The sequence below is a fragment of the Marmota marmota genome, unplaced genomic scaffold (genome assembly GCF_001458135.2).
Source record: "Marmota marmota marmota unplaced genomic scaffold, marMar, whole genome shotgun sequence".
Taxonomy (NCBI): Eukaryota; Metazoa; Chordata; class Mammalia; order Rodentia; family Sciuridae; genus Marmota; species Marmota marmota.
In genome coordinates, this window is record NW_025999977.1 from 29,637,600 (window position 1) to 29,709,688 (window position 72,089).

A 72,089-nucleotide genomic window follows, 5' to 3' on the forward strand; every position below is an offset into this window, starting at 1 on the left:
CTGTGTGTACAATGAAATTTTGACAACACCGGCCTAGGTTGCTTTAAATATACCAAGGAGGTCATGTCACAGTTAGTGAACATTCATAAATTACTTCCTAATGAATAAAAACAAGAGAATGCACAAACTTCCACTCTGCAAGAAGACCATATTCAGTCTCCACTGGAGACAGGGAACATCGATCCCTCACCAGTCAAGCAGGCCCTTGCATGCCCAAGGCGAAGTTCTACCCAGCGGTCTGCTTCCAACTCCAGGCTCTCTTAGCTCCCACAGTCCCAGCCTATGCATCTGAACTCCAACTCCTGGGAAAATGCTGGAACAAATCCCAACATTCAGAGTTGTCTTTAGCTTCAAGAAAATATTTTCAGGAGTTCAGTTGTATTTACAGGCTGATTCCTAATGCATCCAATTTTCTATACCAACTGTAATTCACCTGTTATGTTTGGACTTTTAGCTATGCTACATTTTCTTAAAATGAAACATTTCTTATTCTCCAAGATCTCCCTGAAGTTCAAAAGCAAAATTGGTTTCCTATAAAAACTTGGCATCGCTATCATTAATTAACAGAAAGCAGAATGCCTCTGTGTGTTTACCTTTGCAAAGTGTATCCATGCAACGCATTTCTTTCCCAGAGGCATCGTTTATTCCTATAGACCAGAAATTAAGAATGCATTTAAAAATAAATGCATGTCTTTCACCAGCAGAGAAGTTTTGAGAAGCAGACTACTATATTTTATGAAAGGACACTCAACACAGGGGTATGAAAATTAAATAGCGCCTTGAAGTATGAGAAAATAAATTATGTTAAATTGTTCACTTAGTCTGAGGTTAGTTTTCTGTGGTTGATCCAATTTGCCAAACAATATATGGGCTGATCCTCCTGCCCATCAGTAGTTATTCATCGGCCTTCTTTATGGATGATTCGAATTGGAAGTAATGCAAGATAGGATGTGTGTGTGTGTGTGTGTGTGTGTATGCACTTACACTTTTATTTCTACTTAAAATTCCAAGGACACTAGAAAATTACAGTTTAAAGTTAGAATTCTTTTAAAATGTGGCATAGAGTCGAAGGTATAGTTCAGTGGTAGAGCACTTGCCTAGCATGTGTGAGGCCCTGAGTCCAAACCCCATCATTGCAAAAAACAACAAAACAAATAAACAAAAAATTGTGTATGTCTACGCACAGAGAGAAATATTATTCATCCTTTAAAAAGAAGGAAACCTTGCTATTCTCAACAACATGACATTTCTGAAAAACTGAGTCCTAGCATATGAGAATGGGCTACTGAAAGCTTAAGGTGCCATCAGATGAAAGAAAGAAGCAGATGGAACCAGGATTGCATAAATGGCAATTTAATGGGAATTTATGGACAGCAGTGTGTCTTGGTGGCAGCAAGATAGGTGGATCCCTATACACATAGACAAAGCAGAAGAAAGGGGTTTGTATGCTAAGCTCTACAGAGGTGGGCTGTGGCCAACTGGAATGTACCTGTCCTTCTCAAAAACTATTAACATGACCAAAATTAGTTAAGAAACAGTCCGGGGGTTGGGGATGTGGCTCAAGCGGTAGCGTGCTCGCCTGGCATGCGTGCGGCCTGGGTTCGATCCTCAGCACCACATACAAACAAAGATGTTGTGTCTGCCGATAACTAAAAAAATAAATAAATATAAAAAAAAAAAAAAGAAACAGTCTGGATAACAGTGGTTGGCTCACCATACTCAGCTAACTATTCTAGTGACCTTGTTTGTCCTGCAGGGACTGAGATGCATGCCAAGGTCACCTGATGGGCAAAATGGTGGTTACAACCAAGATGGCTGTAGTCATGTCAGGCTGGATATCTACACATGGATGAACATTATGCTCAGTGAAATAAGCCAAACAGAAACACAACTACTCCATGACCTCACTTCTTTGTGGAATCTGAAATACAGCTCATAGAAGCAGAATAGAATGGTGGTGGCCAAGCAGCATAGGGTGGGGTAATAGATAGGGGGAGGAAATAAGTTGTTGGTTAAAGAGACAGGTTACAATTATGCAAAACAAGTAAGTTCTTGAGATCGAATATGCACAATGATTGCTACATTTTTTATTTCCAGAGGAATTTTTCTAGTATTTGGTTAAAAAGGCAACTGCCCTGTAAGTGTCTCTTCTCTGGGCCAGTGGTTGTTTTTCTCAGTTTTTTTCTTTCTTTTCCCTTGTAGTAGGGGTTCATCAACATGAAAAACAGAAGGATGAGGAGAATGAGAAAGTAGGGGTTGTAGATGGCTATAAGGGTTAGTTGTTCATTGAAAATCTTAGGACCTTGTACTTTGAAACCACTGGCTTTGGAGAAATCCCCCAATGGAAATGTTGTCAGGATGTGAACTGAGTAGATGATTGCAGGCATGAGGATCCACTTGCAATTTCTTCGAAGAAGGCATACGTTGCAAAGTGAAAGAAAGGCAGCTGAAACAAAAGCTCACTAAACAAGGATTTAAACCACACTGGGGTGATCTGCATCAGAGGGTCTTTAAACTCTTTAGCATACCAAGTCAGCAGGTTTCTGAACTTGACCCAGTAGAATTCTCACAGCAGTATGGCCTGCAGGTCCAAAAACAGAGTGATGGGGATGTGGGAGAGGAAGTAGAGGCCCAGCAGGGAGTCAAGGCTGCACCTGACAATCACAGTCCCTATAGTACAGTCAGGCAGGGAGCCGAGGTCCTCTTTGTCCGGACCAGCCCTCCAGCAGCACAGGGATCCCCTGATTGCTACATTTAACAATACTTTATTGTATATTTGAAATTTGCTAAAAGGTTAGGCCTTTTGTATGTGTGTGTGTATGTGTGTGTGTGACTTTAAAGCACTGTAGTTAAGTGTACATTCCTAATAGGTTATACCTTAAGGGAATCATACAACTATAAACAAAGTTTAAATAGTGTTCAATAATAATATTTACTAAGTATATTTACTAGTATTATTTACTAAGTATTTTTATTTGGTAATAATATTGCTAGTGTTCATTTGAAACATCTGTTTGTGTGTGAATATATGTGTGTGTTTATATAGATAATTCAATTATGTTAACATTATTAGGAACTAAGACATTTAGTTTAAAAAGAGATGCAAGTAGAAAATTAAACAATTAATGCAAAATCCTATAGTTCTGAATTTAAGTGGACAATATTGACATGAACTCATGATACATTTTCTCTTTGCTTTCTTTTTTAATTTATTCTAACTTATTATATATGACAGCAGAATGCATTTCAACTTATATTACACATATAGTACACAATTTTTCATGCCTCTGGTTGTACACAGAGTCACACCATTCCTGTCTTCATGTACTTAGGGTAATGATGTTCTTCTCATTCCACTGTCTTTCCTGCCCCCATGTCCTCACCCCACCTTCCCCCCACTTTGCCCTATCTAAAGTTCATCCATTCCTCCCATGCTGTCGCCCATCCCCATTATGGATCGGCATTCTCATATCAGAGAAAACATTCAGCACTTGGTTTTTTGGAATTGGCTAACTTCACTTAGCATAATATTCTCCAACTCCATCCATTTACGTGCAAATGCCATGATTTTATCTCTTTTAATGCTGAGTAATATTCCATTGTGTGTATATATATATATATATCACATTTTCTTTATCCATTCATCTACTGAAAGGTAATTAGGTTGGTTCCACAATTTTGCTATTGTGCCGTTATAAACATTGATGTGACTGTCTCTCTGTAGTATGCTGTTTTTAAGTCCTTTGTATATAAACTGAGGAGTGGGATAGCTGGGTCAAGTGGTGGTTTCATTGCAAGTTTTCTAAGAAATCTCCATACTTCTTTCCATATTGGCTGCATCAATTTGCAGTCCCACCAACAATGTATGAGTGTGCCTAAAAGGTTAGATCTTAAGTGTTCTTACTACAAATTTAAAAAAGAAAGGAAATAGAAACTCTCAAAGTGATGGATTTGTTAATTGTGGCGATCATTTCTTAATGTATACATATATCAAAACATCAAGTTGTGCACCTTAAACGTGTCAAATTCCAATTTGTTATTTATACTTCAATAAAGCTGAAAAAAGAAAAGCTAGAATTCTTTTAAAGACTAATGCTGGAAAGTGAGACTAAAATGTTCTTCTTGTGGTTTATTGTTGTGATTTGTCATTGTGTATCTACACCCATGAATCATAATATAATATAGTTGCATTTCTATATGTATTGTGATGTAGCTGAGGATGTAGTTCAGTGATAAAGTGCATGCCTAGCATGCACCAGGCCCTGGGTTCGAGCTCCAACACAAAAGAATAAAGAAGAAAGTCATAATGGCTTCTGGGTATGCCCTTAAAGTCTGGAGCCACACTTTATATTATTTTTGCATCTGTGACTTTTATAATAAGGTTAGGGATGTAAGTAATGCTAATAAATATTAGACATTTGACAAACATTTGCCAACTTTAATTAGAGTTGATCTTCTATGTTTCCTACATTCCATTATAGAAAACATAAAATATTTTAATTTAAAATTCCTACTCAGAATCTTTCAAACCTGTCACTCACAAAAAGCAGGAGGCACAGCGGGACCAGTTGAAGGAAATGGCCTTGTTGGCAGTCCTCTTTTCTTTTCCCCTTCTGTTGAAAGCAGTGCCAGAGCCAAACAGAGCAATGCCATGTGTCCTGGGAGCACTGAGTAACATCAATTCTATTAAACAGAAAATGGAACAGAGCTCAGGCTCCAGCAGGCAGGGGAGGCTCACTGGGGCCTTGGCAGCAATAGGCACAAGGAACCAGAGTGCAAGCCAGGCCAGTTGCAAACTTTAAGATCCTCTAACATTCGTTCTAACAGGCGCCACACACTGCCCATACAGGATCGCAAGACCTGCAGGATTCACCCCCTCACCTGACCCTGCTGCACCCCTGCCTGCTTTCTGTGCTGTATTTGATTTCAGCCCCAATTTCAACCTGGCAACTCTGTCCACCTAGTTTAGACAATGGCTTACCACTTCACCTCTGGGTTCTTGGTGTTCCTTTTTCTTCCTTATTTGGTAATGTTTAAACTTCTTTTCTAGAATTGTGAGCATCTTGGCCCCTCTAGCCTGTCTTCAGGACTCCTGTGACTGTCCCCATTGGGAGCCCAGGCATTCAGTCCAATATTCCCAGCTTACATTTGCCTTCTGTCTGGGCATGGAGGGACTCAGTCTCAGTATCAAGGCACAAGGGTGTAGTGAAATCAGACATAACTCAGAGTTTGTGGCTACGTGAAACTTCAGCCCAAAGGGAGGGAACACAGTAGCAAGAAATTCTTAGGACAGGCATGATCATGGTGTCAGGCAAGGGGTTGCTGGTTGGCTTGGGGTGACAAAGGCCTACAATAAGGGAATGTCCATCACTGGAGCCCATCATTGGTAGCCATATCCCTGGACATCAATGTGAATTAATTCCAAAGATGGGCTAGTATTCTTCCTGCCAGGTCTGATTTTGAAACTGAGGTGGATATGGGGTTGGGACCATTTTAAATCTAATTTTAAGGATAGGGAGGATGCAGCCATAAGAAGAAGAATGGGTATGAAAAGTAAATGAGGTGAATGCTTCTTAGAGAAAACACAGACTTTAACAAAGACCACATGTTGTAGAGTAGAGCAAGACAGACTGAACAAGATCTTTTATTTCCACCCCAAGAATAATGTTTTGGAGAACTCTTGGGAAGAAAAATAAAATGTTGAAGTAGTTAGCAATTTTAGGTTTTCCAAACTAAACAGAAAATAGTTATGATAGTAACTATAAATTTACTCACAAACCCAAAGCATTTATTTACAGGGAGCATGCACCTGTCTGAAGGAGAAGGAATAAATTTTCCTTTTGGAACTCACAAGCTTCCAAGTTAGAAGACAACCCTTTCCATTGAACAGGTAGTTCAAATCGAACAGGTGATGGAGGCAGCCTGCTGGTTATAAGATAACATCTAAACTCAAGCACCAAGATCAAAAGGTCCTCCCAAAAGTATGTCAGTAATTTAATTCTCTTCACTGTGTAATCTGATTTGCCACTATAAATCAATGTAATGATCACAGCAGCAAATACTTAAATACAGACTTCAAACCTGGATAATTGCCCAGAAGTAAAATGTATCTAAGGATCCAATATTCTGACATTTAATAAAAGTTTGAATTATATTTGCAGCCTGCTGTGATTTAATTTTCTTGAGTTCAATATTTAATAAACAATAGAAAACTATTATAAATAATCTCGTTCCATTCAGAAACTACTGGTTACCTGCCTAGATCAGGGGTCACACGTTAAGAGATTAAATTCCAACTGAGCCACAAACTAGTTGTCTAACAAATTACTCAATCTGTCAGTTTTCTCACCAATAAAACAGGGATTATAACAGAATCTACTTAACATGGAGGATTCATGAATTATTACACACAGAGAGCCCAGAACACTGCCTGACATGTAGTGAGGACTCAGTGTAAGTTAATTATGTTGAGGGTTTTTGTTTGTTTGTTTGTTTGTTTAAGTGGATCCAGGCTGCCCTCCATTCTTGTTTTGTTTGCTTGCTTGCTTATTTCGAACAATGATACAAAAAAAAAAAATCTTTTTAGGAAGAGAAGAACTCTCCCAATTGCTGATTTCAACCAGGGCAATCTGTATCTGAATCAAACATTATCAAAGAGAAAGCTAATTGGGGAACAAATTTAAAAACAGTCACAGGCTTCTGATTTCCAAATCTGATAGAATTTCTGCAAAGCACAAAAAGAGAGACCTGATAAACAATGTACTAGAATGATGTTGCATGTGTCTACTTCTGCCACCTCTGCTATAAGCCCCATAATAGCAATAAATATGTCACATTTGTCTTTTTATCCTTAGAGGTTACAAGGATGTCAAGAGCCTAGAAAGCAGTACACAGTGATTCTGGTTGATTGTTTAAATGAATGAAATTCAATATGAATTAGAGACTTGACACAGAACTCATAATTCACCCTATCTTCATGTAAGCTAGTGCTATTTCACAGCAAAGAACTCTTGAAAAAAAAGCCTAACTAAACACCAATATTTTTCTGTAAAACTGTTGGACAATTTGTTTTTCTTCCTGGATCTCTGATTATTTAGGTAGAATAGTATATAAATGGGACAAGGACGCATAATAATAATAGCTCCCACTTACTGAGAGTTTTCCATAGTACATTTAACTTTTATAACAAGTCTGAGCTGTAGCTAGTACCCCTGTACCAGTTTTACAGACGATGAGAATGGAGAACATAAAAATTGAGTTTTTGCAAAATCATACAACTAACAAGCAGCAGGCCTTGCCTGAAACCATTTTCTCTGATTTCAGAGAGCCCTACGTTTGATGATTACACTGAAGTTAACCCTCTTAAAAATTACAAAATAACAGCTGAGAGGATCTTACATATTTTACATGAAAGGAAACTGAGATGCAGAGGTATGAAGTGCCTGCTAAATACCACCTGGTTCATCAAAGGCAGAGCCTGAGACTTGAGTTTCAGATTTCTGTTAGCCAGGTGCAGTGGCATACACTGTATTCCCAGCTAGTCTGGTGGCTGAGGCAGGAGGATTGCAAATTTGAGCCTAGTCTGGGCAATTTAGCAAGACCTTGTCTCAAAATAAAAAGGGCTGGGGGTGTAGCTCAGTGGTGGAGCACTTGCCTAGCATGTGCTGAGGCCCTGGGGTTCAATCCCTCGTATGCAAAAACAAAAAACAGAACAAAACTAAATCTCCTGTCCAGTCATCCAAAATGCTTTCTCCTATACCTAATCACTTCCTTTTTAACAAAAGCAGCACTGTCCTCACTCTGACAAACCTCAGTCAGTCTCTTTACTGAATACTAAAAAGGATTTCCCTTGTAAAAATAACCTGATCTTATTTCATAAGTTTAATCAATTCTTTTGAAATCCAAAAAAATGCATTACAAATTAAATTCCATGGGTTAATCATCTAAGCATTCTTTTTAAAAAATTATCTCTGCCTTTGAAGTTGCCACTCAGAGCACGCCATCTGACATAGACTCCTTTCTAGGGACTTGGTCAGATGAAGGGGAAAAAAAAAAAAGACAGAGTTCAAATCTATTTTCACAATCAGATCTATCATTCACCAGGTGATTGCCAAGTAATAGATGTGGGTGACAACAGTTCCCTGATGAGGTCCAACGTCTTAACTCAGAGACCCATTGTGTTCAATCCATTTGTTAAAGATGCCCACAGTACACCAGCCATGTGATGATTGAGTTATTGTTCACCAAACCTGCATTCCGAGTGATGCAGGGAGAAAAGCCACATATGCAGAAGGCAAATCAGACAAGAACAGCAATGATGCTTGGCTCAGTTTAGAAGGAAGACTGTTCCTCCAGCTTATTTTATTCTAGCAGTGATGGCCGCTGGAACACAGGAGCCTTGTGGGAATGGAGGGTGCCTTTCCAGGGGAGGAAAAGAAGAGGATTCAGTTTATGGACAAGGGAAAATAAACATGAGACCTACCCAGTCCCTTTGGAATCATCCCTAAGACCTGCTACAGAGTCATCCCATTAAAAGTGTTCTTTTGAAATAAGACCCCAAAGGGTAGCAAAATGTCAATAATTGTCGAATCTGGGCGACTGGACACAATGAGGCCTACTATTCTATTCTATTCTTTTGGTGAATTCAAAAAGTTTCACGGGGAAATCGTGGTGGTGGTATTTTAAGGCAGTCCCTTCCTTAGGAAGAAGGAGGCCCCTAGAGTCTTAGTGACTATGGCCATCCAAGAAGTAGAGAGCACTGGACTTGAACTGAGAAGCCCATGATCTCCAGCAGTCCAGGAACAAAAGCCTTGAGGATTCCGCCTTTCCTGCTCCCCCATGTACTTCACACTCTCCTCCTCGTTTGCTCCTATCAAGCTCTGGGTAGCTCAGGTTATGCTGAATCTCCTTTATCTTCTTCCCCTTTTCAGCAAGAGTCTGAGTGCTCCTTGAGAGAGGGGATCACCACTTCTGCAAGAATGAATCACCGGCACCCAGAGCAGTGGCTGCTTATAACCAGCACTCAGTAAATACTTGCTCTCAGCCAAGGAAGAAAGGAACTGACATTGATTAATTATACACTTATTAATAGTGCCCATCTACTAGAGTTGTTGCAAAAATTAAATGAGGTCACTCAGTGTGGTGATTGGTGAAATCACTTAGCATGGTGAGCATTCATTTAATAATAGCTGCTTCAATCATTATCAATATGACTACCCAAATTTCCTACGCTTCCCTCCCTGCCCCCTTGGGTACTGGGGATTAAACCCAGGGGCATTCTACCATAGAGCTACACCCAAGCCCTTTTATTTCTTATTTTGAGAGAGGGCCTCTCTAAGTTGCTGAGAGTCTTGCTAAGTTACTGAGGCTGGCCTCAACTTGCAACCCTCTTGAGTTGCATCCTATGCTGTTTAATCATTACCTACAAGATGCACCCAGTCATACCATCACTGAGTGGCAGAATTCAAGCCCAAGACTATTTGTCTCCAAAGCACATGCGCTTAGCTCTACATCATTCTGCTTCATTTCTAACATCACTGTAAACTCTACATATATCACTCTGCAGCAGGGCCTAAATAGAGCCAGACGCTCTCCCAGGACTACCACTTGTGTATCGTTATCCTCAGTGACAGCATGTCAGATACCACCTGACACCTTCCATGACTCAATGGAGGAATCCTCAAGCTGTTCCAGACTGCTTGGTCTTAATTTAATCCTTGAGTGGACAGAAAGAAACAAATAGCAGTCACTGTGGCTTGTGTGGTTGAAACAAACGTAGATTTTCCTTGAGTCTGCAGTTTTCTTCCCCATGTGCATTAGTGTTAGTATACTCTATATATTTTCTTTACAGTGAGTTTAATCATGGATATAGTAAATCATGTGGGTGCTACTAGTCAAATGGCACAGGTTTGGATTAAATGTTAACAGAATGCTAGGCTCCAACCATTTCCTTTTCTTTCAATTTGCACTTAAATTTGACCCCTGACCCCTGCCCCAGGAACTGTGGACTGCAGTTCTCTTGGAAGACAGAGTGTGAGGTAGGCTGATGGGCAAGGGGTGCAGTAAGGCATAAGCAGTCTATAATCTCTGCCTGTTTCATTTACTCTGTGATCTCAGGCAGGTTATTGCATCTCTGTATGCTTCTGCATGCCCGGCCATAAATGAAGAAAATAGCACAGAGATCTAGTAAGAACTGAGAATTCAGACTTGCAAAGAATTTGACAACCTCCTTAAGTGATACTAAAAAGGAGTTTATTATATATGCAGATCATTGCATTATGTTCTACTCCACATCAATAAAGTACAGATTTCCTCAGCTTTGTTCATATAAGTTTTCTCAACCCAAGCTGAAGAATCTGCACCAGGAGGCCACACCCAGTTACTATCAGGCCAAAGACAGCCTCAGGGTCCATTTGCCTCAAGAGATCAGATGCCTACTTTTTCCTTTGTGTTTCCCCTGTGAATTCAACAAGGGATTCAGGGTTTGGACTTCCAGGATCCACCCTCAGATATACTTTTTCTAAATATATCACCAAGATGAAATTTTAATTGCATCAAATAACCTACCCTAAGTCTATATTTTCAGCCTGGTGGGGACCTTGGAGTGAAATTTGAAAGCTATCTCCTTGGCAAAGGAATGGAACCCTTAAAACAACAAAATGGATTGTTGGTGTACAATAAGGGGTTAAAGGTAGGCATGCATCCTTCAAATGTCTGCCTACATTTGAAGTTCAGCAATTTCACCTGCTTCTCTATGGTGGCACTTCCTCTAAAGAAGAGCAACACAAGAATCTTCCGGAGACCAGAGGATGTCAGATATTTCCATCTTCAATAAAACAGATGCCTTCCCAGAGGACAATAGTCTCCCCTCCTGCATACTTAACACAAAATACTGAAGACACACAGTGGGGGAAATAGGAAACTGTAGAATCAGAGGACTAAGAATGCGGTGCTTCTTACTGAGTGTTCAGAAGCAAGAGAAATTTCAGGAACAAGAAGGTAAGTTTTTAAGAACTTACTAACTCCTAGAAGTGTCTAGAAATTGTGATCACAGCAGAGCACTGGGATAACTTCCAAAGGAGTTCATAAACCCTTGAAACATGAGCAAAAGGAAACAGTAGATCAAGACACCCAGAACAGAAATACCCTCAGCCCCAGGAGCCAGAGAACCATTGCCAGATCTCTGTTGAGGGAGAATTTGGGTCATCCTTGTGTATCGAGCAAGGGCTAAATGTTGTTAGATGTACAATGAATTAGCCAGGTGAATGAACAGCGAATCAGCACTAAGCACGCTGAATTATCTCAAAATAATCCATTCATGCTTTTAAGCTTTGATTCAGGAGCCCTAACCAGGTATTACTTACAACTGAAAACTGCATCTAACAGATCCTACATGCTGTGTGACATCCACCCTGTGTCACAGATGGTGAACAGATCAGCCTATGTCAGAAATACCTACACACTTCCTACCACAAGGAAAAAGCACTTCATGATCACCTCCTGTCCTTATGCAACCGTGTTGGCCTCTAACAACCCCATCATGACTTTTTACCTTGGCTTCTCTGCCCAGTATCACCTCTGTTGCCCATTCTGTACCCTTTCCCCTAAAAATAACACTCTATTCATTCCATTTGCAGTAATCCAGTTAAAGTAACTTATATAAATTATGGATGTTTGGTAGCCTTTCCCAAAGAATTTGCATTTAGAAACAGAAGATCCATTAATCTCAATTCATCTTCAGGTTAGAGGTTTTACTAATGTATAGGTGACTTTTTAAAGTATTAGAGCAGCTTGGTCTTGGGGGCAAGTTATTGAAAGTAAATCAAGATACTTCAAGTGAAAAGGGAATCTGTGTTTCATTCTGTGACTCTCTGTAGACCATTTTAGTGCTTCTTCATCCCCAGACAGAATAAAGCTGGCCCACGCTCTTGAGATTCCATGTTAATGTTATGGAGATAGACCAGCTGTCTCTAAACACCATCTATGATTTGCAGAGGGAGTGAATTTAATGGTTCAGCTTCATTTCCTTCACAGCAACCAAGGATGTAGGGACAACATAGCTCAAATAGAACCCTACCTATCTATAAGTTGAGAGTTTTGTTGGCAGGTACCTTATAGGCTAAGTGGACATCCTATAAGCTATTTCCTACAAGGGCTCTTCCCTTGGACACTTTTTTTAATATTTATTTTTTAGTTGTAGTTGGACACAATACCTTTATTTTATTTATTTATTTTTATGTGGTGCTGAGGATCGAGCCCAGGGCCTCACACGTGCTAGGCAAGCACCCCTTTGCGGAGCCACAACCCCAACCCCATCCTCTCAGACCCTTTAAATTAGCATTTCCTAAATTTCCTGATGGTAGATACACCAGAGCCTCACCCGAAGAGTCTGAATCAGTGAGTCTGGGATGGGGCCTGGGAACATCTGCTTTAAGTAAGAGCATCACATGATTCTGATCGTGAAGGAAGCTTGGGAAACTCTGCTGAATCAAACTACAGAGGCTCCTGGCTTCACAGAAGGACATTTTTAAGTAGCCAAGCTCCACCATCCTATACCTACACCTCAAAATGTCTAGGATTCTCAATGCACCTCCTCTCTCCTCAGTCTGACACCCCGGGAGTCTTCTTTCCTGAATCATTTTGAGGTTTGGGGGAGTAAATGTGAGAATATTCAAGATTGCCCATCAATGTTGGATGGGAAGTGAAGATTAAAAAGAAATAGGTTTCTCTCTCCTTCTTCAGAGATCTGGATGATAAGAAAAACTCTCCTGCTTTGTGATAGATGAATTGAATCCCTCACAGTCTCCCTTCATCCCCATCTCTGCATTCTAATCCCTGAGTACTATGGTCTCAGACATTCTGTCACATAGTTTAGAATAACAAATCACCTTTCCTTGAACATTCCCATGAAGGGTTGAAGGGACAGTGATGTGTATTAAACTAAAGCCTTGGTTTTACATGTTGTGTGATTCAAATAATATTATGCTAAAGAAGATGATAGGATAGTGGTTTTTTTTTTAGAGGGGTGGATAAGCAGCTAAAGGAAGCCACAAGATGAAGTTGGTCAAGCAGACAGCTAATGACAGCAGTTCAAGTCATTCTACCCTTGTGTAGAGTTGAGTTTTAAAACTAAGCATGATGCAAAACCAGAAATACCAAAAGCCAACGAACATATGAAAGATTGTTCCACCTCAGTAAGAACACAAGTTAAAAGAAAAACAGGCTCAGATTTTGCCTATCAAACTGGCAAGGATAAAAAAGAATAATCCCTGGTGCTGGTGAGGAAGTGGGAAGGCAGGCTGTAACTATATTGCTGATGGATATAAACAGGCACACCTTTTCTGGGAGGTAAAAAAAGCCTTAAACTGTTCTTATTTCTTAAATCTAGCAATTTTGCTTGTAAGAATTTATCCTAAAAAATTATCCTAAAATAGTTAGACTGGACAAAAAGATTTATGGTGGTTGTTCATAACAACATTGACTATATTGGCAAACACCTAGGGGAAAGAATATCCAGCAAGAGTAATCTGTATATGTATGAGCAAACTAAGGCAGGTACATAGAATAGAGACTACACTATCACTGAAAATGACAAGTTACAATTATACTGATAGGCAGGGAAGTGTGTTGACAAAATATTTAGTGAAAAAATAGTTACAAAAGGTATGCTCTCATTTTTATATTAAATAGACTGTAGTAAATATATTTAGGCATGCCTGCCTAGCTCTTACTCTATTACAATCAGCTCTTTGTATCTAGGGGCTCCCATATTTATGGATTTAAACAACTATAGATTGAAAATATATTTTTAAAGTTGCATCTGTACTGAACATGTATATTATTTTTCCTTAAACAGTGCAGTGTAACAATTATTAAAGAATTGTAACGCATTCCATTGTCATTTTTTTAAATCAATAAAGAATTAATTAATTTTAAAAAACAATTATTATTCCCTGAATAATACAATACAATAACTATTTTTACAGCATTTTCATTGTACTAAGTATTATAACTAATCTAGAGATGGTTTACAGTATACAGGAAGATGTATATGCATTATATGCAAACAGTAGGTCATATTACATAAAGACTAGAGCATCCATAGGTTTGGGCATCTGAGGTGATGAGGTCCCAGAACCAATCTCCTGTGGAGACCTAGGGAGGACTATATTTGGAATTATTCCTCACCCGCAATCCCTACTAAAAGAGAAGGCTTCCTGGCTCAGTTTTAATAACAACTCAATTTAGGTGGATTGATATGAAGAACCAATAAATAATCTGAATTCTCATTCTGGATAATTGGAAATAGAGATAAAAAAAACAGGGTCATATGGCTCTTGACATGTGAACTGCAGGACATTGTCACATTGAGGCCAGAGTGGCCATTTTCAACCACCTACAAGTCAAGGAGTAAGCAGAGGGATAGTCGTCTGCAGAAAGGACAGGAATAGAGCAAATGAAGAGGAATGAGTGCTGTGTGTGGCTGATAGACAGAAGTGGGAGTGTCACTGTCCCCTGCCTCTCCTCACTGTTAAATAAATCCCCGCTAGCTGAGGTACCTTGAGTCATATAAGAGTAAACTTGCAAGAATATGCTCCCAATTAACAAATGTACAGCATAATAACTACAGTCAACAAGATTGTATTTATATTTGAATTTGCTTAGAGAGTAGATCTTACGTCTTCTCACTAAGTACACACAAAAAGGTGACTATATGAGGTGATAGATGTGTTAGTCAGCTTGATGGTTGTCATCATTTCACAGCTATACACGTATCAAAGGATTATGTGATATACTTTGAACATATACTAATTTTATTTGTCCATTATAGTTCAATAGAGCTGGAGAATAGAAGAATCAACATCAGAGTTTAGCAGATATTATTTCGTAAAAATGGAATTTCAGATAAATTTTGTGATCTTGTTCTCTGTATTTTCTGATGGCAATGCATGAAGCAAGATGTCAGAAAGCCTGCAATCCACCCAGGACTCTACTTTTAATTAACTGAATGGCTTTAGGAAATCATTCCACCATTCAGAATATGGGAATTTCAAGTGCAAAATTCCAGGATTTTCTGCAGAGGATAAAGACAACTCATGGAACTAATACCCACAACACTCCATATTTGCCCACCTTGCAGATGGCTTAAAACCCAAGGAAGAAAGATGGAATAATGTTCTGTCAACTAGTGGCAACCTAATGTAAATTATGATTCTGTTCCTTGGTGTGTATGATTTGGGGCAGATTGCTTGATGGGATTTTATCTCAATAAAATAGAATTAATTTTATACTGGTTTCAAGGACTATTATAACAACTAAGGTGAGATAAATCGTGCACAAAGTTCTTTGCATAGTAGCTAGAACATAAAATAGGTATTGAATAAATAGTTGTATTCCCCAAAGGTCTGTTCAAGACAAATGGGTTCTTTGCTTTCCAAGAGACTGCTTACTCCCTATCCTAGGCTGGTGCTTCTAAGATCTCAGAGTGCAAATGAATTCCCTGGAGATGATTCTAATGTTCAATTCCTTTCAGTATGTCTGTGGTGGGGAGGGTACCAGTGCTGGTGGTTTGCATTCCTAACTAGTCCCAGGTGATGCCAACGCAGCTGTTCTGCCAGGCTGGTGGTGCTAACAATTTTTCTCAGAGAATTCCTAACATAGAAGAGCTTTTCATACCTATTATCCACATACAAAAGAATTAACTAGAAACTTTTTATTGTAGTGCCATTTGATGACTGATGTCCTAGTCACATTGGGGTTAAACACTGCCATGTTTCCCATTTCAGCTCCTGGAGTCATGGTTTCTAAAATATATTATTAGTTCACTTTTTGGCTTTGGTAAGTACAAGACATAATTTAATCTTTCTTTGGTGATTTGTGAAGCACTTCAGACCCTTGCAGCGCCTCGGGTCATTATTTAGAACATTCACTTTCATTGCCCTGTCCTAAAGACGCAAGAGTTATAGGATAAGAAATTGCACTGAATTTGTTCAGATCCAAAGCATGGGCTGAGCTCTGCGGAAGGTGTTCTTTCTTTATTTTGTTTTTTGTTTTTGGTGTGTGTGTGTGTGTGTGTGTGTGTTTCTACTCTTTGGAGTATCTTGTTTTGCCTTAATATAAAATACAAAACACTATTCAGATTAATTGAAGGATCCTCGTGTGCTCTGGATAGTTATACATAGTGCTACATGATTGTATGGGCCAGAGATGTAACCAGGGACCCCTTTAATAGGCCACTTCAACTTCTATCACCTTGTTTTTTATTTTGTTTTGTTGAGTTTTTGGTACTGGGGATTGAACCCAGGGGTGTTACACCTCTGAGCCATATCCCCAGCCCATTTTTATACTTATTTAGAGATAGGGTCTCACTGAATTGCTTAGGGCCTTGCTAAGTCGCTGAGGTGGACTTTGAACTCATGATCCTCTGGTTTTAGCCTCCTGAGCAGCTAGGATTATGGGTTGGGACACCATGCCTATCTCCTTCTTCTGTTTCCAATGGAGAGTGCTGAAGGGCACATCCACAGGACAAATTCAGACCCTGGGTACCCTGGGAGCCATATTACCTCCTCAATGATGCAAATACTCCTTTCTCCCTAGCCCCTATCTGCACAAAGAATTAGGGCTGCTTCAAAGTTACTTTTGGGATGGGGGTGGAAGATAAAGCCACTTCTCAAACAACTGAACTCAAGACTTCTACCAAGCATTTAGGGAATCTGTTTGGCTTTAGCTTGCTATAGTTTTACAGAAAATTTCTGCTCTATGAAGTGGTCATTCTCAAGCTGTTTTAAGCTCTCCCAAGATCTATTAGAAAACACATGAACCATGTCTAGTCTTGCCTGGCTCTGTTTTTCTCCAATCAGCTCTGAATGGTTTCTCCCTTGTTCTCCCTCTCCCTCCCTTCTTCCTTCTTTGCCTCTCTCTCTCCTTCCTCTCAGGCATTCTTGCTGAAGCAAGACCTGTGATGGTTACAGTCAAGGAGAAGCCCATGTCCTCTCTCCACCCTCACTAGGCATCCCCTTTGTTTCCAGTCTTTGCACTGTGAGCTTTCTCTGTTAATACCAGTTCCACTCTTACAGGGGAACTTGTTTTCCTTTTTACGTATTTAAGGGCAGGCACTGTAGTTTCCAGATTCCAAGTCTTTCCGAAGGTCTGCAGGTCCCCGTACACACCTGTCTCATCAAAGGTAATTTGGATATGTATTTCGTAAGCCTTAAAAAAATGTTCATACTTCTTAACCTAGTGATTTCACTCTTAAGAACAGAATTTGCCCTAAAAATTAATTAAGGCTGAACACAGAGATTTATGATGATTGTTCGTAACAACATTGAATATATTGGCAAATCCCTGGTGTAAAGAATATCCAGCAATAGGAATTGTTGCACAAACTGAAGCAGGTGCATGCAATGGATACACACTAGCCCCTCCTCCGGCTTTTGAAGTTAAGTCTGACTCGCCTTCCACTTAGGTCATTGATAGGCATGGAGGGAGGGCATTCTTCTTGAACAGTTCTGCAGCACCAGCAAAACCAGCCCAAGATAAATACAAATCGAATTCCAAAAGCCTCAATGAATGCAGATCAGTAGTGCCTAGTAGAAATATAATGCAAACAATTAGATGGAACTTGAAATTTGTCTAGTAGCCACACTTTTTAAAAAAGCAAAAGATCAAGGAGCTAGTTATTTTACATTCTAAGTCTTCAAAATTCAGCTTTGAATGTCACATTCACCACGGATCTCAATTGGCACCAGCCACAATACAAAGACTCAGTAGCCACATATGGCTACTGGCTCCCACTACTGGGAAGAGCGGAACATAGATCTTTACTGTGATTTCCCTAAAGGCGCAGGTTGAGAGGTTTTGTAAACCATCATCTATCATAAAGGTTACATCCCCAAAATCCTTTCTAGACAACTCTCTGAAAAGTTTCCCACCTGAGACAACTGATCTGAATCTCTTGCTCAGTTTGGTCCCTGTCACATCACCTCATTGCCCTGTTTTGTCCCTTTTTCTCCCCCCTTCTCCTCATCTTGCTCCCCATGCCTCAGTCCCCGATGCCCAAACTCTTTGACTACTTTTCTCCCAAGAACTCGTCCTTCTGAAATTGTAGTGAATAAAATTTGTCTTATTCGCTTCTTAAAGGTTCACAGTGTGTGGCTGCGCCAGCTCGCCAGTCTCCAGGGTGTCATGTGGGGGCCACGCCTGGATGAGCACAAGTGATCCCTGGCCGGGAACAGATGAGCCACTCTTCAGATGCGCAGGGACTTCACCAAGGCAACTGAATTTGCCTGCAGTGAAAATGCTCCTGTTAACCAGCCCCCTTTCAGAGCCCTTCTTAGGACTGCTGCCAGCTCTGCAGCACTGTGGGGAGAATTAATAGGAAGAGAAAGGATTCCTGCTCCGTGGGAAACAGTCTCCTCCCTACGACTCATAAGAGTCTTAGGAATGAGAGGGAGGAAACCTAGATGCAGAGCAACACTCCCTGGACCCTGGTTTTATTCTATTTAGCTGTAGGGGCTATGGAATTCACTGTGGTCTGTTTACACAGCCTTTCTGTCAACCTTGATTATATCTATTCTTTGCTTGTCTAAGACCCAGATGTGCTGTCCCCAAAAGACCGTACAGGCTGAGTTACATCTTCCCGTGATTGGGAGTGGATTTATGTGTATTTGGCTTTATCTTCCTTAAGATTCCTTATGAAATTCATAGTTTCAAATTATTTGGTTGGAATGAAGATTGCAAACCTTAGTCATGACAGAAACTTTATCTATGGAAAATAGACACACATAAGGATGTCTAGGTAAACAATCTGGATGTTCTTATGACTATTTTGGAGCTAACTGAATGAACCCTCAGATCTACTGTATCCACATAAAAGATACAGTTGGAACTACCCAGGATCTACCCCCCAAATGACCCACATTTTCATGGGAATCAGAACCAACCCAGACTCTCCAGAGTCATCCAGATCCACAGAGGCCTAAGGCTAATCTATCAGGCCCCTGAAATTTTCTAAACCAGTATAGTTCTGGCAGAAATGATTGTCCAAGGACAGCCTCCATTTGATCAGCATTCAGTTCAGCATCTTTAACCTGCTATTAATCACTCACACAAACCCTGGCTGAAGACCTGCTACTCCTGAGACGCCTACTTATATCTAAACATTAAAAAAAAAAATCCAAGAAATACCAATTGTTCTTTTCATATTCCCTCAGCTGAGTCCAGTCATCCTAATACCAAATGGCTTTTTAATATCTTTCACACACTCCTCCTCCTATGTCTGCCAATATTATAATGCATTGTTTGGCTGGTGATTTTTCTCATTTCTTTTCTCAACTCAGCAGCCAGAACCACTTCTCCCAACTTGTCATTCTTGCCGACTTCTGTGGCCTGTACATTGCCAAAAATCCATAATCTTTAAGATTTATAAAATTTCTCTGCCTTTTGGGGTGGGGGGGCACGTGGGGTTATTATCTATGGCCAGAAATTTAATATTTTTAAAGTTTACTCTTCGGGTTAAAAAGTACCAAACACAAGTCTCTGTCTCCTTACAATCTTCAAGAGATATTTAATTGTCAATTGGGACACATTATGCAAGAATTCTACTCGCCATCTAATGAACCGAAAGGGTTTTTTTTGTTCAATATAGGAGCACATCCTCCCATATTAGTATGCAAATCATCATTTCCTCTGAGCTAGCTCATTTATGACATTTCCCTCTGTTGATCTGGATAAATAATAATTTCAGGAGAATTGAAGACTGCTATGATACAGTAGGAAAAGTGTCAAGGATGTGGACGCTGCCATTAATGAGTTGTGGTCTTGGAAATTCACTTAATATGCATAAGCTGCATCTGTCAAAACATAACATTAGATTAGAACAATGTTTCCTGAGGTGCAGGTCTCTGGAGGCCTCTGGATTCATAGGATTTCCAAATCGATGAAGTATAGGTGACATAAATGACATGTATCACTCATGTAGGCATAGCTATTTGTTTTGAATATAGATAGTTGCTGCTCTGATTAATAAGGTTGAAGTTCATATAAAGTGATTATTGAATTCGTAGTGGCATATTGTTGTTATATACCTTCTCATTAGATGCTATATATTTTAGTGCTATTATATAAGCCAGGCTGATATTGAAAAGGAATTCTACTTGAAAAGCTGGGGACCTCTGTGGTATAGTGATCCGTAAGATCCCTTTCAGGAATAAAATTCTGTGACTAAATATTTCTGTTTTGATGAGAAGCCCTTCCATGCCCCAACTCAAAGACTGGTAAAGGAAAAAGTCAAGTACAGGCCAGACTTGGAGTAATCGTCAACTTACAAGTGGGTAGAGCTCCCTCTGGTCCTGCAGTACTCTAATTAACTGCAGAAGCTCATGCAAAAGAGAGAAAAATTCCACACGGGGGCTATTACTGTCTTAGAAGATTTCTTGAGATTCTTTTTTTCCCCCTCTTTTCTGTTCCATTTAACTGTCAAATCGCTTCTGACAGGATGCTTCTAAAACAGGCAATCTATAGCAATTATGGTAGCCAAACATGAAGCACATAGTCTACCTTTGTTGTAGCCTCAGTGTTTTGTTTTGTTTTAAACTTGAGACAAGATGTCTTTTCAAAATAGCACATGCAAATATGAAGTAAACTAAACCCAAATGACTAACCACTTCTTTGGGGAATTTTTAATATTTTTTCATCTTAATGTAAGCCTTAGGATAATCCCAGTGGTGAAAATTAAACATGGATATAGGTATATATATTCATTTGTGGAGAAAGCTAAGTTTCATGGAAAAGCAAAAGATATAAATATCTTTTAAAGAAATAAGAAAGTGGGATGGGAATGTAGTTAAGTGTAGAGTAATTGCCTAGCATGCATGAGGCCCTGGATATGATACCTAGCACTGCAACATCAATGTAGGTAGGTAGGTAGATAGACAGACAGACAGACAGACAGATGGCAACTCACTTATTATGAATTCCTTTAAAGGATGGACAATATTTTTTTACCTTAACGTCCCTGAATCCTAGAATTTGCTTATGGTTATTATTATCAAATAACCATAAAACGTAAACATCAAATATTTGTTAAGTGGTCCATTTCCAAAATATAAAAAGAAGCTTTAGAATTGGAAGAGAAACTTGACTGTCATTCAACTAAAGGAAATAAGACTGAAAGAAATCAACCACAGACTGAATTAATGTGAATAATGTGGAATTGAAGAATATTTATTTGAATATATTTTCTTTCTTTCATTTTTATTGGTTCATTATAGTTATGTATAATAGTTGGATTCATTTTGACAAAATCATACATGCATGGAATTGAATTTGCTCCATTTCAGTCTCAGTGCCCGTCCCTTTCCCTAGCCTCCTCCGTCACTCTTTTCTCCTTCCTCTACTGGTCTTCCCTTTACTTATTATTTATTTTTTAATATATTTTCTAAGAAAATAATGAGAAATGAGCTGATAGAACTATCAGGACATACTACTGTAAAATAACAGACCAAATTCTCCATGATCTCAATGAAAATTTGCTTCTTGAAAATTGGTTTAACAGATTACATGTAAGGTTTAGTAAACTACTATGAGAAAAGAAAGTGTCTACAAATTCAAGGGAATGACCCAGAGGGATTATTTTCTCCATTCTAACAATGCAAGAGAGTAGGAAGCCCTGGGAATTCTTAAGGGAAAGAATGGGCAAAATTGTTCAAGAAGAGATGGTCAGATCAAGGCACTTGAGAAATACAAAGCAAACAAACAGCTGACTTTTGAGGTTTCAAAAGAGGGAAGAGTATTGGTGAATTTGTGACATTCCACTGAATGGTTAGCATGGTGAAAGAGAGATACGTCAGCCTAAGAGTTATTTCCAGGAATAACAAAAGCAAAAATTAACATTTTTTTTTCTTAGAGCCAATTATGTGTCTGGCATTATTCTGGGCAAACTACATTCTCATCTAATTATATCTTCTCTCATTTCTTCCAGCAGTTTGTGCAATGTGATCCCATTTTACAGATGAGGCTCACAGAAGTGTGCCTAAGATGACCCAACCAGAAAATGGCACAGCCAGGAGTTGAAGACAGGACTCTGACTTGCAGGCTGTGATTAGTGTTCAACACGACTCTGCTTTTGTTAGAGTCCTAGTGGGAACTAAAGGAGCAAGGGATTTAGGGACAGGATGAACTTACTAAGAGGGAAAGGATCTTTGTGAAAAATTCAGGTTCTGCCTCTATTAAATCTGTGAAAAATGACTAGTTGAACATAGAACAAAGGTCAAATGATCCACTCCATATAATAAGGTGTCTTTTATGACTTGGATACGGTTAGTTGCCACCCCAACTCATGTTGAGACTTGATTCCTCAATATGGCTGTGCAGGGAGATGGGGCTCAGGGGCTTATGGAGGAGTCCTCTTGAATGGGTGAATGCCTTTCTTACCTGAGTGAGGTCTTGCTCTTTGTCAACTAGATTCCTCACTGTGAAAAAGGTTGTTTTAAAGCAAACCTACTTATGTTCTTCCTCTTCTGTGCATGCCCACTTGCCCTCTGCTTTTCTGTCATGTTTTGACAAAGCATGAAGCCCTGGTCAGATAGAATCAGCCATCCAACCTTGGATATCCAACCTCCAAAACTGAGCCAAAATAAACCTTTCTTTATAAATTACCCAATCTCAATTATTCTGATACAACAGAAAACAGACTAAGACAGGGTCTTACTATTCTTTCATAAAGAAGGGAAGGAAAACATTAGTAGCAGAGACCACTGACATTGCAATACACAATTGATAAGACTTTTTGCAAAAGTTCTACTGCAATGGCTGACAAGAACAGCCAAAGACAATAAATGAAATCTGGCAGTCTGCCATAAGGAGTCAGGAAAGAGCTGACAGTTTGGTGAACTTAAGTCACAAAGAGGGGATGATTTTGAGCAGGGAAAAGTCTTTTTGCTCAGACAACACAAATCATATAAACACAAACTAGATAATAACAAAAAGTAGTGTATTATGGGAAGTATACTTGTGATACAGACTATAAGAAATATAGGAAGTCGAGTATTGGTACTAGGTACCTTTGTGCATTTTCTCATTAAGTCTTTAAACTATGCTATTTTGAACAACATTTTTTAAGCAGAATTCAGTTAAACCAAAAAAAACAGTGAAGTGTCATTGAGTAATACAGAAAATACTGGACTGAAAGTCTGGAGATGTAACATGATATTTATAAACAAATAACTTGGCATTGCTGAAACTTAATTTCCTCCCAGAGTATAATAATAATATTAACTTCAGCGGATTTTTGTGAATATGAAATGCCATGATATTTGTGAAAGCATCTTATAAACTTCCAGTACTCTTCAATCTTCATCATCATTATTATTTCTGTTCAGTTCCTACTTACCTATGTGGCCTTCCCAGTTATAAAATGGCAGTAGAGATAAGAGGTTAGACTAGATTATTCTTTAAAACTTTGAAATTCTCTGCTTACATAAATCATGACTTTCTTTTCAAAAATTACATAAATACATGTTGTGATAGACAAGCAATTAAAATGTGTAAGAACACAGCATCCCTGTACCCAGTGAGGAGAGAAAAAGAAAAATTAAACTACCAAGGAGACAGGCAAAGCTGCCCATGTAATCCCATCCATGGAGATCTGTCAGTCATAAGAAAACACTATGAAATTTAACAGCAGTGGAGTAAAATTTTGCAAAGAAATAACATTATACAGACTAACCCCCAATCATACCCTGTTAAAAATCTACATAGACCAATGATGACAGAATAACCCATCAATGCCACTTGCCCATTTGGTTGATAAGATCTGGCTGATCTTACAAAGCTTGTTACAAATTTCTGTACCCCTCCACATGAAGCCTTTCCCAGATCTCTCTCAGAGCACCGTGTGTATAATACACTCATTCATCATTTATTGATGGTTGTCTTACATGTCTACCTACCCACTATATTGCTATATGCTTTGGAATTAGAATAGCATCTATTAAATTTAATAGCCTAGTAAGCACAGGGTCTGGAACATAGAAGGTGTTCAGTGATTCTGGTTTTTGAATTAATTAAGTGAATGTTGAAAAACACAAAATACATTTGTTTGGCTGACTCCTAAGTCAATAGGCGGCTTCCAATTTTTTTAATATTATTTTGTGTGTGGTGACGGGAACTGAATCCAGGGAATCATTCCTGTTAGGCAAGTGCCTTACCACTAAGCTACGTCACCAGCCCAACTGCCAACTTAAATGGCATCTGACACAGACCTAAAATTTCTCTTCAAGTGCCTATTAATTTGAAGGACTAAAAAATAAAAACACAGCACCTTGAAAATTAAGACATTTTCATTCAACACCAGGCTGACGGAACTGTTCTGAGAAGTACAATTGGTACAACTTTGTGTTATTCTGCTCAAAAGGAAGATAATTAATCTGGAAAAAGGGTATATAGACCATTAATTTCTCCCAAACATTCTGACCCCCTGGACTAAGAATGCAAGATCTGTCCCAACCCAGAAACTGGATAGTTGGCTTTTATTGGCTAGCTTCTGCTTTTTAGGTTGTCAGGTTGTTTTCAGCTTTCCACAGTTCTTGAAGAGCCAACTTAAGAAATTTAAGCAAAAGAAACCAAAGTAAATGAAATAGATACCATAATAAAAAAAAAACATAATTGGAAAAAATCATGAATTGTAAAGTTATGCTTCAAGTATACATATTTTAAAAGCTCACCAAGTTTCAGAGAAAAAAAGTGTACACACACACACACACACACACATCTAAGTGTATTCTTGGAAGAGGTTTTAATATGAATACAAAGAAATAACTCTTCAAGCATTCAGATAGGTAATAAATTGCATATAAGGGGGGAAAATCAAGATGATCTTGGACTTTTCCTTTATTTTATTATATCTTGGAAATGTGTAGAATATTTATGGGCAAGAGTTGTAATCTAGATTTTATACCCAGATCTTATGACTCCTAGTTACTAGTGAGAGGAAACCCAATTCAAACCAGTTTAAAAGGAAATAAATGAATATATTTGCTCACAAAATTTCCAAGGTCTGTTTAGGTTCAGCTGAACCCAGAGGCTCAAATAATGTCATTCTCCCTCCCTTTCTTCTTCTCCACCCTTTTTTGCTTTGCCCTATCTCTGCTTTACTTTCCACAGGGATCTAATTCTCTTCTGCTATGTGTATACTCTTTTTAATCCCAAGCAGCATGGCTAAAGAAACAACTCCAGGCCCACATGTTTTAACTCAGGATTCAAATGGAAGACAAACTCCCTGTATCCATGAGATTTAAAATCTTGTCAAAATCCTCTGATCGCCTGTATTTATATTATGTCTAGTCACCAGGAACAAGAGATTGGACTACTATTAGTCAGGCCTGGGTCACTAACCACTCTTATAGCCAGAAGATATACTGTGATAAACATTTCCACAAGAACCTGATGAGATGGCAGAGAGGCAATTCCTTCACAGACAAAAAAAATGACAGACAAGAACAGCAAATGTCATAAACATTCTCCACATTCTCCACCATGCCTAATTTACACATACTCAGACACATTTCTGCTTGTATAATTTCAAAAGTGCCTCCATCTAATGTTTATGTGATTATTGCATAACCCAAATCATACTTACCCCAAAGAGATACAACCCAGAATCACACCCAGTCACCAACCCATCTCCACATCCAGAAAATCTGAGTGTTGCACATAGCTCTCTCATCCAGATACGATTCTCTTGGTCCAACAACTTGCAATTTAAATGACCAATATTATAATGTCCTACACTTCTATTACACAGTAGATGAGAGTAAACAGGGTATATTTAATTCAGATTCCATTTAGATAGGGTAACATAACACATATCACATAGTAAGGATTTCATGTTAACAATGGAACCAATCTGACTTCCCCAGGTTTTGCTCTGTGAACAGATCCTCCTCATTCTTTGTTATCCAAGCTTGTGTCTTAAATAAATACAAAAAGGGAATCCCTTCTGGAAGTCCAACCCCTTAACCTTTCTTTTACTTTTGGTCTCATTGCCTTAGAGCCTAGCAACCCCAAGTTTCCTTGGTTTGGCACTTCTCTGGCTAACCCAGACCATGATACCTTTAAAACCCTAGTTATATACTGTTTTTACATACACCAGAAATTGTGTCTTGCTACGTCCTTGACTATGGACCAGATTATTGCCATATTTGTTCCTTAGCAACAGGTCATAGCCTTCAGCTAAACAACTCCTAAATGATTAGGGTTGAAGTGTTTGCAGACTGAATTCACTGGTTGGCCCTTTACTATGGAGTGATCTATTGTCTTCATCACCAGCAAGTTCTCAATAGGATAATTTGGGGAAGAGCTAAAAAGATCAGGCTTCCAGATTTCCCAAATTCCCCCTGTGTCCCAATCATGTACCTACTGTCTCCCACTTCTGATGACACTAACCTCGGATTGATCAGGAATCCTGGGTTTTGTAGTTCCAAGAGATGACTGATTATCTGACCCACAGCAGTCTTAGATTACGCTTACTTCCAAATGGGAGAATAGTATCTCTTAATGAAGTTATATATTTTTTCCTCCCTGCTTTCTGAGGGACCAATTTATACTGTAACTTTTTCTTTTCTTGAAAGACATGCAAGAAGTAGACAACATCCTGAAATTTTGATGATTCCCCTAAAGCTCTAGTCTCAGCAGGCACCTGATCTGAGTCTAAAGAAGCAAGAGTTGACCGTTAAACCATGTTTCAGAAATCGTGACAAGGACTGCCAACTTTCCTGCCCTTCGTATTAGAGTGCTCACATCCTGTGCCACACTTACACTCAACCGGCTCTTCTTTGTAGCATCTTTCTCTAGCAAAGGCCTATTTCCGGCACTGATTCCATACATTTTTTAGTTGTAAAGAACGAAAAACCAACCTAAATTATTTTAAAGGAGAAAAGAGAAATTTATTGGCTTACATGACTAGAATGGTCAAGAATAAGACTTGAAGCACAGCTGGATCAAGTACCTCAATTCAACAGAGTTCACTGTCACTTTCTCATTCTATCTCACTCCAGCTAGCTACCTGAATGGCTCTATCTCACTTTCTCTGCAGCCCTTAGATATGATTTTTTATGTCTTTTGTTTGATTGATTTTGTTTATGTTGGCCTCATTCTCTCCTGCTATAGATGAATTCTATACAAATAACAGGAAAGATGGCACTGGAAGCCCAACCCTACATATGGCTCACATTCCATACATGTAATTTGATTCAAGGGCTATGATTGGCCCTACTTAGATTGTATAACTACACTTTTGCTAAGTTCTTGTGGACAGGTCATCACAATCCACCAGTTCAGGTGTCCACTCAGAAGTAATAATTACACCAAAGACAGAAACATATAGAACAATGTCATCGTTGACTGAAATCTGAAAAAAAGATGTCTATGTTTTAAAGGTTAATACCAAGTGAATCTAATATTTTTCATGTTGTCTCCCACCTAGACCTGTGAATGTTTCAGAGACAAATATTAGTACAGAAAATGTGAAAGGGAATTGGGGTGTAACTTAGTGGTAGAATACTTGCTTAACATCCATGAGGCCCTCAGTTCCATCCCCAGCACCACAAAAGGGGGAAAAAACATGAAAATATAATATAGTAGTATATTATGATAAAAATATTGGAAGTGGTATCCAGTTGCCTGGTTTGAATCACTCCTACTTCCTTGACAATCATGTGCTTTGGAGAAGAAACATAGTCTCTCTATACCCCAGTTGCTTCATCTGTAAAAAAAGGGATCATGACAACACCTGCTTCATGGGGTTGCCTAAAGGACCACATGGCTCATTAAATACAAAGACCCTTGAACAGCTCCTTGCCCATAGTGAGCACTACAGCACTGTTGTGGTGGAATATCACCAGGTGCCTTATGTTCTTGTCTTCATATTGTTCTGCATTTTTTAAGTTTGCTTTAATGTTTTTATTATAAAGGCAATGGGCTCCTTTAAAAATCCACATCATGTGTTTGTAATTTTTATATAAAAAAATACACCTACAGTCATTTACATTTCCTCCCTTATTATCCACTATGTTCTGAATGATTGTATCTCCTCAGATAGATGAAATCTATCCCCAAGGTGACAGTATTAGAAGGCGGGGTTTTAGGGAAGTGATTAGGTCATAAACAGAGTCTCCATGAATGGGATTAGTAACCTTATAAGAGAGGCCCCAGAGGGCTGCCTTACCCCTTCTACCAGGTGAGGTCATTCAGGTATACCAGAAAGTAGGCCTGAACCAGACACAGAAACTACTGGCACTTTGGTCTTGGACTTTCTAGCCTTGTGAAATAAGTTGTTGTTTGTATACCACCCTTTTCATGGTATGTTTGTCATAGCAACCTGAATGCAACCCAATCAGATTAAGACATACCTCCTCCTTGCCCAGGTTACTCATTTGTGCATCCATTCATGTAAGGAATCCACCATGAACAAGATACGTTAGGTCCTCATATCTTTAAGGTTCTGGCAGAAAATAGATGGCACAAACTGGGTCATTTGAGGATTGTTCAGGAAGGCATGGGCAAGTATAGGAATAGTTCAGGAAGGCATGAGCAAGGGAGTGAGTGGTTGGTGGAACCAGTGGGGAGGTCACCTGATGGGACCCATGACTTTTAGTCAAGAACACAAATATCCCCATGGAATCTCATGGGAAGAAGCCAGAAGAGTAAATATCTCAAACTTTCTACACTCCTCTACTCCTGTTGGTGTGTTGTGGTAGCAAACGCAACCTGAAGCCTGGGGCAGGGACTGCTGATGCCCATATGAGCCAATGGACCAGGCCAGTGATCAGGTGGAAAAGAGCAGAGCGTGGATCTGGAGGGGCATAAAGAAGGTGTTCAGCCCCAATACTCCTCTCATGAGGCATGTATGTTAGTGGAGGAAGGCAAACCACATAATAATAGCTAAGATTCAGTGAGCCTAACTGCATGCCAGGCACATTCTTAGCACTCTTTATGTAAAAGCCCACTTAATTCTCAAGACAGCCAATGAACCTCAGTTTACAGTTGAGAAAACCAAACACAGAGAGAAATCAAAACCTTGCATAAGGCTACAGAGCTGGTTTGGCTTCCTAGCTAAGGCTTCCCCTGCTGTGCTAGACTGCCTTCCAAGCTAGACATTTTTCAAGAGTGATGAGTGAACAAAGACGAAAATACATCTGGATAAGTGGGTAGACAGTGATGGAGTTTCAGAGGGCAGGAGTGAGTGCAGGGAGACTACTTCATTTGCTACGTGGTCTTGAAGACCTTTCTAAGGAAATACTTTTAAGCTAAGGTCTGGATGATGAGAACAAGACATCCATACAAAGAACAGCTCTGGGCAGAGGGGAAAACAGACACATAGGCCCAAAGGCCAGTCTGGCAGGTCTAAGGACACCAAACCAGCATCTGTAACTGGAGGCTAAAATGCAAAGGAGATCGGTGCTATGAAATTCAGCTGGAAAGATGGACAAGGGGCACGGAATGAAAACTGGAGGGTTCCAGAAGGGAAATAAAGTGATGGGAATTAGATATTTAAAAGATTGTTATGAGGATGAGATTTTCTAGGAGCAAGTACAATCAGAGAGCAGAAGTCTGAACAGTGACCTCTAACACCTTAGAGGTCTTATGGAGAATGAGGGAACAGAAATTGAAGATTCAGAAGAAGCCTTTGGTAGGATAGGAGGAAAACTGGTAGAGGTTAGTGTCAAAAGCCAAAAGAAAAAGTAGAATTTCCACAAAAAGGAAGACAACTGTGTTAAATGCTGCTTAAGGACTGGGTGACACCAGGACAAAGAAATGGCCATTCGGTGTGGCAACATGGGGTTTATTGGTTGCCATGCTAAAAAAGGCAAAAGGCAGCATGTATTCCAGGCCTGCTGGAGCAACTTTCATAGGGGAAAGCAAACACATAAAATCAGCAGAGGATGTAGGGATGTGCTGTTGGAATGTACAGAGATTTAGCAGGCTGGATGTCAGATTCCAGAGACCACGATCATGGAGCAGGAGGGCTTTCACCTGGCACAATCAGGTATGCAAAAGTTGTATGCTTTGTCCAAACTTGGCTCCAGACCTATTCTTCCAATTCCACATCTGTTATTTAAGGGGAAAGCAGCCCTCCCCTAGCACAACAAGGAGGCTGAAGTCCAATTCTGTGGTTGATCACTTCAGCCATTGGCTATGGTGGGTTTTGACAGATCTCTGCAGGAAGCCACCTCTTTTCCCAGAAAATCACTAGCATGGCCTCAATATTGGAAAAATTGACCCTTATCTTTCACCAGTGACCTTGATAAGAAGAGCCTCAGTGAAGTGGTAAAATTGACTGAAGAGAAAAAAAAATCAAAGGAGAAAGAATTTTAAAAGCAAGTGAAGACAACTTTTTCCTACAGCTTACTGTGAAGTAGAGAAGACAAATGAAGCACTGGCTAGAAGAGGATGTGGAATCAAGGAAAGGTTCTTGTAAGATAAGATATTCAATAACGTGTTTATATAATGCTCTTAACAGCCCATCAGAAATGTCACCATCAAAGATTCGAAGTTCTTCTGAGGTATGGGCATACTTCTTCCACTGCAATGGAATGGAAAGAAGAAGATTGGCAGATAAACCTACAGATTTGGTATGGGGAGAGAAAGAAGTCCCTAATGATGTTATTGTTTCCTCTGTGAAGGTGAGTTCAAAGACTGCTCCCAAACTGAGCCCTCTGTATGCTCTGAAAAAACCTCTCCCTTACTATAGCCTTCTACTGATCACACTGTATTTTCATTTGCTGCTTACTTGTCTATATTCCTATTAACTGCTTGAGAACAGGTATTTTACCTTGTTTCGATTATAGTCACAGACTTACAGCATGTTATATATGTTGAATCATTATTTTCTTAAACGATAGAACTAACCATCACTAGGCAGGGGAACATGGGAGATTAATTTTCTTTCTACTACTTTAAAAAAAATTTGCATTATCCAAATGTCAGCAATAAGCATACATTACCATAATAGTAGAAGAAATAAATTACGTTAAAATCAGCAGAACAAATACAAATATATTAAACTGAAAACAAAAGTAAAGTATGATATTATTACAGATGTAAGTGTGTAAAGTGATGATAAAATTTTATTTTATATGCTGTGGAGGGGATAAGAGGCAGAAAAATGGGAAATAAAGGAAACAAGGAGAGAAAGTAAATTTGGGAAGGCTTTGGAAGTTGTCATTAGAAAACTAATGGTAAAGTTGATTGTGTTTTTCTGGTGTTCAGTATATTTTCCATTAATTGCAAATTCATCCTAGGAATATGGAGTAAAGTCCCTGTTCTGTAAAGAAATTCCAAGTTCTATGAACTGTATTGCATTTGTTATCTATTTATATGTGACATAGTATCTTAAAACAGTAATAAACATTTACTGTCTCACACAGTTTCTATGGGTCGAAATCTTGGGAGCAACTTCGTTAGATGGTCTCAGTTCAGAAGGCTATGGTCAAGGGCTGCAGTCATCTGAAGTCTCCACTAGGACTCGAGGTTCTGCTACCAAAGTGGCACACTCAGATAATATTGACTATTAGCAAGAGGTCTCATATCCTCTCACGTCAGCCTCTCCATGGATGCCCTCAGTTCTCATGACATGGTGACTGACCTTCCTCAGAGCAAATGATCCGAGAAAAAGCAAAACAAAAGCCACAATGTCTTTTATGACCAAGTCTCACAAGTCACGAACACCATCCTTTCTACACAAAGACATGAATACCAGGAGAAAGGGATTACTGGTACCATTCAGAAGACTGACTATCACATAGACAATCAGGAAAAACTCAGAACAAAAGGTTAGCAGTACAATAAATCCAAATGAATATAAGAATAAGCAAATGAGACAAGAGAAATGAGGAACTGATTCCAGGTGCTTGGGGGTATAGAGGATTTGCCTATCATGCGTGAAGACCTGGGTTCAATCACCAGCACTGTAAAAAATATATATATAATAAAAAAATTTATTTTAGTCAAATTCTTTGGCATTGATAAAGCAGAAAATAGCAAAAATGAAAAGCAAACACCATATTTTAACTGTACATATTTAAAGACTGACTAGAAATGTGAACTCTGCTTTATTTTTTTAAGCAGAAAACAATTCTAGAATACAATGGTAGGATGGAGAAAAATGGTTGGTGACCTCAGAAGGAAAAACCAGCAAAACATATCTAAAGAAATAATTGAAAGGAACCTGTGTCTATTTAAAACAGAGACTGGTAGGGGTTTATCACTGAAGATATTTTTAAGCTCTTCAAATTTTTGTGAAAATGTGGAAAGTGTCATTTAATAAATTATTAAGTAAATAAGCATAGATCTGAGGCTTTATGTGTTCAGTGTGTGTGCTCTACCTGCCTCTCCCCAGTCCCCATTCCTGTACCCTGAATTGAAATTTACTTTCTTCGATTATGCTAAGTGAAGCTAGCCAATCCCTAAAAAACAAATGCCAAATGTCTTCTTTGATATAAGGAGAGTAACTAAGAACAGAGTAGGGAAGAAGAGCAGGAGAAGAAGATTAACATTAAACAGGGATGAGAGGTGGGAGGGAAAGGGAGAGAGAAGGGGAAATTGCATGGAAATGGAAGGAGACCCTCAGGGTTATACAAAAGTATATACAAGAGGAAGTGAGGGGAAAGGGAAAAATAATACAAGGGGGAGAAATGAATGACAGTAGAGGGGGTAGAGAGAGAAGAGGGGAGGGGAGGGGGGATAGTAGAGGATAGGAAAGGCAGCAGAACACAACAGACACTAGTATGGCAATATGTAAATCAATGGATGCGTAACTGATGTGATTCTGCAATCTGTATATGGGGTAAAAATGGGAGTTCATAACCCACTTGAATCAAAGTGTGAAATATGATATATCAAGAAATTTGTAATGTTTTTGAACAACCAACAATAAAAAATTTAAAAAAAAAAGAAATTTACTTGCTTCAACTCTACTTTGTTTACATCCTGGATTTCTGTCCTGGTTGCTATGGACAAAATGCTGGGGCAGAATTTTGAGGTGTTGGAGTTAAAGCATGAGAAAATAAAAGGATAAGGAAGGTTACGAAAAGTCAAAGTTAATGACAAACCAGCCCCTCATACACCAGGTGTTGGTGATGCTCTCTAATCCCTTCAGATGTGACCAAGGAAGTGGGGCATCACATCTCTGCTTTCTTAGCTAGTTCTATTTTCTCCCTTCCTATAGAAGTCACATTGGCAGCCAGGGTGATAAACTATCCCCTTTTTCCCAGAATGAAGAGTTTCCCAAGATGCAGAATTTTCATTGTTAAAAATGAGACAGTACTAGGCAACTACACAACCCTACCTCTGTTTTTTTGTTGTTTTTGTTTTTTAAGCATATCTTAGAACTTGCATATCTGGGCTCACTGCCTTCCTTTATGTACATGACCATCAAGTATTCTTGCCAGAATATAGAAACTTCATAAAACTAAAGAGTAGGAAAAAAATACATCTAAAAGAAATTTTTTTGTGTGGCGGGGGGAGGGGCTACCAGGGATTGAATTTAGGGCACTCAACCACTGAGCTGTAGGAGTTCTGTGTTTGAGATTGGGGTCTCTGAAAAACTTTGTGATTGTGGCACAAAACTGGGAAGTTTCTGTGCGGAATGCCTGGCTGCTGGGAAACTCCTGTGCAAAGATACAGGATGCCTGGCTGGTTAAATTCTTCCCAAGGAAACTCTGTATTGGAGCCTTATCAATTTCAACCTTCATCTCAAACACACAGCTTCTGGGAATATAGGAATTTGTAGATATTCTGACCATGCAAATGTACAGGGAAGCATTCCTCTGGTGTGCAAACTCCCGAGGGGGTAACAAGCACTCTGTTTCCCACACTTGGAATGCCCAACAGTTTCTCCTTGAAGCTAGTAAGATAAATATACAGGTGCAGATTCTAGTTGCTATAGTAATGTCCTTAGAGAAAAGGGGGCTATCTTAATCAGCCCAGACTTTGATCTCAATTAAGTAGCACCTGGGATTAAAGGAATACTATATAATAATAATGTCATGGTACTAACGAGCTATATAACTTTTGATATAAATAAATGCAGTTGCTTGGGGTGGGGGGAAGACACTCTTTTCTCTCCCATTCCTTCCTCTGCATCTTGTCTCTGTGTTTCCTTTTATTTTCCTTACACTAAGCCCCATCCCCAGCCCTATTTTGTATTTTATTTAGAGGCAGGGTCTCACTGAATTGCTCAGTGCCTCACTTTTGCTGAGGCTGGCTTTGAACATGCGATCCTCCTGCTTCAGCCTCCCAAGCTACTGGGATTACAGGCATGTACCACCATACCCAGCCTAAAAGAACTATTAAGGAAAAAAATAAAAAACAGATGTATGTAAACTCTAAATAAACAGTAACAAAAAGTTTTTGGAAACTATAACACTTGAGAAAGATGAAAAATGAGGGCAAATTAAATATTGTGGGTAAAAGACAATAGCAATGTAGGGATTTGTTTGTTTGTTTTGGAAGGTAAAAAAACACAATACTAACACTATGGTCCTAGGGATCGAGACTGGGATGCATCTGAAATACCGTTGTCAACATGTGTGCAAAAAGAAAAAAAAAAGTCCAAAGAGCTGGATCAAAAAGCAGAATATAGAAAAAGAGACTGGAGGAAAGGGGGAGGAAATAACATATTCTGTTAAACAAGCTTAATATGCAACTGTAAGTATTTTATCATTCATACTACGGGAATGTCTTTTGCAAATGAGACTATAGATTTGCTTGCAAATAGTAATCCTGCTAAACAATTATAAAGTCCTATTGTTTTTTTAAAAAATAAAAGCTAGTGCATGATATTGGCAGCCGTCTCCACGGAAATCTTGAGCTTCCAAGAAGATACTATGTATGAAGAAATATGCAGTTCCCTCTGCTAGATGGGAATTAGCAATAAAGAATAAAAATTTCTCTCTGAGTTCTTCCATGAATTAAGAGATTGGCTTGCTGGATTGTAACTGGTGAGTTTGAGGATGGTGTTTAACGTGCAGAATCATCAGATTTTTGACTGTTCCACAGAGTTCCCCCCTGGGGACCAGGACAGACTTAAACAGGACTGTAGGCCAAGCAAATGCTCCTCCAGCTCTGATACTTGTCACTGTGGCACATCTGTGCTGCCACCATTCATTCGACTCCCCTCCTACTCCTTCATCCAAAGAGTCCAGAAAGCCCAAGGACTGCAGGGGAAGCTGAGGTCACTTATGTTTAGATCAGTTCTGCAGGACACAGCGAAATCCAAAATGGATTGTGACCTGCTGATAATCTTTCACAGCTAACCAAGTGATCATTGATTAAAAATAGCTTTGAACATGTATCACACATCTATTTCAGGCCTCATTTTATTTGGAATGCAAATCCTGCTGGAAGCCGGAGCTATACGAGCAGCAGCTGGAAATCGACTCAGACATTCTAGCCAATTCACATCAGGCCCAGTTGGCAGAATTAATGCCATTCTGTGGTCTCAGTGAAGGAGAGATGGTTAATTATGCCCCCACTGCCCAGTGGTTTCTATTATGGACACATCTGGACTGAAAAGCTCATTTGAAATCCCCAATTTTGCTGCTTACCAGAGTCTACACCCAGTTAAAAAAAAAAACTGATCTACAATGAGGAGAGAGGGGCAAGTATGCAAACGACTTGCCCATCGAGCCCAGGTAGGCATTAATGAAAGCCTACCCTGGTTTCAAAGGCCCTTTCATGCCTCCTGTGCTGGGGTTTCCATCAGCGTTGCCTACCCATTCCTAAAACACAGTGTTTGGACAGGTTTCTTGGTAAATAATAAATAAAACACATGCCTGCACCTCAGGGCTAAGGAGTTTAGTTTCCATGGTGCCCTCGACTACTGCAGGCTGTGATATTTCCATTTCTCCGAGAGGAAAGTGGGCGGGGACCTTGTGTGTTTTGAACAGAAAACCTTTGAAGAATGTCTATGCCCTGCATCAAGAGACACAGCTGTTTGTGCTGAGGAAAACTTCCCTCCAAATTGATGGCTGACTCCTGTTCTGGGAGCAGGAATATGCCAGTGAAGACTTCTCTGTTGGAGGTATCATCTTGAGAACAAAATTAACACAGATCATCAGACAAACCCAGGCTGGCCATTTGAATCCTCCCAGGCTTTGATTTGAGCAAATAGGCCCCTCCCTTCCTTCTCTCCTTCCTTCCTTTCTTTCTTTCCTTTTCTTCTTATCTATTTTAATTTTTTATTGTACATTTTATGAGGTTCGGTATAATAATTCAATACATGTATACAATGTATAATAATCAAATCAGGGTGATTAGAATTTCCTCATCCTTAAATATTTATCACTTATTTGTACTAGGCAAACTCCTCTCTTCTAGTGACTATTTTCTTCTATGAAATCAACTTTTTTTTTTTTTTTTTTTTGCTTTCACATGAGTGTCTTTCTGCCCCTGGCTTAAGACTTAACAGGATGCCTATTGGCCACTTTCTATTGCACTTAAACCTGAAATAACCCAGATCTCTAACTTCCCTTTGCTTCACTCTGACAGCTTTCCATGAGACCACAGTTCAAGCAGAAGTAGCTCAGAGGAGGCAGAGCCCGATGGGGAGCTAGCAGCAGGCTCATGTTGGTGTACCAGGTATCCCTACACAAGGCAGTGTCAGAAGAACTGGAAAGCTGTTACCTTATCTCCATCCTCCCCCAAAGTGCCTGATACCAAGATTGATTTTTAATTCATTTCTGTATGCCAAAACTTTCAAGGCTTTATCCTCAATAAAATATAAATGCTCTCAGGAGGGGTCAACTATACCTGATGGTGACTGTGTTTCCAAACTTTTTCTGACAGCAGGAATTCTGATCAAGGAAGAAAAGTTGAAGTAGAGGGGGTGAGAAGCACCTGTCTCCAAAGGAAGGCAATATAATTAAGGATACTGAAAATAAACTCCACTAGAGACCTTATTAATAATTTTGCCTGGAACTAACCTGGCTTAGTCTGCTCTAATTTGCATAAACTACTTGATTGATGGATCAACTTCATAGAAATCAGTCTTTGATAAGATTGAGGAAAATCAATCAGCTGAGGAAGTAGAAAAATATAGAGAACAATATGTAAGTTTAATTTTTAAGGAGATTCTGAGCTGTTAGGTCTGCCCAAACAATGCGTTAATTAATGCAAGAGATCATGCATCTCCATTCCAGGGAAGCATTTAAACAGTCTAAATTCATTTCTGACATTGGCACTAGAGAGGGTATTTTTACCTTAGCCAGGTATTGGAACTAGAGTGAGCCGGAGGTCCATTGCTATTCTAAGGATCTGATCATTTGTTCAATTATCTCATAAATGCTCATGATTCTGACCACAAGTGCTAAAGTTAGTGTGATATCACAATGACCAAATCAGGAACACAGGTGCCCACAACTCACAGTGTCAGAAAGCCAGGCTACAACTTCTCTGTTCTAATTCCAACATAGACACCCTTCAGAGGCATGGTCACTATTCAGGACTTCTGACTCTTGAAACATCCTCTACCTGATTTGCTCAAAGTCCATGGGATAAAAGGCAGTAGCTTTAGAAAGCATCCCTTCTTCCTTGCATTTCACCCCCCTGAAATCAAATGCTAAGACTGAATGCTACTTCCTGTCCAAGCTAGAGAACAAAGTCAAGGAAGGGAATGACAGGTTGGGATAAGATTTGGAAATTAGGTGAAATCCAGAGTTGCTTAATAGTAAGGATTTGAAATTTTCTATTAGAGTTTGGACAAATATTTTATTCTCTGAGTCTTGATTTCTTTATCATTAAAACGAGGAGAAATGTTTTGATTTTATAGGTTTGTTTCAAATATTAGATGAGATATATTTTGTAAATCTCCTAAAAGAATAACTGACAATTACCAGATGCTCAACAAAAATCTGTTTTTCTCCCTTTTTTATCATTCGACAGGAAACACATATGTATGCAAATATTAATAATATGAATCAGACATGAAATGCAACCACTCAAATAGCCTTAAAATTAAAATAATCAGTCACTCACTACTTCAGGCAAAACTGTCTTCCCTATCTTCAATTAGGACATGGGTTTAAGTCCTAGGACAGAAATGGAGAATATGTTGTATATTTACCTATTCCTCCTTTTAATATTCATGGCAGACATCCGTAATCAATTACAACAGTCCTTTCTATGAAGTCCAGATGTGGTCTTGAAAGTCTTTTACCACACAGGCCTCTTTATATGCTAACAAACATAGTATATGCATTGAAACAAACTTGGTAAATTTATCACAGGTCACAAACTTCCTTAAGCCTGCAAATGAAGTTTCTTTCAGAGATGATTAAGTGGGTTCCTCAGTGAATGGGGAGTGTGGCCAGAAACAAAGGCAGACCCTAAGGGTGCCCCAGCTCTGTTCAGTCAGAGCTATACTAATCCAAGAATCTGTGCTCTCTGGGGAGTGAAGGCCAAGCTAGTAATGAAAGAGCCGGTGCCTGAATTATGTCTGGTGCCCTGGGGGTGTGCCTACCACCCACAGTTTCTAGACAGGGCCATCAGATTGTTTGCAAAAGCCAGATTATTTCCCTGATTTAAGAAGCATGAAACTAACTATTATAGTGTTTCTCTCCCAAGGAGATGGGCAAAGGCTCTGATGAGAAAGTCCATATGAAGCTCAAGTCAGTGGGGGGAAACCTAACATTGGTGGCTGTAGGTCTGTCAGCTGAGACCTCATGACACCAAGGCCAGAAGACCAGGGCTAGTGGTGGAGATCCTCACCCCCTGTGCTCACAGAAGGACACCAAACACTTCCGCTGATGAAGGCCTCTGCTAAAACTCATTATTGATCAACAGCTTTTGCAGGCCAAAAGCATGTTCACTTGCTACAGAATCGCCTTAGCCCCTGCTGGGCAAAATCACGATGGGCTTGAGCTGATTCCATAGCAGGAATGGGTTATATTCTGATTGCCTTTTCTTATAAAAAGCCTTTTTACTTGGAATCTTAAATGAAATTGTTACTCACTACACTCAGTCCCCACCGCCCCTAATATTTTTTAAGAGTGTTTTTCTTTGTAGAGTCAAGAATAGGAGCTAGGAAATGGAACTCCTACAAATGGAATGGAGGGTTGGTTTTGTTCAGTTTGGGATTTTAGCACTGAAACCTGCTACATGGTCCCTTCACTTCCTTTCCCAGCAGGGAGAAGTCAAGACGCAGCTGAAATCACAAGGAAGTGAGGGGTTAGGAAGCCCTGCAGAGGCTGCCAGAGACCAAGGATGCAAAGCAAGGAGCAGTGCTCATCAGGAAGGAAGTGTTATGTGGAGGTAAAAGGAAGAGACGGTGAGTGGTGGGTTGGGAGACTGAGCAAATAAGTAAATATACTGAAGATAATACTGGTGTGGCGCTTATGCTTTTATTATATGTATATGTGTGTATGCATACACAGAAATAGATGTTTTTATGTGTAATATATGTGTGTGTGTGTATATACACAGACACACACCATACACACACACAGATAGATATACATGAAAAATGTATATATTTCCTAACTCTGTCCACTGTGTAGACCTGAAAACAGTGACCCTCCTAAGTAGCAATTAGTATACTAGGTATGCAGGTCTTGGTTTCTAAATATTATTCTTTACTAAAAGGAACCAAAAAAAAAAAAAAAACCTTAGAAAAATGACTGGTTCCAGGCTGCAATAGGTAATGTACAAGTTGAATTTGAAACATCCTGTGCCAGAAAATAAGAAAATGTTCCATGAAAACGAGGATACATCACAAGGACAAAGTCAGCTTGAAAGGGACAAATTTGGAATAATTTAAGCATGAAAAAGGAGAGTTGTGTGTTATACCTTTTACGTAAGATTAGAACCTGAAGATCCATATTGATATAAGTAAATGAATAAATAATTAAGAGATAACAAAAGCTCTTTCTTATAATAGAATGTCCACTATTAAAAATACAAGACATGATAGAAATAGACACTATCATTTGGCAGCCAATATAAAAGTAGTTAATTCCCTTAGTGGATGCTGAAGCCAGTAGTTTGGAAATTTGATAAGGGAAAGGATCTTGATGAATCCCAGAATATGTCCCCACAAAACTAATCAATTGCAAAAGAAAAAACATTGAATTTAAGGCAGAGATACCTGACAAGGTGACAACAGGTATCTCCACATGAGGCTCTGAGAAGAGCAAAGCGGCATAACAGTAGGATTACTGCCAAGAAGGCGCAGTCTCAGGATGGTCAGGAGAAAGCATCAGACAAGCCTGGGTTGGAGGTCATCCAACAGAATTTTACAACTGTCAAGTACATGAAAGACAGGGATAGACAGAAGAGCTGCAGCAGTCTGAAGAAGTCCGAAGAGACGCAGCAACTAAATGTAACATATGTTCTTGGACAGTGTTCTGGAACACAAAAGAGAGAGATATTTGGAGGATTGTTGGCAAAATTTGAATGAGGTCTGTGACTGGACAGTATTATACCAATTAAGTGTCCCTGTTTGGGGGACCTACTAGATTATGTGGGAGTGGGATCATATCACATTTTCAGCTTGCTCTCAAAAGTTTCAGAAAAAAAGACAAATGATAGGCCTAATATAGAGAAAATGAGTGATAGAGAAAATGTACTAAAATATTAACAATTAGAGAATCTGGTGAAGGGATATGGGAATTCTTGGTATTATTCCAAAAACCTTGAAATGATCAGAAATTCAATGAAAGAAAGTCTATTATATATAATGCATATGCACGCATATATACATGCATACACACACTGAAGGAAGTGCAAACTAAAACTATAGTGAGATTCCATGACGTACCCACAAAAATGACTAAATTAAAAACACTACAACATCAATATTAGGATATGGAGGAACTGGAATTCTCACACACTGTTAGTGGAGTGTACAATGTTACAACCACTTTGAGGGAGAAAAAAATCTATCAGTTTCTTACAAAACTAAACATTCCTGTGACCCAGCAATTCCGTTTCTAGGTAATTTTCCCAAGAGAAATGAAAATGTATGCTCACAACAACTTGCACAAGAATTTTCAGAGAAGTTTTATTCATTACAACCAAAACCAGAAATGGGTTATCCATCAAAAGGATATTTACACCATGCAATACTACTGAAGAATAAGAAGGAACAAAAGACTTATACAAATGGTGACAGTTGGATCACAAAAAAATGCTGAGGAAAAGAAGCCTATAAAATGACATACTGGCCAGGTGCAGTGGTGCATGCCTGTAATTCAAGTGGCTTGGAGGCTGAGGCAAGAGGATCCAGAGTTCAAAGTCAGCCACAGCAAAAGCAAGGGGCTAAGCAACTCAGTGAGAGTTATCTCTAAATCAAATACAAAATAAGGCTCAGTAATCAAGTGCCCCTGAGTTCAATCACCAGTATCCCCCCCATAAAAGACATGTTGAATCATTGAATCGTTCCATTTATGTGAAGTTCTAGAACAGGTGTCTCTGATGAGAGGAAATATCACAGCAGTAGTTGCCAGGAGGGATGGATAAGGAAGTGGGAAAGAGCCCCAGGGAAAGGACCTGAGGGTACTCTTAGGTATGATCATGTCTTCTCTTGATAGAAGTTTGAGTTGCACAGGTAACAGTACTAGTCAAAACTCATCAAATGGTTCATTGATGATTGTCACATTTTCATGTGTGTAAAAAAACATTACCTCAAAAGGAAAGAAAAAGAACAACAAACAAGTATCAACTCTGAATATTGCTAGACATACTGAAGTATTCAGGGTAAAGTGTGTCAATATCAGCGACCTATTTTGAAATGCATCTTACAAATAAGGTGGATAAGTGTGTGCTTGAGAGATAAATAGATATGGAAGAAAGCAAGTATCATGAAATGTTAACCAGAGAATCTAGATGATGGATATTGAGGGTTCTTTGTGATTTTTAAAAATCTTCTTTGTGTATTTGAATTCCCATAACAAAATGCTGGGGAAATACACACACACACACACACACACACACACACATACACACACACATACACACTCACACACATTTAAAACAAAAAAACTCTTGCTATGGAATAAAAGTTTGGAGCCACTATAGTGAAAACAGTGTAATGCAAAGCAGTTGGATGAGCTGACATCCTGAACCAGTCACTCTGGACTATTCTCCCTAGTGTGAGTCCTGAGAAAAATGAGACCCAGAAACATCTATGGGTCAGTTTTTCCCATAATCCTTAATGTTAGGTAGCCCTCAGAATGACTGCTACTCTTTTTGAACATTTATCGGAAAAACACTATAGAACACCAATTCGTCTAACCATTTCTATTTTGTCTTCTCCTGAAGGTATTGCCAGTTAACAAAATCACATGAAACAGCTTGCTGGATATAACCGAATGTTCCTTCATATCTACTATAGGTCAACTGTTATCTACAAAGGACTATACATCAGAATTAAATATATCACTCTATGGTTAGTATATTTTTGTGGTAATGCACAATATTCTTTACATAGTGTTCCACTACTTGCTGTTTGCTCATTATACCCTTGGACATCTTCCTATGTCAATATATATAAATTATATTGTCTGTAAAATGGAAATATGTTTGTTGTGAAGACTAGTTTAGTCAATACTTATAAATAATGTAGAACTCTGTCTAGCACATAGTAATTGCTTAATTAAGATTAGCTGTTGTTATTCCATTGGAAAAGTGTTCTATAATTTGTATAATCAATTGACGAGCATGGAGGTTTCTGCCAGTTTTCCCTTACTATAAATAACATGGAATCCAACAACCTTTCATGTAATCTTAACACATGTAATATTACAAGTAAAAATTCCTCAACATTGAGCTTATGGGATCAGAGAGAATATATATTGTGCCATTGTCTTTCAGCCAAAGCCCATCCTCCTATACCTTCCTCTATGACCCAGGGTAGAAGCCTATAAACTTCTTTTGCCAGGCTGATTTGCCAATTGGCTTCTTTCCTATTTCTTCTAGGAAGATATTGCCAAATCAACCTCCAAAATGGCGGCATGGAGTTTGTACTCTCACAACAATATATGAAAGGGTCTCCTTCCCTACCTGTGGCATTAAAACACACAAACAAAAAAGCAAAACAAAGAAATAACTATAGGGTCCCATTCAAGACTTTCTGAGTATGATTCTATAAGGGTGGTGCCTGGGCTTCTGTGTTTTCTAAAGGCACAAGAAGTGATTCCAGTGCACAACCAGGTAAGAACTATTGTTTTAGATCTTGATTCTTATCATGTGGTCCCTAGGCTGCCCGTGTTAGTACTACCTGGGAGTTTGTTTAAAATGCAGAATTTCAGAAGCTACATTCTAACAACATCCCCTGAGGGTTCAAAATCACATGAAACTCTGAGAAACACTCCTCTATAAAGATGCTGCAATAGAGGAGCAGTGACAAAGCCAGGTTTTGCCAGACCTAAAGTTTATATAATTTGGGGAGCCCATTTTTACCAAAAAAAACAATGTAAAAAAAATTTTTTTAAAACTGAGAGGCTAGGGCTGTAGCTCAGTGGTAGGGCATTTGCATGAGGCACTGGGTTCAATCCTCAGCACCACATAAAAATAAAATAAATAAGGGGTTGGAGGGGAAGGGAGGGGGCATGGGGTTATTAATGATGGTGGAATGTAATGATCATTATTATCCAAACTACAGGCATGAAGACATGAATTGGTGTGAATATACTGTGTATACAACCAGAGATATGAAAAATTGTGCTCTATATGTGTAATAAGAATTGTAATGCATTCTGCTGTCATATATAAATAAATAAATAAATAAATAAAATACAGATATTGTATTTTTATTTTATCTACAACTTAAAAAAAAATTTTAAAAACTGAGCACAAGGGCTGGGGATGTGGCTCAAGCAGTAGCGCGCTCGCCTGGCATGCACGCAGCTCTGGGTTCGATCCTCAGCACCACATACAAATAAAGATGCTGTGTCCTCCGAAAACTAAAAAAAAAAAAAAAAAAAAAAAAAANTAAAATAAATAAGGGGTTGGAGGGGAAGGGAGGGGGCATGGGGTTATTAATGATGGTGGAATGTAATGATCATTATTATCCAAACTACAGGCATGAAGACATGAAATTGGTGTGAATATAACTGTGTATACAACCAGAGAATATGAAAAAATTGTGCTCTATATGTGTAATAAGAATTGTAATGCATTCTGCTGTCATATATAAAATAAATAAATAAATAAATAAAATAACAGATATTGTATTTTTTATTTTATCTACAACTTTAAAAAAAAAATTTTAAAAAACTGAGCACAAGGGCTGGGGATGTGGCTCAAGCAGTAAGCGCGCTCGCCCTGGCATGCACGACAGACTCTGGGTTCGATCCTCAAAGACACCACATACAAATAAAGAAAAATGCTGTGTACCATCCGAAAACTGAAAAAAAAAAAAAAAAAATACATATTAAAAAAAACTGAGCACAAATTGAATACTTGTTTAAAACAAAGTAATATAATAAAATAAATATTTTAAAAGCTGAAAAATACCATAAACATCACAAAATCCAGAAAAACATGCTTACTAGTGAATTACCTAAAGCATTTTTATGTTTTTCTAAGCATTTAGCTGTCTTCTCCGATGAAAAATTCTTTTTCTATGATATTTCTGTAAACTGGTGAGAAAGATAACTCAGTTGGCTATAAATTCTTTTTTATTATTGATTATTTAGAAAAGGTTTTTTTCAACTTCCAACTCATTATAATGTATACAATTTTTTGAGTTTTTTCCAACTTGGGATAAGCTCTATCCAGTTTCTTTCAAAGGAATCATAAGAGCGATGGCATTTGGGGCTTCTTGTCCAGTGGCTAGTTTTATGTGCCCTTTGAGCCAAAGGCACGCCTTAGCCAGTTGTAATCCATGTCCTGTACACACATTACCTTCACCTTCCTCTGCTCTTTCAGACCTTGTCCCAGGGGGTTCCATTCACATAAATTTCTTTACCTCTCTGCAGTCATTTCATCTTTTTAAATTTTTTTGTACCAGGGATTGAACTCAGGGGCATTTAACCACTGGTCTACCAAACTCCAAACCCCTATTTTTTTTTTTTTTTGAGACAGGTCTTCATTAAATTGCTGTGCCTAGTTTTGAACTTGAGAGCCTCCTGCCTCAGGCTCCCAGGCCACTGGGATTACAGGATTACAGGTGTGTGCCACCAGCTTTACCTGTATTTTCTTTGCTATTATGATTCTGTTTCCTGTCCTTGTGATTTTGACTATCAGAGTCTTTAGCTTCTGTTGTGAAAAAAGAGTTTTCAACATTTTGAAATTTCCATTGGTCTTCCCTTTAGGTTAGGTCTTCAGTTTCCAATAGAATATTTCCTCCCCTTTGAATTTCAGTATGATCAACCATTCTGAAAATAGATACAAAATTAATCTGAAATTAAGGCACACACCGGAGCAAGTCAAACACATTCTAAATGTGACTATAATATATTGAGCTACATAATCATGTAAATTACTCTTATAGTATATGTTTTCCTCACTGATGAATATAGGACTTCTGTCTCTACGAGCCATGATTCCACAGGACTAATGAATTGCGTCTCAGATACACTGAGACTTATTTTGAGATGCATAAAACCTGCAACATCACACACAGACTTACTGTTTGAGTACTATTAAAGTTTTTTGTCCCTTCAAACTCAAGCATTCTGATAGATTCTATTTTGAGCAATTGCCATCAAAACAACTAAGAACTGTGTACTTAAGTGTATATGCTACATTATTCAGTATATTTCTGACAGAACATTTCCATTTTGTTTGGGCATTATTGTGAATCATCTATTTATAATTTTATATGTCTGATGTTGGAGAATTTTCCACAGACTGGCTTCTGGCTCTATACATTTTGAGTCTTGTATATTTTTGACTCCTCAGAGTGTTATAGAAGTGTTATATAACATGCTTATTCCATGACACCAAGGGTGGCCCTGGATCTTCATGCCACAGTACTGAATGAGCCAGCACAATGTGTGGTGGCTCTATTCCTGGCAGCCATGTCTGTACTAGGATGGTTGGCAACACTACAACTCCACATGGAGTAAATCTAAACTACACAGAGATATAGCAACATGCCCCAAATCAACAGGTTCCCATTTTAATTTCCCTTTATTTATTTGGATCCCCAAAATGCCTGCAGACACTTCCAGACCACCTCACACCTCGGAAATTGTGATGCGTGGAGAAGGGAAGTAGAAAGAAAAAAAAAACTGTCATAACCAATTTCAGTTGAACTATCTTACTTTTGAAACTTTACAAAAATGTGATCATGTAAAAGACATGGATGGAGTCCCTCTTAGGGCTTTTTGAAAGAAGCTGTGTAAGCAAGAGTCCTGAGGCTTAAATTTCGTTAAGTTCACAGTAACTCTAATCTGTTTCTACAGAGGAACACATAGAATCAAAATGATGGAACAGAGATATATCTACAGAGATCATCTAGTCCAACCTTTATTGATGTAAAGATAGGGAAACTGAGGCTCTCAAAGTTGAGTTCCCCAGGATCCCACAGCGGATAACAGAACTAAGACTAGAATTTGGGCTCTGAATCCAGTGCACTTTCTCTGGAATGCTTTTAGTTTTGTGGTTTTCCCTAAGATCCTTATATTTTGAGAGCTAAATTTATGCCCAATGTGTATTGAAGGAAATAAGATGTTGGAAGAGGTGTCACTCTAGATTTCACTCAGGCAAGTACCCAATAAATACCTTTTATCCCTGGGATCAGTCTTATAACCGCTTATAAAGTTCTTGGCAGCAGAGATATTTTGCTGAGCCATTGAATCCTACATGACAAAGAAAAAAAAATCCCTTGCCTAAGTCATAACACATATGTTGATGATATATTGTTGATGCCAAAATAAGCATTCTCTACCCGCCCCCAAAAAGGATTACTGACTGCTAATACTAATGCTAATGTTGGTTTATTACAAGTGTTTCATGCTGTGGCTCTATTTTGATTTGTGCCTTGAGAAACATATTTCATATCCCTCACAAATTACAGTATCTATTCAATTTTATGGGCCACAGTATGTTCCTACACTAATATTTCAATTCAATCACTTCCACAGTGAAGATTTATTTTGTCTGACAATTCACACAGGCCACCATGTAATTAAAAATGACTTAAATATCAGATTACCTGGGCCATACTCTGTTCATGCAAGGATCACTTCTTAAGTGTCCTTACTGTACTGAGCACTGTGCTACAGGAGAACAGTGAAGAGAAGACACCAAGATGAATGAGTTAAGCCGTTTGCCCTCAGGGTGCTCTTAGAGGAGTGGGGAGAAACACAAAAACATTCACCTGGCCCAATCATCACAATGCAATATGGTGGAGTCTGACAGCGCAGAGAGGGGAACAGTAATTCTGCCAGGAGAGGACTTCAACTTGGCTTTAGAGAGCTCACAGAAAGACCAGCATGTGCAAAGTTGTGGAGATATGAAGGAGGTGTTTGGAAGACTCCAACATATTTATTTGGGTGTAACCTAGAATACCCAAGATCTGGGAGGTGGGAACAGAAGAAAAGCTGAAATGTACAGAGTGTCATCTCAGCCTGGGAAGACTTTGCATGCCATGCTAAGGAGTTTGAATTTGCTTCAGTAGGAAAGAGTAAGCTTCTAGGTAGCAGTGCAACATAATCGGATCTGTGTTTAGGATAACCAAGTACAGGGAGAATGGAGTGACCATGCGGCACACAGCAAGAAATAAAGGGCAGGGCTATGAAAATCTCAGTAACTGTGGTGACAGCATCTGCTGGCCAAGGATCTCAATAGGGCTCTTCTGATAACCATCTCATCATCAAAGGCTGTCACTAAAAAGGCCAGGACTGGAAAACAAAACTAGAGCTCTCCTCTTCTCATTTCATGCAGCAAGCAGTTGTTCACAATATAAAATTCCCAGGTCATTTTGATAAGCGAATGATGTGTCCCAGGATGACGTACATTTGGTCCTTTTCCTCTACTTCTTTCTAATGACTCCACATGCCATTCTTTTTCTCTTTTATAATCAGTGCGATGAGCTCTACATGGGCCAATAATTATGATTTGTAAAGACAACAATGATGTAAGAAGCTTGTGATCTAAGTCTCAAAGCTCCTCTCTTTTAGATCAAACAGAAAAACCAAAATCCCTTGGCCCAATGAGAACCAAAAGAGTCAGCTTATTACTAGGCCAGCAAGCATCCTATAATCCCCCAAATTCAGAGTTCACTGGATTGGAAGGAAAAAGGAAAAAAAAAAAAGATTTAACATTTGGATAAATGGGCCCTCTGTTCCCATCCCAAATCTATACCTTGGGAATGGAACACCAGGGCATGACTATGATGAACAGGCTCACAAAGCTAACTCCATTCACTAGATATTGGAATAGAGAGGTCTGCAGCAAGACAAAGGGAGAATTTCCTATCTCTTTCCCATGAGGAGCTCTCTGCTCTGGGAGGAGTCTCCCAAAAGAGAAAAATGGCCTTCATGTCTAGCAGTGAATGCCAAGGTGGAAGCCACAGGTCTTGCCTCAGACACAGTTATCCCTGTCCAGTCAAATGTGGCCAAGGAATGGTGCAGATTCTGACCAACAGTATTAATCATCTCCCTGCTATCAGAAAGTGCCAGTAGGAGGATAGAGAGGGGCAGAATTGCCTCTACAGCATCTCCAAAGTGGGGCAGACATGTTGTATGGAAGGCAGGGTTTGCCAGATAAAGTACAGAAGCCCAGTTAAATTTTAATTTCAGATACATAGAAAAACCATCCTGAAGTATATCCTTAATATAGCATGGGACATACACTTTAAAATGCATTATTTGCCTTAAAACCAGATTAAACTGGACGTGCTATACGCTGATGAGTCTGACAAACTTACTAGAAGAATCTTACTCCATGGTAGAGTTATTCGCATCTCCCCATCTGAATTAGAATCTCAGAATTTTTGAACTTTAAAACCACTTTGTCCATCAGCTTAAATCTATCCAGAATAAAAGTGAAGAGACCCAAAGAATCGCAATAACTGACCCCAAGCCACGCGGCTAATTAATGACAGACGGGGAAATAAATCCATCTCCAGGTTCCTATTGCAGTGTTCTTTCTCCTCTGCCACCCTAAGCCCCTTTGTCCCTTGGCTCACTAGCTCCCAAATTACTTGAAAATTCCCTAAGGGCAAAAAGAATTATTTTTTAATATCTTCTCCCAATGCTTTATGAGCCCTGGCAGCACAATCAGTGTTGTGGAGTGACCGGCCACATGGTTAAATTACCTGGATGACAGCCACCACTCCTGCTTCACCCACACCTTCTGTGTTCTGTGCCTGTGAGCCTGGCTTTTTGGTCATGGGGAAGTTGGCACAGCCTTTAGCCAGGTGTGAAAACTGTCCTAGTCCCCCCAGGAGGCTGTGAAGTGTGGCTTTCTGAATAGGATACAGCCTTTGGGAAGGGTCCTGAGGTAATGGATTCAAGGAAGACACAGCTGAGACCTGGGCACTTGTGTGAAAGGCAATCTTACTTTAATTGGGAACTTCTGCTTCCTTCACAGGAAACCTTTGGCCAGAGCTGCCTGCAAAGAGCCACCTGGACTTTTAAAGATTCCTTTCTCTCCTTTCCCTTGCCTCCCTCTTGTGGACAAGCAGGCAAGTAGTTAGTACAATGGTGGTGAGATGAGGAGACCTCAACAGATGCACAGACTGACCCCAACGTCATCATCACTCACGGCATTCGTTGGGCCAGGCTTTAACAGATCTGTGAGCTGCATGATTTTCAGTCTTTCCTCATGTCTCACAACTCACACTACTATGCCTTATTCTTAATCCCCAGAACCCTGATCTCTTCCTTCCCCAACCTCTCCCTAACTCCATCTCCACATCCCCAACCTCCTTCCAGGATAACCCAACAAAGCTAGATTTCTTGGAGTTCCAAGGTCCTGAACAAATAACACCTTACTTTTCCAGGGAACAAGTTTCATCATTCCAATTAGAAGACACATTCTTTAAGCAGGAAACTAAGATGCTTAATGATGATAATAACATTTATTTAGTGTTAAGTGGATGTTTCCTTTGCTAAGAATTCAATACACCTTTTCTCACTTAAATTTATAACCCATACAGCAAAGCAATGAGGCAAATACTGTGCTTGCATACATTTTACAGATGAGGAAACTGAGGTCTAGGAACCTTATATGGCTCATACAAGCTTTTACTCCATATGGTGGAACTGGACTTCATACTCAAGAAGATCTGGCTCTAAATTCTAAAAAACCTTATCCAAATGAACGTTCTATAATAGTGGAAATGTTCTGCATTGTCCAATATGGTAAACCCCAGCCACAAGTAGCTACTGAGCATTTGAAATGTGACTATTGCAACTGAGGAATTGAATTTTTAATTTTGTCTACTTTGTATTTAGGCAGCCACAGATGACCAGTAGCTACTCTACTGAATAAGATAGTCTACAATAAAACCCCATGTTATTCCAGTGACCTGCTGCCCACATCCACCATCCCCATACATCATACATGCTCACATGCATCCCGACTGTGTTAAGGAGGTATTTCATTCACATCATCCCCTTGGCCCTCAACTTCACCTAGATTTAAGGTAGGCTTACTGGAAAATTGATAGTTGACTTATGTCTTCATAGATGCAATAAGGCAAGGGAATATGAATCTGTAATACAAAAGATATGGGCTCTTCTCCCCGCTCTGCTGGTGACAAATCACATCATTTTTCTGGACCTATACAAGAACAGAGCCGTCCTCCATGATCTCAAAGATCACTTACAGCTTTAACATTCTGCAGTGGGAAAGTGTCCCACAGAGCCCCTCCCCCACCCCAAGGTGGCACATGGAAAACAAGATCCCCAGGTGATGAGTCTGGCACCAACAGTGATTACCTGGAGGAACCGTCAGCAAGCATGCTTGATTGTACACATCCAACACCCCATAATATATAGGGCTCTTTTTTTAGAACCCTAATCAGAGATTCCATTTGCATAATTAACATCTTTAGGAATAATTGCAAATGACACATCTGTTCACCATCACCCCCTTCTTGGCAAACTATGTGTTATAAACAGTTTCTTTAGCTCTGTAAACACTTGGTGCCTGTCATTTGCTTGTTGCTTGAGACACTTTCCACCTTGGGGAGGTGATGACCCTGGGTGGCCTATCCTCTTGCAGTCCCTTTCCTTCTTCCAGGGGTGATCAATTCAGAGTAGGACCTGCTAACAAACTCTCCATTTTGTCTGGCCACAGAGCATAAGTTCCTAACCTCGGCCCTCTGGACCAAGCTTCGGAGGATTCATGACATTTTATGAAACTGGGTGAAAATACCTGTGTGTGTGTGTGTGTGTTCCAGGAAGGCATTTGGGGCTTCCAATTTTTTCCATAACTCAAGAAATGGTTAAGAACCACATACTATGATCCCATTCATATGAAAGTAAAGAATTAGGAACACAATAGGGACAGACGTAGCTTAATGTTACTTAAAAATGGAGATGTGGGGAATGGGAAAATGGGGTGATAGCTAAAGGATATGAGATGTCTTCCGAGGATAAAAATGTAATAAAATTGGCTGTGATGCAGCTATACATATATGTGAATATATTAAAAACCATTGAATTACACCATAGAACTTTATTGTATGGGAACTATATCTCAATAAGAGTGTTTTAGAAAATAGTTATGTACCCCTGCTTAGAGGGAAAAAAAAAAGGCTGAGGTATATAGATACCTATAGGTCATGTTCCCAAAAAGCCTTGAGTGCCTTTTTTGATGCAAGGCTATCTTTATGGGAGGGCCTTTAGAGGGGATTAATGTTATCAGGAAGGCTTTCCAGACCAGTGCTTCTCAAACTTCAATGAGCATGTGAGCTACTTATTGATCTTATTAAAATTCAGTGGGCCCAAGATTCTCCTGGTGGTTCAATGAACACACTCTTGAGTAAAAAGATTCTAGACAAAAAAAAAAAAAAGTTAGCTTCCTATTGTCTCCTTGCTGATGCATGCATTCTAGCCCCTTATGACAATATATAATTTCCTGAGATATATTGTCCTAGGTAAATTTTATACCTGATTAGAACTTTCTCCCCAGGTAACTTCTCTGGTCTCTTTTCTAAGCTAAGTTAAAGAACAGTTGAGCCAGGCGTGGTGGCATACACCTGTAATCCCAGTGGCTCAGGAGATTGAGGCAGGAAATTATGGGTTAAAAACCAGCATCAGCAACTTAGCAAGGCTCTGAGCAACTCAGTGAGACCCTGACTCTAAATAAAATACAAAAAAGGACTGGGAATGGGGCTTGGTAGTTGAATGCCCTTGAGTTGAATCCCCAGTACAGAAAAAAAAAAAAAAAAAGAACTGAGCTGACGTAAACAGCTTAAGGGTCCCCTTTATCTTTCTCCTTAAAGTCAAAGTCAGAGATAGGTCCAATCAGTCCATTTGTTTTATTTCCCCTTGGTCCTACACTGACTCAACTTAGCCCTTCAGAATGAGGTTGCCTCTGCAAAAGGCATGCCTCATTCAAATATAAATTAGACAAAATAAGCTCTTCCATCCACGGGTCCTAAATGTGGAATTTCTTTTTTGGTTTTGTTTTGTTGCAATGCTGGGGATAGAACCCAGAGCCTCAGACATGCTAGACAAGCACTCTAGCAACCAAGCTACATTCATCCAATTGCAGGTTTCCTTTCCCCAGTATTGGATAAAGAAGCATAGAATCTTGATGCTGATTCTGAACCAAAGGGTGTTCATCTAAAGAGAGAGGACTACAGATAGTCTACATAAAACAAGCTGCCTCAAAAAACAAACAAAAAGGCCCCTTTGCTATATTAGCCAAACAGAACAATCATAATAGATGCTACAGCAGGGACTGAGGGATCACAATATTTTACAACAATTCTCATCAAGAGGCAGAGTCTCTTTCTCCACCCTGAATCTGCATCAGCCCTATGACGTGTGACCAGTCGGATGTGGCAGAAGTGCTGCCATCTGAGATCCACAGTCAAGCCCTCAAGAGGCCCTGCAGCTTCCTCCATCTTTAAATCCTGCACTGAGACTACCATATAAGGAAACTTGTCCAGTGACATGAGAAGCTATCTGAGGGGAACTGAGGCATCTCAGCCAATAGCCAGTACCCTCTTAAATTCTAGTTCAACACAGCCACTTAAGTGAGTCCAGGTGCAAACAGCAGAAGAACCACTCAGCCAACCTGCAGAACTGTGACATGTAATACATTACTATTTTTTAAGTCACTAAATTGGAGCTGGTTTGCTGTACAATAGCAGATAACTGAAATAGAGAAGAAAAACAAGATAACATAAGTGAGCCTGTTCTTTAAGAAGTATTGGGGGTTGTTAATGAAGCCCATTTGTACTTTTTCTTCTGCACTTGTACACCTCTGTTCTCCATTCACTACAAGGCTGGTCTCTGTTCTTGCTTTTGTTGCTGATCTACCACAAGAGGAAAAAACCAAATGCCCACCAAAGGGTCATTTTGCATTTTTAGTGACTTGATTTTACAGGGTGTCTTTCCTGAACTAGAGCAGGGCTGTAGATATGCTGTAAATTGCTGGACTTAGGATACTTCTCCCCCTTGCCACCAAGTGTTATGCTTCAGGGCCAAAGTTGGGAGAGTTAAGATACCAAGATGCCCAGGAGGAGCGAAGGGGAATCAGGATGACCATGGCAAGGATGAAGTAACAGTTTCCCCCACCCTGACACCAAATCCATGTCAAAGGTCCAACTTGAGGGGTGTTTTGGAAGGAGTAAAGTTTGTTTTGTTTTTGTGGTGCCAGGGATCAAACCCAGGGCCTCGCACATGCTAGGCAAGCGTTCTACCACTGAGCTACATCCTCAGCCCAAAGATCTAATTTTAATTCTCAAAGAGAAGTGGAATTGAGCCAAAAGCTGAAGAAGACCTGGAAGAAATCAGGGCAGAGCATACACTGCATTAGAACCCAGGCAGAGCTGGCAAAGGTCTATTACAGTTTAGAAGTGAGGTGTCCCCCAAAACCTCATGTGGCAATGCAGGACTGTTCAGAGGTGAAATGTTTCTATTATGAGAGCTGTAACCTCATCAGTGGATTGATCTATCTGATAAATTGATCATTTAAATGGATTACTGGGTGGTAACTATAGGCAGGAACTATAGGGTATGGCAGGAGGAGCTGGGTCACTGGAGGTGTGGCCTTGGACTATATCTTATCCTTGGCTCCTCGCTTTCTCTTTTCCTGGCTACCATGAGGTGTGCAGCTTTCCTCACCATGCCCTTCCGCCATGATGTTCTGCCTCATCTTGGCCAACCACAGACGGAGACCTCTGAAAGCATGAGCACAAAATAAACTCTTCTTCCTCTAAGTTGTTCTTGTTGGGTATTTTGATACAGCTACACAAAATTGACTAAAATGGGGTCTCTCTTCCCTTCCTCACTCCGCCCCAGCTCTGTGACCAGCTTCCTCAGGAGGAAGAAAATGATGTGCTTCATGGAATTCCATTCTCACTGAAGCGTCAGTCACCCAACTCAGGGTAAGGTCCCCTGACAAAGAAACCCAACACAATATGAACCAACCAAAAAAGCCCCATTTTTAGTAGAGCTTGAGAGTATTAGGAGGGGTGGGGGGGGATTCCAAATAAAGTCCTCCCTCTGTCTCTACAGGAGATTGGGTTCTGAAGTCCTTAGATGCTCAAGACCCTTATATAAAATGGCATAGTATTTGCATATAACCTATGCACATCTTCCCATACCCTTTAAATCATCCCTAGATTACTTATAATACCTAACTCAATGTAAATACTATGTAAATTTTACTGTATTGTTTTAAGGAAAAATAAGAAAAAAATGTCTGTACATGTTCAGTTCAGACACAATTTTTTCCCAAAATAATTTCAATCCATGTTTGGTCGACTATGGTTGCAGAACCCTCAGATACAGAAGGCCAGTGGTACATCCGTAAAGATCATGAGCAAGGTTACAGGAAATAAACACAATTTGCCTGATTCAACTAGATATTTAGGACATCTTACTATTGTATGTTTCCTACAGTTTATCATTCTTTAGTCTAACCTTTGAGAAGAGATGTTGGATAGACTATTTTTAAGTGCATGATGTAACAATTTGGTAAGAGCTGGTAAAGTTGAAGAAAAGCCTTCCTTGTATCCTAGCAATCCCACTCTTAGGTATTTACCCTGTAGGAAAAGCCTCACACATGGGTCTGGGAAGACCTCAGCAAGGTATGTATTCCAGCATTGTTTATAGTGTGGAGACATGCTTAGAATAAGGTACAGTTAAGTAAATTAGGGGGTTATTCATGCAAAGTAATACAACACAGCAGCTGAATAATTGAAGTAGATCTATTAACATCAACATAGATAAATTGCAACATGATGGTGAATGTTAAAAAAATTTAAAGGATATACCACATAAGTAAATAGTAAAAACCAAATTCCAAAGGAACAATTCATACATATTGTGTCTGCATATGCAGTCTATAGAGTAAAAGTAATTTTAATGAACAAGAAATATAAATTAAAATGTTAAGATAGCAGTTCCCTCTGAAAAGGAGGAGGAAAAAAGGAATCACTAGAATGGAAAAACAGACATTGTAACTACAGACAACATTTTATTTTGAAAGGGAAGGGAAAGAGTGAGAGAATAGAGAATGCTAATAATGGCAAAATAGTTAACTCTTAAGAATCTGAGCAGTTGGTACATGGGTTGTCAGTTCTTTTGTTGTTGTTGTTTTCTTGTATGTTTAAACTATTCCATTTTTTAAAAATTTAAAAATGATGGGCTGAGTGTGGTGGTGCACACCTATAATCCCAGCAACTGAGGAGACTGAGGCAGGAGGATTGCAAGTTCAAGGCTAGCTTCAGCAATTAAGCAAGACCTTATATCAAAATTTTAAAAAATAAATAAATAAAACAGGCTGGGGATATAGTACAGTGGTTCGATCCCCAGTGCGCTCCCCCCCCCAAAAAAAATTTATGGACAAGAGTGCTTGCCTAGTATGTATGAGGCTTTTGGATTCAATCCTCAGCACTGAAAAGAGAGAGAGAGAGAAAGAAGAAAAAGAAAACGATTGACAGCTCACCAGCAAAGGAACCTCATCACCCCCTCTACAGGGACTTCCTGGGTTTATTAATGACTAATACAACCATGCACACTCTAGAATTAAATGCTAATTCTCACCTCTCCTCATTCCCACACAAGCTATTTTACCTCAGTGTCCTATACATGCATCACTTCTGGTCTCTGCCAGATGACACTAGCCCCAGAAGACAGGATAAAAGGGAAAGAAGGGGAAAACATGAAACCAAAGCCTGGTAAGACATGAAGAGATGCTTACTCTTTCAGAGCCCACTTTGGAAGGCTCTGTGTTTCTGTCACCTCGGGCATTCTGATGCATTCTGAGCATCTCCTCCAGATATAAGTCATTTAGCCAGCCGACAGGAGGAACAATTACTGCTGGCTTAAAAGAGTCGTTGATTTCTCTGGCGTCTATTTTGCCTGCAGTTCTGGCTCTCTGACAAATCAAGTCAGATCAATTTGTACCCTAAAGAGTAAATGGGAGGATGTGATTATTTTCTGGTTCAACAGAAAAGCATTTCATTTCAAATGGCTGCTGCATGGCATGTCTTTCAAGAGTCACTAGGAATGGGTCAGGTCCATGGAGAGCAGAGGATGGGCTCACAGGAGGACAGCTGGCTTTGCTTCTCACCTACCCTTTAGGAACAGAGGCAGGAAGTAGAGATAAACAGAAAGCACACTCTGGTGAGAAGGCTTTGCACCTTTAAGGAACATTTTCGTTGCCTATTCAAAAGCAGTGAGTCTTCTAAGAGCTAGAGTACCCACTGAAGACTCTGGAAGATGAAACCTACAAGCAGCTACATTAAAATCTTTAAAATTTAGTCTGAGTTACTGGGGAGGCCAGAGCTGAAAGACGGCTTGAACCCAGGAATTGGGGGCCAGCTTGGGCAACACGGTGAGACACTCCATCTGGGGAAAAAAAAAATCCAGGCACGGTGGTACACACCTGTAATTTGAGGCAAGAGGCTCACAAGTTTAAAGCCAACTTCATCAACTTAGTGAGGCCCTAGGCAACTTAGTGAGACCACATCTCAAAGTAAAAAATAAAAAGGACTGGGGATGTAGTTCAGTGGTTGAGCACCCTGGGTCCAATCCCCAATACACACACACACACACACACACACACACACACACACACAAATCTACAAAATTATTCTTGGAAATGATCTGAAAAATAAAACAAACTTCGAAGCAACAGAGTGCAGAAAATATTAGAAACAGTTCAGTAGGTGCCACTCAGATTTCTCCTCTTACCTGCCAACAGAGTTGTTCACTGAGACACAGTGTCCAGGGAAAGGCCACATGGAAAAGCCGTGGTGGCTTCCAGCTTCCAGTTACTGAGGGCATCCCTGGGGGAGCTGCCTTCTCAGAGGTGATGTCACAATTGAAATTAATCTTCAGGGTCAGGTTTAGCCACTGCTCCTGCACATTTTCCATTCCCTTCACCCAGGGACTTAATAGGACCTGAGGTGAGGCACAACATTATGGCCAAAGAGTGTGACAGAGGAAAGCACCTGGGAGCATGGCACCAGGAAACAGAAAGAGACTAAGCTCAGCTCACAAAATATATATCCCAAAGGCACACCCCAGAGATTGGCTTCCTCTAGCCCACACCCTACCTGCCTACCATCACCACTTGATTAATCCCCATCAGGGCATTAATGCACTGATTAGGTTAAACCTCTTATCACCCAATCATTTCATCTCTAAATTTCTTTCATTGTCTCACATGGGAGCTTTTGGGGGGCACCTTATATCTAAACCATAACAAGTAGTAATAGTACTTTGCACACAGGATTGTTGTTAAAGGCCATGCTGAGCATAAATCTCTTGACACACTACTTGGGACAGATCTAACACTCTGCAGATACTTGTGTTTACCGTAGTTCTTGTCTGCTGTCCTGGCAGTGTTCTTCCTATGAAGAACTGGGAGATTTTTAAATCCAGATTTTAGTAGGGATATGTCTGTTACGTGAGCAACAGAGCTATCTATTTTTGTGGGCTTCTATCCTTAGAGATGAGCTTTCTCTGAGTCACTCCCATCTACCATGGAATTGGCATCCTTCCTTGCACAGATCTCCATGGCAATCGCTTTTACCCTTGCTCCTCAGCTCTACAACACTCCTCACGAGGTAAATTGATTTATGAGCACCATAGTGTAGCAATGGACAAAGAGTCAGAAGGCAAGAGTTCTGGTTCTTGTGAATGTGAGCAATTTATGTATCATTTCCATCTTTTGATTTCTGCCTTTATAAAGTGAGAATCATTTTTCATACTCTATTTACTTCACCAGGTTATAAAACCCTGCAAAAAATGAACATGAGGATGTGTTGACTTGTAAAGAGTAGGGCGGAAGTACAAGTGACCACTGTTGGAGGGTCACCTGTCTTCTGACATCTGTAAGTCCTTAAATGCATGGGCACAGAGGGATCTACACCCAGAATGCAGCAACAACACCTATATGACACCACTGCATGGGTCTTATACTGACAAAATCATCACTGGTGAGCCGGGGATATAGCTCAGTTGGTAGAGTGCTTGCCTCGCATACACAAGGCCCTGGGTTCAATCTTCAGCACTACAAAAAAAAAAAAAATCAGCACTGGGGATTTCACAAATATTGTTGATAATGGTGGACCCAGGAGTTAATGTTTACAAGTTCTCAATGTATACTATAATTTCCCCATAAACTGCACACCATTGCTACTTACTGCATACACCTAGCAAATTCAAAGCTTTCCATCCTGAAATTAGAAACTGGCTAATTACAGTGGTAACCTCTTATCAGCAGTCTCACTTTCCATGGCTTCACAGTTACCCAAGGTCAACAGCAGTACGAAAATATTACAGAACAATAAAATATTTTGAGAGAGGCAGCACATTCACATAACTTCTATTATAGTATAATTGTCCTATTTGATTTTTAATTATTGCTGTTAACCTCTTACTGTGCTGAATTTATAAATTAAGCTTTATTATAAGAAATGTATGTATGGGAAAAAATATAGTATGTTATGGTTTGGTCCTATCCACCGTTTCAGACATCCACTGAGAGTCTTAAAATATATCTTCTATGGATGAAAGGCGACCACTGTACAGTTTCTAGGTGGCTAATTTACAATACTTATTGAGTTTTTAACTTTTTATTTTCATAAAAGACTGCTAAGGGAAAAGCAAAATTTTAGTTGTTTCTTTGATTTTAGAAATACAACTGTAATGTAAATTCTTAACCAACTTGGTGTTTTCTGGTTATCTGTTGACAGTCTAAAGCTGTATCCCAGTCCATTAAAACTTGGTGGCTTCCACTGATGAGCACTTTCTTTGAATTCATTAGGTTGGAGCTCATACCTCCTATTACATTATCATCTGCATAGCCCCCACAGATATGATGCTCACAAAGTAAACTGTAAATAGTTCATTTGCAACAAGCATTTCCAGCTGCTAGACTTACAAGCACCCTGTTTCACATCCTTGAGCAATTTGGAGATGATTAATCACCACTCCTGCTCAGAGGATGCAAATATAGGCAACTAGGGGAAAAGCACTTATTGGTATTAATGGGATTTATTTTAGATTTATTTAAAAAGCAGACAATCTCCCTAGTTATGATGAGACCATATTTTTCAGGTCCTTTTGTTCCAGGAAAATGACTATGCCCTTATCTTCTAGTCTTTGTTCTTCCTGTTTCCTCAGCCTGGATTTCGAAATTCTATACCTGTCAAAATCCTATCATATGCTGCCCTTCCATCGCAACCGCATTCAGATGATTCTCCCTCTTCCAAGTTTGTATAGCCATGTATTTGTATGCATAAGGCTTAGGTCCTTCTGCTTTATTTTTTTTTTAAGAGAGAGAGAGAATTTTTTTAAATATTTGAGCGTGCTACCGCTTGAGCCACATCCCCAGCCCCTGCTTTATTTTTTAATTCTTTGTCCCACACAGAATTTTATGTTTCTTGAGGACTATGAATCATATCGCTCATATTGCATGCTCTTTCTCTCTCTCTTTCTCTCCACAAACACATAGACAGCACATATGTGATACTTTGCACATAGTAAGCACACAATAAATACTTATTAACATATCATAGCAGCCATGACGCAATCATCCAATAAGCATCTATTAAGTACTTCCCTATGTGGCAGGAAGTATGCTATTTGAGAAATCAAAAAGGGATAACACAAATAAACGAGACCCAATCTAAGCGAAGGAGACAGCCATTTTGTTAACATTGCCATACATGTGACAAATACTGATTTTTTAAAATGTGCAAAAAAGAAAGAGCACCAGGTAAGGATAAATTAACCATAGCAGGAGACATTGAGACAGGCCTGAATGAAGCAAGCTTCAGCCTTCAACTTAAAGGATGTGAGGAATTCAGCAGGTGGCAAGGGTGTGATGGGTATGGAAGGCATTAAAAGAAGAGGGAATGGTTTATGAAAAAGTCAGAGAGTTGTGAAAAGAATGAAGAGGGGGGAAACTGTGATCAGAGCATTAGACACTTGGGAGTGAGGCAGGGAGATAAGGCTGGGGAGAGATGGAGCCAGACTGTGAAACGTTTTAAATGCCAGGTCAAGGTGCTTCACCTTGACCCTGCAGGCAGGAGACATGTCTCAGGTTTTGCAACAGAGAGAAAGTGGGTCAGAGTTTTAGAATGATCATGCTGGTGGCTGGTAACTGGCAGCTCAGTCAGCCATAGCTTTTTGGCCCTTATTTCTTTATCCTGCCCCTGGCTCTGGTGATTCACGACTCTTTGGAGAATAAAGAGCAAATGATGGTGAGCTACAGGAACTGATAATTCCCTCTAATGCTTCTGACAAAAGCAGTCCCATTCTCAGAATACAAATTTACTTTGCATACTTTCATGTAGGCAATCACAGTAAAAGAAGTGCTGTTAATTAGTGTTAGCCTTAAAAACTAAGAGCATTTAATTTCTCCCCCTCCCCACTGAAATAATATTGTTTTTTATAAGGAGTCAGAGAGGAAAGGAATGGGGGTTAGCAAAATGTACGAGTAAAGAAATCACATTCGTTTAATTAAAGGGAAACTCTTCCAGCTACTGAGAAAGAGACCCCACAGCCTTTTTTTTTTTCCAAAATCATCATTTCCAAAAGAAAAGAACAAACATGTCTAGTAGGAATCTTTGTACTCCCTTCTCACGCATTAGGCAGGCTGGATCTAAATGGAATTGTTTCTTAGGACAATAGTAAGAGTCATTAGAAGCAGTTGGTGATGATTCCCTGGGCCTTGTAATATTCTAAAATATTTCACAGATCCCTTAGGGAGCAGGAAGAATATCCTAAAGTTAACAAAACTGGGAATGGAGGAATGGTGATCTGTATATTAGTCAGCTTCCTGTTACTACAATGAAATACCTGAGGCAATTAACTTATAAATAGAAAAGTTTGTGGCTGGAGTCGCACTTTAGTAGTAGAGCACTTGCCCAGCTTGTACAAGGCCCAGGGTTCAATCCCCAGCACCACAAAAAAGAGAGAGAGTAAAGGTTTATCTGGCTCAGTTTGGAAATTCAAGTCCAAGATCTTGCAGCCTCATTCCTTTGGGCCACTGGTGTAGGTGGCACATCTCGGGAGTCCATGTCAGAGCCACATCCCTAACCAGGAAGGTAAAAGAGAAAGAGACACCAGGATCCCATAGTCCCCTATGATATCCAAGGACCTCCCATGAGGCTCTCCCTCTTCAAGGTCCACAGCATCTCCCAATACTGTCACTCTGGGGATCAAACCTTTGTATGTGGACCCTTAGGGGACACTCTTCCAAACCATAGCAATGGCAGGGGGTGGGGGTGGGGCGCTCTGATTCTCAGTCTGGTCTAAAGTCTAGTCTAAAGAGCAGGGAGGGCCTTGTTATGAACTAAGAAAACTAAATATCTCAAATATCAAGGTCTGCCAGCTGGCATGCAAAGATCTCATTCCAGTCGCCACCGTTTCTTTTTTCCAGCCCTTTGAGGGGAAACTATTAACCATTTCATTTCAGTTGCTGACATATCTCCAGCCAGTGAGAGCAACTGTTGAAATCTGCACTTGGAGTTCAGAGCTCCTAGATCCTGAACTTTGATAAACAACTTTCAGTGTAACTGGGGATACTTAAAAAAATAAATTGAAAAGTGAAGATGAACCGTAATGAACTTTATCTAAAAAACAAAACAAAACAAAAAAAAACATAGCTACAGACAGGATGCAGGCTTGACCTGGTTCCTTGTCCCTTGAGGCCCAATCCCAGTTGAGGAATGGCAATCGGGCCAGGGCTGTCCCTTCAACGTGGGAGGAACAACTGCCCTTTTGTAAGGCACAGACTGGTCCTGGAACTATACCTCCAAGAACTGCAAAGAAAGGGAGACCCCAAAAGAAAAGTAAGTTTCAAGCCTAGAGATGTAACACTATATGAGAGATAGAAATGGAAAGACAGAAGGAAAAAATACAGTTAGCCTATGGTTTTTCAGAATAATCAAAGGATTCTTGTACTGTGAGTCATGGTCAGCCTAGAAGGACAGTCGAGAACAGCAACATTTCAGGGCCCAGGAATTTACTGTGCATAAACAGCTATCATTGTCTCTCCAAAATGCCGCAGTCTGGCTGGGCACAATCAGAAGCCACTTGTCAAAAGAAACTAACTTTATTTTTAGAACCACACACGCCAAACAAAACAGCCTCTCAGGAAAAATCCTCAGAGCCTCAACTGCCACCACCGGCTTTCCACAAGCCTCTCTCTCCCACACAAGCTTCTCTCCACCTCCCCCAATCCTCCTGCTCTTGAGGCCGATTGGCTGGGTCACGTGGGCGGAGCCAAAAAAGTCCCCCAATGAGCAGCTCCGTGGTCTGAAAGGGCAGGGAAACAGCCCAATGAGCATCACCGCAGAGAAGCCAATCAGCTAGATGTTGCTGGGGCCGCTGTGAGCCAATCATCAGCTGGCAGCTGGAAGTTTGCTGGCAGCTGGAAGTTTGCTGGGGCCCCTTCGGCTGTGGCTCTCAACATCTCCCCCTCTCTGTTTAAACAACAAGCATGTGGCTTAGGGACCGTGCCTGCCTTAGGTTGTCCAATAGTGCATATGGTCCTTAGGTTGGTACCATTGCAATTGGATCTTACCCGTCACTGACTACCGGTCCAGTATACAGCCACACCTGTGGAGAGGTCTTTGTACCAGCGGGGGGGTGAGGTTCTTTGCCTCACCTCTGTTGGCCCCCAAATTTTAGCTGGACGATCATGACAAGCAGAAGGGAGGAAGATACACCAAGCNTTTATGAAAATTTATAGCTTCTTCTAGTGTAGAAAACACTAGCTGCCACCAAAACAAAATGTTATTTCCCTGAAATATAGCATTGCATGAAGCTGGCAAGAGAAGTGCCTTCCTGTGATAATTTATGCAAAATTATATATTAGCAATATGCTAAAGCCTGCAGCATATAGAAGACATTTATTCCTTTTTAAAACAACAATAGTTTGCTGCACACACTCTGCCTGATGTTGAGAGGTAATAATTATGCCCATTGGTTATTTTTTAATTCTTTCTGGGAAGTATCCACTTCTACCCAAAACTTTTTCAGGTGATCTTGGACAAATCTCAGCTCCTCTCTGGACTTGAGCCTCCTCTTGGACTTGGTGAATTAGAGAGCTGACTTCTGTTCTTCCATTCTATTCTGTAACAACATATGAATGGAAGTATATTGCTGTGCTCTGAACATGGCATTGAGGTTCTGAACAATTCTAGATTGTTCTTAGAACCTGTCATTACCATCAGATCCAAGGCAAGGTGAATGGGATAGGCACCTTTGGCTCTGAAAAAGCAGGTTTAGGAGCTCAGAAGACAAGCTTGCCAATTCATACATGAGTTATTCTTACAGCTGGGCCAAGACCACTGAACCTGAAAGAATGAGGTTTGTATACCCATGATGAAACTTGGCAGCAAGTCTAGAATCTCCCTCCTCAACAGGGCTGTGGACAAAATCAACTTGTGAGGAATATGCTTGTTCATTCTATTCTTATCTATGTATACCTTTTCTGATCTGCCACTGCTGCTTCTCCTGCTGCTTACCAAAGTATGCTAAGCAGGGTCAAGAGAAGGCAAAATCTAACAGCAGACAAAGTCTCCCTGAGAAATCCCTTCCATGTTTCTCTTTGAGTACCCAGCAATGAGTTGCTGACTCATGGGCAGTGGGAGGCCACCACCTGAGCATCCCAGCTAGAATTGTCACTTCCACAGTATTGTGTTCTAGATCTTTCCAGAACCATGCTCCCTTCTTTAAAATTACCCTGCCCTAGCTGGGCATGGTGACACATGACTGTAATCCCAGCAGCTCAGGAGGCTGAGACAGGCAGATCACAAGTTCAAAGCCAGCCTCAGCAATAGCGAGACGCTAAGCAGCTCAGTGAGACCCTGTCTCTAAATAAAATATAAAATAGGGCTGGGGATGTGGCTCAGTGGTTCAGTACCTCTGAGTTCAATCCCCAGTACCCCCAAAAGAAAAAATTACTTTGCTCTGTCCCATTCTTTCAGGGACTTTATGGCCAACAAGCTAATGAATCTCAGTTAATGTAGATGTTCGAAAGGGATTCTGGCATATTTGCATTTCAACTGTGCCCTTCACAGTTTGTAAAACAAAGAAAATATGTAATACCGAATCAATGCCTCATCCAAAATGCTCTTCTAAAGCTATTAGAGCTGGATTCAAAGTGGCCTGACTCCACGTCCAGTTCTCCCACCGTTCATTGGAAATGGATAGGGCCACACTCAAAAATATGTTTCTTAGAGATGTGATAGCACTTTTGATCTGATGTTTTCCACCCTTCTCTAATAATACCTTATTTTGAGGTTTAAAAAAGACCAATAAAAGTCTGGTGGCTCCTTGCAACACTTTCTGGTAGGACTTACTGTTTTTTTCTAGGCGATCCATGATGTGAAATAGCACATTGCTTCCATAACTTTTATCCTGAGATTCAATAGCACTACATCATAACAACTCTACTTCTCCAGATCATGTGTATCAGGATCTAGTCAGGCCTAAGGACTTCTGAAGGTCTTTCAGCCAATTGGGCAGGGCATTTTCCAGACTGGCAAAGGAAGCTGAAGGATATCAGAACCTTTTGGATAAATGATTGCAGATTGATGATTCCTACTCTCTGAGCCATAATGGTGGAAGAGGACTGGGTTTCTTCCTCCCTGGCTCCTCAAGGCATTCTTTCAGCTCACTCATGTCCACCAGCGTGACAGCAGGCTGGTAATGTTGAGAATGCTGCCCTTTGTTTGAGTTGGGAAGTTTTTGCAACTTAGCAAAAACAGTTTACATGAAAGAGAAGGTAGAAACTGTTTTAAGAAACTCTGGGGAAAAAAATTATATATAAGAAAAAAATGCTAGCTTTTTCTTGGAGCAATTTTGTTTTGTTTTTCAGGGCTAGAGATTGAACTTGGGCCTAGCACATGCTAGCCAAGTGTTTTACCACTGAGCTACACTCCTACACGTCTTGGGGCAAGTTTTTATTTTTTTATTTTATTTTATTTTATTTTGGAGATTTTGTTTATTGATTTTTGTTATTTCCTTCTATACAAAAGCTCAATGAATTATATCCTTGGAAGAGGAGTGGAAGACCTGAGGAAGTGATGGAGAGGCTGTCTGGAACTCTTTTGTCTTTTTCTATCTCACCTTCAGACTTTATTCACTTCTCTTTTGCTAGAAATAGAAAAATTAATTCACAAGTCTAAAAAAATAAAATAACAGGACTAGGCTATACGTGCTCAGTGGTAGAGCACATACCCAGTACGCATGACACTCTGAGTTAGAGCCTCAGCACTGCAAAAAAAGAAAAGAAATAATAAAGTAAAAAAACCAAATAGTTCTTAGAAAGTCTCCTTCAATAATTACACAAAATCTGAAAATTATGTATAAGCTGTCCAGAAATCAGGACTAGAATCTAATCAGTTTCAGGGTTCATTATAAACTGAAAATCTAAAAGACGAGAGATCAAGAGATTAAGACAAAACAGGAGTGGGAGGTGGGGTTGGTATCTGTGGGTTGCTATGATCAAAAGCAAACCAAAGACACAGGAATAAAAAGATCAAACCTAGGGCTGAGGTGTAACTCAATAGTGGAACACCTGCTTAGCACACATGAGGCCCTGGGTTTAATTCTAGTAGATTAAAAAAAAAAACAAAAAACAAATGTACAAGGAAGGAGAAAGCAGTTGTCATGGATCAGGGTAGGCAAGAGTAAGGAACCAACAGGTGAAGTCCATCCACAGGATATGGCAGTAGGAAGCAGAGACCATTTCAAGTGTCCTTGCCCTGGATACTTGAAAGCTCTATCCCACTCTATTTACAAACCCTACCTAAGTAGGAAACAAGCTGGGGGAGTTAACTCAATGAGCAAATGGCTATTTCTCATTGGGTTAAGGGAAAAAAAAAAACCAGGAAACAAAAAATTATTGAATTCCTATTGAATGCCAAACACTTGACATACTTACAGAGTCTCTGTAATTCTTTGAGAGAGATCAGATGTTATAGTTTCTGGTCCCCGCACACCTTTCCTGCATTTTGCTCTGTTGGTGAATTTCCCACCTGTGAGTTCTGCCTCTCCAGAGTAATGTCAGAAAATGTGCTTCCCCAGAGACCTTGGTAGCTAGAACACAGAGGTGAACCCTAGGTTCCACCACTAAGATATACCCAGGCCAGAGCCAATTGAAAATAATGAACCAGGGGAAGGAAATGTTGCCTGGGACCCATTTACTAACAAGGGTGGTAGCAGATGCATCCAGTTGTCTGGGGCACCAGTTGTTATAAAATCAGTTCCTGACCAGAAGCATCAGTGCTGGCAGAGCTGCAGTGGAGTCTCAGCTCCTGGCGGTCACTCCATGCTCTGGGGAAAGCAGGGTCAATGGCTTCCTTACTGGGTCACTTCTGCAGCATAGTTTCAGTCCTTGGCCCCAGAAGCTCAGCCTAAAGCCTGCCTCTCTGAGTCTCCCAACTTCAGTATTTTGTGCAAGTAATAATTCTTTTAATTATCTCCTTATCTGCCTAATTGGCTACATTCAGCTCTAGCGCTTATAACTAACAACACTGAGTCCTAAAGATAAATATTGTTACTATCTCTTTTTACTCAGAGAAGACCAAAGCTGAAAGATAGTGAGTTACTAAAAAAGAAAGAAGAAAAATTGAGTTAACTTGCTCAAGGACGTACAGTTCTTAAGTAACAGGGGCAGGATTCGTACCCAAGACTCCTTGATGACAAAGCTTGTGTTTTTTCAAATGTATTAATTGGCTGTTGAGGGCCACAGCCGAGTCGGGATGACGCATGGCATTTTTGCCAGAAGTAGTGGTTGAGAGGTGACGCCAGGGAGTTCTCGCGGAGTTCCCATTGAGTTCCAGTTGAGCTCTCGTGGGGATTCCTGAAGAGTTCGCATTGGTTAGGGAAGTGCCGGAGGAGGGATTTCTGATTGCTGGTTCTGGGAGGAGCTGTGTGGCCTTCGGGGGAGTTCCCAGGAGCCTGTGTGGAGTGTGCTGGTAGAGTTCAGAAATAAAGTTTGTTCCTGCTTCAGTGGCTCGTGATTTGTGCCCAGCCAGACTGTGGCAATTGGCGAAATTTCAGGAAAGCAGCCCCTGGGTGGGGTGGAGAAGGAATTGGTCCTGGTAACATCTTTTACTTCTACTGACTCTCAATATCTTACACAATGATTTAAGGGTCCCCACCACAACTCTTGTCGAAATTTAATTCCCATTGTGAGGTATTATGAGAATGAAAACTTAATCCAACTATGGTAGTTGGAGGTAGGACATTCAGGAGGTAATTAAAATAAAGTGAGACCAGAAAGGTGGAGTCCTAATCCGATGAGACTGTGACTTTATAAAAAAGAAGAGACAGAAGCTGGAGTGTTCTGTCTCACCACATAATGCCCTATGCCACCATGGGAATCAGTAAGAAGGACCTCATGGGAAGCAGCTACCCAATTTTAAACTTCCCAGCTTTTGAAACAATGAACCAAATAAATCTTTATTCTTTACAAGTTGCTCCATCTGTGTTGTTCAGCTAAAGCAACAGAAAAAGGACTAAGACACCTTAGTAGTTGGGACATCTTTTTCTCATTGCTTGTGCTCAGTCACTTTTCTGACTTAACTGTGTGCCAATAAACATATGGGTGATGCTAAAGATAAACCAGCACCACTGATTTCCATTGCTACCTTCAAATATTGCCATTCACAGTTAGAAAGGTGGGGGGACCACTGTCTGTGGATTGCTGAGGGGGTGGCCAACTGTTTGGGTTTTATTTACCTTTGTTTTTCATGAGTCACAGATTTATGCATTATTCATAAACTTTAGGTTTAAAGAAAGTTTCCTTGTGCAATTTCTGTTTATTCTTCTATCCAAGATTGAAATAAATAGCAGCAGATAACAAAGTATATAGCTCAACTTGTGATTTCAGTTAGAGGTTGGGCCAATGGACTTTAATTCTTCAGAGTCCTGTATATTATAAAATAAAAACTAGACAGATTGATAGATATGTAAAAAATCTGAAGTAATCCTTAGATGCCTGAAAATTCAAATAGCCATTAAAGAAATAATAATAATAATAATGAAAAAGATCTCAGGAAAATGATAGTAGTTAGAACAGTTTCAACAAAAATGTGAACTTAGCAAAAATCTGTCCTAAAGTCCTCAACTTTACATTCTTTCCTCTCTTTATTCCTTAGTGATGCTCTCAACCCCTCTGCTCCTCAAATACCTAAATTAAATTCTTTCCAAACTCAATTATTCCCTCAAACCAAGGCACAAAAGACTAATAGGAACTCCTGCCATAGTCATTCATAGTCATTTGTACAAAGACAAACATCTAAAGTAAAGTGATTACATTTGGTAACAAACATCAGTCATTTTTAGTTGTCCCAAAATCTTTTTTTTTTTAATTTCATACCAAAAAATGCATTATTTTTGTGTACAAAAGTATGGAACATATTATTATGGTCAATTTTATGTGTCAACTTGATTAGGCCAACAGGGTGCCCAGATATTTGGTTAAACATTATTTCTGGATGCATCTGTTGAGAGCACTTCTTAATGAGATTAACATATGAATTTGTAGAATGAGTAAAGCAGTTTGCTTTCTCCAATGTGGTAAGCCTCATCCAACTCACTGAATTTGTAAACAGAATAAAAGGATGAAGAATAAAGAATTCTTTCTTTTTGCCTGTCTTCCAGCTGGGACACTGGTCTTTGCCTGCCTTCAGACTTAAACTGACACCATTGGGTCTTCTGGATTTCCAACTTGCCTATTACAGATCTTGGGACCTCTTGGCTTCCATATTTGCATGAGTCAACTCCTTATAATAAATCAATTTCAAGTAGATAAATAGAGATGGATAGACATAAAGACAATCATGGGTGGGCTGCACAACAATGTTTTTAACAGGCTTCATATATATTAGTGATCCCATATAATTACAGTGGAGCTAAGAAATTCCTTTTTCCTAGTGAATGCATCATCATAACATTGTAGCACCATGCACCACTCACATGTTTGTGGTGATGTTAGTGTAAACAAATCTATGACTGTGCCAAATATAGCATGTACAATTATATATAGTACCTAAAACTTGATAATAAGCAACTGTTATTAATTTATGCATTTATCACACACTTTTGTGTTATTTTAGAGAGTATTCTATCTACATAAATGAAACACTTTACTGTAAAACATATGCCCTGTGCATGCTAGTCACACCCTCATATAATTTGTGTTTGTTCCATCTCTTGATTACATCAAGAGGCCATGTTGAGTGATTGACCCAGAACATCTAGGTTTGTGTAGGTAGATTCTATGATGTTGTCAAATAATAAAAATCACTGAAGGACACATTTCTCAGAATGTATGCTGACCTTGAGCAATGCCTGAGGTTATATATAGATAAACCCCTACTAGTTGTCTTTTCTTGGAGAACTCAGATTAATACAAATATATATTTATTATAAATCATTCAAAAATAATTAATGTTTGTGGATACAACACAACCCAAGAAATAGTTTACTATAGCTCTCTTCTATCTTCCAGCCTCTTTACTAGATGCTCAAAAATACTGTGAATACCTTCTTAATATTCTGATGGATCCCCACTCCATTAATCCTGCCTTTTCAACAATAAATTTAATTTTTTTAAAATTGTATTTGGGCTGAGGGTGCAGCTCAGTAGTAGAGTGCCTAGACCTGGGTTTTTTCTCCAGCACAGAAAAAAAAAAGCACAACTTTATTTCCTAGCCCTTCTTGTGTTAAGATACCAGTACGCAATTGGAAATTTCACCAAACAAATACTTTCTTCTAGTACCGATTCAGAACTAAGTTAAACAAGGAAGAGGCAGGGCATGAGGCACCTATATTTCTAGCACACACTAGAACCAGCGGTTGTATGACTTCCTGATCATAACAGATGCTGTAGCTCCCTCAGAAGGACATTTTGGAATGCAGAAACGCACACTGAGGTTACCCCTGGTGGCTTATCTAGAGTCTGCTTCTTCACCTTTCATTATGATCATTTAATCTATTCACCCAATAATGAACTATTTTCTGCTTAAAATAACCAGAGTAAATTTAATAACTGCCCCTAAGAAACTTCAACTGATTAAAAAAAAATGGACCAGAAGTGATTGCAAAGAGACTTCAAAGATATGAAGCTTTTAAAAAAAAAAATTCTTAGATACTGATGAACGTTTATCTTATTCATTTATTTATATGCAGCGCTGAGAACCGAACCCAGTGCCTCACACATTCTAGGCAAACGCTCTACCACTGAGCCACAACCCCAGCCCCAGATATGGAGCTTTTGATTGGCCATTTGACCTGGTTGGGTTTGAAGTGTTTGGGTGTCATTAAATAATGGGATAGTAGTAACACCTGATATACAAGGTGGTAAAACAGCTACTTAAATGATTACCTGTGGCCACATGAAATAAAGTGTCTACTGAAGCAAAGATTTTGTCTTTCCTTTGGTTGCTATAATACACCATTGTGTGGGGCTGAGGAATATAAGAACTATGGCTTAGGATGGTTGATTCTATTAGCATCAGCAAGCTTTAAAAAAAAGGATGAAGAATTGAAATTCTCAGATGAAGGAATTGTTAGAGAAACAGGGAGTTTCTAAGAATTATTTTGATAGTGCTAGGGAATCAAACCCAAGGACTTGTGCATGCTAAGTACACATTCTACTGATGAGTTATGTTTCCAGTTCAGGATTTTTTTTTAATCTGTTATACTTAAAGACCATCAAGGCAAAAAGAAAAAGAAAAAAAAATGCAGAGCAAAATCTTGGCAGTTACTGAATTTCAATGCAGTTCAATACAGGTTGAATTTATGTTCTCACTAGATCTCTTACATGAAAGTCAAGACATTATTTAGTTAAATAAAGGGCCGCAAGAATTAGAATGAGAGCATGTGGGAGGATCTGAATAACTAAATATCCTCCTATCCCACTACAACTCTTCAAAATAAACAGTACCTTCTTCCCTGTCTGAAGATACTGGTCTATCCCTGCTTAAACATTAATAATGACCTCACCTCAAACAGGAATGCTAGTTTTTCTCATGTCCCTCACCTATGACCTTTCATTCCCTCCATACTTATAACTAGCTCCAATTCCAGCATGCCCATGTGGGCTAATTTTAAAAGTCTAATTTGTACTGATAAAGATTTCACATACCAAAAGAATTAATTGTAAGATTTTGCTAATTACCATTATCAAAAAAGCCGGAGAATTACATTGGGTATTCTACCAGAAATAGGGTCAGGCTAAGTTATTGACATGGGTACACTAATCAGAGAGTCTGGATTCAATCTACTTAATTTGAGCCAATTGATAACTTGGTAGGTTGACTGGCACCTGAACTCCATTTTGCCTATTTCTGAAGGAAGCTGATATGATAAAACTCAGAGACTTAAGAGATAATAGCATTAAAATGAATTTATCAGTATTACATCTTACGTATACCCAAAATAAACTTAGAGGACAGTCCCTTTTCTAAGACATTG